Here is a 67,404-nt window from a genome sequence, read left to right on the forward strand (position 1 = left end):
CTTTGCCATTCTTCCCCCGTCTTTGCCCTTCTCCGCCCATCCTTTCCCATCTTTGCCCTTCATCGCCCGTCTTTGCCCTTCTCCGGTATTCTCCACACTTCTCCACCCGTCTTGGGCTTTCTCGTTCCGTCTTGGGCTTTCTCGTTCCGTCTTGGGCTTTCTCGTTCCATCTTGGCCCTTCTCCGCCCGTCATGGCCCTTCTCCGCCCGTCTTGGCTCTTCTCTGCCCATGTTTGCACTTCTCCGCCCGTCTTTGCCCTTATCCGCCCGTCTTTGCCCTTCTCCACCCGTCTTTGCAATTGTCTGCCTTTCTTTGCCCTTGTCCACCCGTCTTTGCACTTCTTTGGCATTCTCCGTACTTCTCCGCACGTCTTGGCCCATCTCCCATATTCTCTGCATTTCTCCGCCCGTCTTTGCCCTTCTCCGTCCGTCTTTGCCCTTCTCCACCCGTCTTTGCACTTCTCCGCCCGTCTTTGCCCTTCTCCTGTATTCTCTGCATTTCTCTGCATGTCTTGGCCCTTCTTGGCCCATCTTTGCCCTTCTCGGCCCGTCTTTGCCCTTCTCCGCCCGTCTTTTTCTTCTATGCCCGTCCTGGCTCTTCTCTGCTCGTCCTTGCTTTTCTCTGCCCGTCTTTGCTTTTCTCTGCCCGTCTTTGAACTTCTCCAGTATTCTCCGCACTTCTCCGCTCGTCTTTGCCCTTCTCCGCCTGTCTTTGCTTTTCTCCGCCCGTCTTTGCTTTTCTCCGCCCGTCTTTGACGTTCTCCGCCCGTCTTTGTCATTCTCCGCCTGTTTTTGTACTGCTCCATCCGTCTTTGCCTTTCTTCAGTATTTTCCGCACTTCTCTGCCCGTCTTTGCCCTTCTCCGCCCGTCTTTGCTCTTCTCCGGCCGTCTTTGCCTTCTCGGCCCGTTTTTTTCCGGCCTTCTCCGCCTGTCTTTGATCTTTTTCGCCCATCTTTGACCTTCTCCGGCCCTCTTTGTCCTTCTTTGCCGGTCTTTGCACTTCTCCGTCCGTCTTTATACTTGTCCACCTGTCTTTGCACTTCTCCGCCTGTTTTTGCACTTCTCCGCCTGTCTTTGCCCTTCTCCGCCTGTCTTACCCTTCTCCACCTGTCTTTGTAATTCTCAGCCCGTGTTTGTACTTCTCTGCCCGTCTTTGGTCTTATCCGGTATTTTCCGCACTTCTACGGCCGTCTTTGCCCTTCTCCGCCCGCCTTTGCCCTTCTCCAACTATCTTTGCCCTTCTCCGCCTGTCTTTGCCGTTCTCCGCCCGTCTTTGCCCTTCTCCGGTATTTTCTGCACGTCACCACCCTTCTTTGCCCTTCACCACCCTTCTTTGCCCTTCTCCATCCTTCTTTGCCCTCCTCCGCCCGTCTTTGCCCTCCTCCGCCCGTCTTTGCCTTTCTCCGCCCGTCTTTGCCTTTCTCCGCCCGTCTTTGCCCTTCTCCTGTATTTTCCGCAATTCACTGCCCGTCTTTGCCCTCCTCCGCCCGTCTTTTCCCTCCTCCGCCCATCCTGGCCCTTCTCCGCCTGTCTTTGCCCTTCTCTGCCTGTTTTTGCCCTTCTCGGCCTGTCTTTGCCCTTCTCCGCCCGTCTTTGCCCTTCACCGACCGTCTTTGATTTTCTCCACCCGTCTTGCTTTTCTCTGCCTGTCTTTGAACTTCTCCAGTATTCTCCGCACTTCTCCGCCCGTCTTTGCCCTTCTCCACCCGTGTTTGCCCTTCTACACCCGTCTTTGTCATTCTCAGCCTGTGTTTGTACTTCTCCGCCCGTCTTTGCCCTTCTCCGGTATTCTCTGCACTTCTCCGCCCATCTCTGCAATTCTCCACCCGTCTTTGCACTTCTCCGCCCGTCTTTGCCCTTCTCCACCCGCCTTTGCCCTTTTCCGCCCGTCTTTTCCCATCTTTGCCCTTCTCTGCCCGTCTTGGCTTTTCTCCGCCCGTCTTTGCCCTTCTCCGCCCGTCTTTTCCCATCTTTGCCATTCTCTGCCTGTCTCTGCCCGTCTTTGCCCTTCTCCTCCCGTCTTTGCCCTTCTCCGCCCGTCTTTGCCCTTCTCCACCCCTCTTTGTCCTTCTCTGCCCGTCTTTGCCCTTCTCCACTCGCCTTTTCCCGTCTTTGCCCTTCTCCGCCCGGCTTTGCCCTTCTCCGCCCGTCTTGGCCCTTCTCCGCCCGTCTTGGCCTTTCTCGGCCCGTCTTGGCCCTTCTAGGCCCGTCTTTAGCCTACTCCGCCCGTCTTGGCCCTTCTCAAACCGTCTTTGCCGTTCTCCGCTAGTCTTTGCCCTTCTCCGCCCGTCTTTGCCCTTCTCCGCCCGTCTTTGCACTTCTCCAGTATTCTCCGCATTTCTCCGCATATCTTGGCCCTTCTCGGCCCGTCTTTGCCCTTCTCCGCCCATCTTTGCACTTCTCCGCCCGTCTTTGCCATTCTCCGCCCGTCTTTGCCCTTCTCCTGTATTTTCCGCACCTCACTGCCCGTCTTTGCCCTCCTCCGCCCGTCTTTGCCCTCCTCCGCCCGTCTTTGCCCTTCTCCGCCTGTCTTTGCCCTTCTCCGCCTGTCTTTGCCCTTCTCCGCCCATCTTTGCCCTTCTCCGCCTGTCTTTGCCCTTCTCCGCCCGTCTTTGCCCTTCACCGACCGTCCTTGATTTTCTCCGCCCGTCTTTGCTTTTCTCTGCCCATCTTTGAACTTCTCCAGTATTCTCCGCACTTCGCCTTCTGTCTTTGCCCTTCTCCACCCGTGTTTGCCCTTCTCCGCCCGTGTTTGCCCTTCTACACCCGTCTTTGTCATTCTCAGCCTGTGTTTGTACTTCTCCGCCCGTCTTTGCCCTTCTCCGCCTGTCTTTGTTCTTCTCCTTCCATCTTTGCCTCCTCCATTTTTTTCCAGCCTTCTCCGCCAGTCTTTGCTCTTCTCTGGCAGTCTTTGACTTCTCCATTTTTTTCGGCCTTCTCCGCCTGTGTTTGCACTTCTTCAACCGTGTTTGCCCTTCTCCGCCCGTTTTTACTTTTCTCCGCCTGTCTTTTCCCTTCTCCGCCCGTCTTTTCCCTTCTCCGCCCGTCTTTGCCCTTCTGCGCCTTTCTTTGCACTTCTCCTCCCTTCTTTGCCCTTCTCTGCCCGTCTTTGCACTTCTGCACCCATCTTTGCCATTCTTCCCCCGTCTTTGCCCTTCTCCGCCCATCCTTTCCCATCTTTGCCCTTCATCGCCTGTCTTTGCCCTTCTCCAGTCTTTTCCGCACTTCTCCGCCCGTCTTGGCCCTTCTCCGCCTGTCTTTGTCCTTCTCCGCCCGTCTTTGCTTTTCTTCGCCCGTCTTTGCCCTTCTCGACCCATCTTTGTCATTATCCGCCTGTTTTTGTACTGCTCCACTCGTCTTTGCCCTTCTTCGGTATTTTCCGCACTTCTCCGCCCGTCTTTGTCCTTCTCCGCCCGTCTTGGCCCTTCTCCGCGCATGTTTGCACATCTCCGCCCGTCTTGGCCCTTCTCCGCCCATCTTGGCCCTTCTCCGGTATTTTCCGCACTTCTCCGCCCGTCTTTGCCCTTCTCCGCCCGTCTTTGCCCTTCTCTGCCTGTCTTTGCCCTCCTCCGCCCGTCTTTGTCCTTCTCCACATGTCTTTGCCTTTCTCAGCCCATCTTTGACCTTCTCCGGTATTTTCCGCACTTCTCCACACGTCTTTCCCTTCTCTATTATTCTATGTACTTCTCCGCCCATCTTTTCCCTTCTCCAGTATTTTTCATACATCTCCGCCCGTTTTTGCTCTTCTTGGCCCGTCTTGGCATTTCTCCGCCTGTCTAGGCCCTTCTCCGCCCATTTTTGCACATCTCCGCCCGTCTTGGCCATTCTCAGCCCATCTTTGCCCTTGTCTGCCCGTCTTGGCCCTTTTCCGGTATTTTCCGCACTTCTCCGCTCGTCTTTGCCCTTCTCCGCCCTTCTTTGCTCTTCTCCGGCCGTCTTTGACTTCTCCATTTTTTTCCGGCCTTCTCGGCCCGTTTTGTCCCATCTCGGCCTGTCTTTGCCCTTCTCTGCCCGTTTTTACTTTTCTCCGCCTGTCTTTTCCCTTCTCCACCCGTCTTTGCCCTTCTGTGCCTTTCTTTGCACTTCTCCAACCGTCTTTGCCCTTCTCTGCCCGTCTTTGCACTTCTCCACCTGCCTTTGCCATTCTTCCCCCGTCTTTGCCCTTCTCCGCCCATCCTTTCCCATCTTTGCCCTTCATCGCCCGTCTTTGCCCTTCTCCGGTATTCTCCACACTTCTCCACCCGTCTTGGGCTTTCTCGTTCCGTCTTGGGCTTTCTCGTTCCGTCTTGGGCTTTCTCGTTCCATCTTGGCCCTTCTCCGCCCGTCATGGCCCTTCTCCGCCCGTCTTGGCTCTTCTCTGCCCATGTTTGCACTTCTCCGCCCGTCTTTGCCCTTATCCGCCCGTCTTTGCCCTTCTCCACCCGTCTTTGCAATTGTCTGCCTTTCTTTGCCCTTGTCCACCCGTCTTTGCACTTCTTTGGCATTCTCCGTACTTCTCCGCACGTCTTGGCCCATCTCCCATATTCTCTGCATTTCTCCGCCCGTCTTTGCCCTTCTCCGTCCGTCTTTGCCCTTCTCCACCCGTCTTTGCACTTCTCCGCCCGTCTTTGCCCTTCTCCTGTATTCTCTGCATTTCTCTGCATGTCTTGGCCCTTCTTGGCCCATCTTTGCCCTTCTCGGCCCGTCTTTGCCCTTCTCCGCCCGTCTTTTTCTTCTATGCCCGTCCTGGCTCTTCTCTGCTCGTCCTTGCTTTTCTCTGCCCGTCTTTGCTTTTCTCTGCCCGTCTTTGCCCTTCTCCGCCCGTCCTGGCCTTTTTCCGCCCGTCTTTGCCCTCCTCTGCCCGTCTTTGCATTTCTCCACCCATCTTTGCACTTTTTCAACATTCTCCGTACTTCTCCGCACTTCTTGGCCCTTCCTCCATATTCCCCACATTTCTCCAATTGTCTTTGCTCTTCTCCACCCGTCTTTGCCTTTCTCTGGTATTCTCTGCCCTTCTCTGCCCGTCTTTGCCCTTCACCGCCCCTTTTTGCCATTCTCCGCCCCTTTTTGCCCTTCTCCGCCCGTCTTTGGCCTTCTCCGCCCATCTTTGGCCTTCTCCGCCCGTCTTTACACTTCTCCAAACGTCTTTGCGCTTCTCCACCCGTCTTTGCTCTTCTCCGCCCATTTTTGCCCTTCTCCGCCCGTCTTTGCCCTTCTCCGCCTGTCTTTGCACTTCTCCGCCCGTCTTTGCCTCCTCCGTTTTTTTCTGGCCTTCTCCGCCCGTCTTTGCCCTTCTCCACCCATCTCTGCCCTTCTCCGCCCGTCTTTGTCATTCTCAGCCCGTGTTTGTACTTCTCCGCCCGTCGTTGCCTTTCTCCGGTATTTACGAACTTCTCCGCCCGTCTTTGCCCTTCTCCACCCGTCTTTGCACTTCTCCGCCCGTTTTTACTTTTCCCGCCTGTCTTTTCCCTTCTCCGCCCGTCTTTGCACTTCTGCGCCTTTCTTTGCACTTCTACACCCGTCTTTGCCCTTCTCCGCCCGTCTTTGCACTTCTCGGCCCGTCTTTGCCCTTCTCCGCCCATCCTTTCCCATCTTTGCCCTTCATCGCCCGTCTTTGCCCTTCTCCGGTATTTTCCGCACTTCTCCGCCCGTCTTTGCTCTTCTCGGCCCGTCTTGGGCCTTCTCGGCCCGTCTTGGCCCTTCTTCGCCCGTCTTGGCCCGTATTTGCCCTTTCCCGCCCGTCTTTTCCAATCTCCGCAATTTTCTGAACTTCTTCGCCCGCCTCTGCTCTTCTCCACCCATCTTTGATCTTCTTCAGTGTTTTCTGCACTTCTCCGTGCTTCTTTGCCATTCTCCAATATTTTGTGCACTTCTCCGCCCGTCTCTGCCATTCTCCGACCATCTTTGCCCTTTTCCGCCTGTTTTTTCCAATCTTTCCCCTTCTCCACCCGTCTTTGCCCTTCTCCACCCGTCTTTGCCCTTCTCCGCCCATCTTGGCCTTGCTCCGCCCGTCTTTGCCCTTCTCCTGTACTCTCCGCATTTCTCCGAATGTCTTGGCCCTTCTCGGCCCGTCTTGGCCCTTCTCGGCCCGTCTTTGCCCTTCTCCGCCCGTTTTTACTTTTCTCCGCCTGTCTTCTCCCTTCTCCGCCCGTCTTTGCCCTTCTACACCTTTCTTTGCACTTCTCCAACCGTCTTTGCCCTTCTCTGCCCGTCTTTGCACTTCTCTGCCCGTCTTTGCGCTTCTCCACCCGCCTTTGCCATTCTTCCCCCGTCTTTGCCCTTCTCCGCCCATCCTTTCCCATCTTTGCCCTTCATCGCCCGTCTTTGCCCTTCTCCGGTATTTTCCGCACTTCTCCGCCCGTCTTTGCTCTTCTCGGTCTGTCTTGGGCTTTCTCATTCCATCTTGGGCTTTCTCGTTCTGCCTTGGGCCTTCTCGGCCCGTCTTTACCCTTCTCGGCCCGTCTTTACACTTCTCGGCCTGTCTTGGCACTTCTCCGCCCGTCTTGGCCCTTCTCTGCCTGTCTTTGCCCGTATTTCCCCTTTCCCGCCCGTCTTTGCCAATCTCCGCAATTTTCCGAACTTCTCCGCCCGCCTCTGCCCGTATTTCCCCTTTCCCGCCCGTCTTTGCCAATCTCCGCAAATTTCCAAACTTCTCCGCCCGCCTCTGCCCTTCTCCAACCGTCTTTGATCTTCTCCAGTATTTTCTGCACTTCTCCGTTCTTCTTTGCCATTCTCGGGTATTTTGTGCACTTCTCCGCCCGTCTTTGCCCTTCTCCGCCCGTCTTTGCCCTTCTCCGCCCATCTTTGCACTTCTCCGCCCGTCTTTGCCATTCTCCGCCCGTCTTTGCCCTTCTCCTGTATTTTCCGCACCTCACTGCCCGTCTTTGCCCTCCTCCGCCCGTCTTTGCCCTCCTCCGCCCGTCTTTGCCCTTCTCCGCCTGTCTTTGCCCTTCTCCGCCTGTCTTTGCCCTTCTCCGCCCATCTTTGCCCTTCTCCGCCTGTCTTTGCCCTTCTCCGCCTGTCTTTGCCCTTCTCCGCCCGTCTTTGCCCTTCACCGACCGTCCTTGATTTTCTCCGCCCGTCTTTGCTTTTCTCTGCCCATCTTTGAACTTCTCCAGTATTCTCCGCACTTCGCCTTCTGTCTTTGCCCTTCTCCACCCGTGTTTGCCCTTCTCCGCCCGTGTTTGCCCTTCTACACCCGTCTTTGTCATTCTCAGCCTGTGTTTGTACTTCTCCGCCCGTCTTTCCCTTCTCCGCCTGTCTTTGTTCTTCTCCTTCCATCTTTGCCTCCTCCTTTTTTTTCCAGCCTTCTCCGCCAGTCTTTGCTCTTCTCTGGCAGTCTTTGACTTCTCCATTTTTTTCGGCCTTCTCCGCCTGTGTTTGCACTTCTTCAACCGTGTTTGCCCTTCTCCGCCCGTTTTTACTTTTCTCCGCCTGTCTTTTCCCTTCTCCGCCCGTCTTTTCCCTTCTCCGCCCGTCTTTGCCCTTCTGCGCCTTTCTTTGCACTTCTCCTCCCTTCTTTGCCCTTCTCTGCCCGTCTTTGCACTTCTGCACCCATCTTTGCCATTCTTCCCCCGTCTTTGCCCTTCTCCGCCCATCCTTTCCCATCTTTGCCCTTCATCGCCCGTCTTTGCCCTTCTCCAGTCTTTTCCGCACTTCTCCGCCCGTCTTGGCCCTTCTCCGCCTGTCTTTGTCCTTCTCCGCCCGTCTTTGCTTTTCTTCGCCCGTCTTTGCCCTTCTCGACCCATCTTTGTCATTATCCGCCTGTTTTTGTACTGCTCCACTCGTCTTTGCCCTTCTTCGGTATTTTCCGCACTTCTCTGCCCATCTTTGCCCTTCTCCGCCCGTCTTTGCTCTTCTCCGGCCGTCTTTGCCTTCTCGGCCCGTTTTTTTCCAGCCTTCTCTGCCTGTCTTTTATCTTTTTCGCCCATCTTTGACCTTCTCCGCCCCTCTTTGTCCTTCTTTGCCGGTCTTTGCACTTCTCCGTCCGTCTTTATACTTGTCCGCCTGTCTTTGCACTTCTCCGCCTGTTTTTGCACTTCTCCGCTTGTCTTTGCCCTTCTCCGCCTGTCTTACCCTTCTCCACCTGTCTTTGTCATTCTCAGCCCGTGTTTGTACTTCTCTGCCCGTCTTTGGTCTTATCCGGTATTTTCCGCATTTCTCCGCCCGTCTTTGCCCTTCTCCGCCCCTCTTTGCTGTTCTCCGGCCCTCTTTGACTTCTCCTTTTTTTTCTGGCCTTCTCCACCCGTCTTTGCCCTTCTCCGGTATTCTCCACACTTCTCCGCCCATCTTTGCCCTTCTCCGCCCGCCTTTGCCCTTCTCCAACTATCTTTGCCCTTCTGCGCCTGTCTCTGCCCTTCTCCGCCCGTCTTTGCCCTTCTCCCGTATTTTCCGCACGTCACCACCCTTCTTTGCCCTTCACCACCCTTCTTTGCCCTTCTCCATCCTTCTTTGCCCTCCTCCGCCCGTCTTTGCCCTCCTCTGCCCGTCTTTGTCCTTCTCGACACGTCTTTGCCTTTCTCAGCCCTTCTTTGACCTTCTCCGGTATTTTCCGCACTTCTCCACACGTCTTTCCCTTCTCCATTATTCTCCGTACTTCTCTGCCCGTCTTTTCCCTTCTCCGGTATTTTTCATACATCTCCGCCCATTTTTTCTCTTCTCGGCCCGTCTTTACCCTTCTCGGCCTGTCTTTGTCCTTCTCCGCCCGTCTTTGTCCTTCTCCGCCCGTCTTGGCCCTTCTCCGCGCATGTTTGCACATCTCCGCCCGTCTTGGCCCTTCTCCGCCCATCTTGGCCCTTCTCCGGTATTTTCCGCACTTCTCCGCCCGTCTTTGCCCTTCTCCGCCCGTCTTTGCCCTTCTCTGCCTGTCTTTGCCCTCCTCCGCCCGTCTTTGTCCTTCTCCACACGTCTTTGCCTTTCTCAGCCCATCTTTGACCTTCTCCGGTATTTTCCGCACTTCTCCACACGTCTTTCCCTTCTCTATTATTCTATGTACTTCTCCGCCCATCTTTTCCCTTCTCCAGTATTTTTCATACATCTCCGCCCGTTTTTGCTCTTCTTGGCCCGTCTTGGCATTTCTCCGCCTGTCTAGGCCCTTCTCCGCCCATTTTTGCACATCTCCGCCCGTCTTGGCCATTCTCAGCCCATCTTTGCCCTTGTCTGCCCGTCTTGGCCCTTTTCCGGTATTTTCCGCACTTCTCCGCTCGTCTTTGCCCTTCTCCGCCCTTCTTTGCTCTTCTCCGGCCGTCTTTGACTTCTCCATTTTTTTCCGGCCTTCTCGGCCCGTTTTGTCCCATCTCGGCCTGTCTTTGCCCTTCTCCGCCCGTTTTTACTTTTCTCCGCCTGTCTTTTCCCTTCTCCACCCGTCTTTGCCCTTCTGTGCCTTTCTTTGCACTTCTCCAACCGTCTTTGCCCTTCTCTGCCCGTCTTTGCACTTCTCCACCTGCCTTTGCCATTCTTCCCCCGTCTTTGCCCTTCTCCGCCCATCCTTTCCCATCTTTGCCCTTCATCGCCCGTCTTTGCCCTTCTCCGGTATTCTCCACACTTCTCCACCCGTCTTGGGCTTTCTCGTTCCGTCTTGGGCTTTCTCGTTCCGTCTTGGGCTTTCTCGTTCCATCTTGGCCCTTCTCCGCCCATCATGGCCCTTCTCCGCCCGTCTTGGCTCTTCTCTGCCCATGTTTGCACTTCTCCGCCCGTCTTTGCCCTTATCTGCCCGTCTTTGCCCTTCTCCACCCGTCTTTGCAATTGTCTGCCTTTCTTTGCCCTTGTCCACCCGTCTTTGCACTTCTTTGGCATTCTCCGTACTTCTCCGCACGTCTTGGCCCATCTCCCATATTCTCTGCATTTCTCCGCCCGTCTTTGCCCTTCTCCGTCCGTCTTTGCCCTTCTCCGCCCGTCTTTGCACTTCTCCACCCGTCTTTGCCCTTCTCCTGTATTCTCTGCATTTCTCTGCATGTCTTGGCCCTTCTTGGCCCATCTTTGCCCTTCTCGGCCCGTCTTTGCCCTTCTCCGCCCGTCTTTTTCTTCTATGCCCGTCCTGGATCTTCTCTGCTCGTCGTTGCTTTTCTCTGCCCGTCTTTGCTTTTCTCTGCCCGTCTTTGAACTTCTCCAGTATTCTCCGCACTTCTCTGCTCGTCTTTGCCCTTCTCCGCCTGTCTTTGCTTTTCTCCGCCCGTCTTTGCCCTTCTCCGCCCGTCTTTGCTCTTCTCCGGCCGTCTTTGCCTTCTCGGCCCGTTTTTTTCCGGCCTTCTCCGCCTGTCTTTGATCTTTTTCGCCCATCTTTGACCTTCTCCGGCCCTCTTTGTCCTTCTTTGCCGGTCTTTGCACTTCTCCGTCCGTCTTTATACTTGTCCACCTGTCTTTGCACTTCTCCGCCTGTTTTTGCACTTCTCCGCCTGTCTTTGCCCTTCTCCGCCTGTCTTTGCCCTTCTCCGCCTGTCTTACCCTTCTCCACCTGTCTTTGTAATTCTCAGCCCGTGTTTGTACTTCTCTGCCCGTCTTTGGTCTTATCCGGTATTTTCCGCACTTCTACGCCCGTCTTTGCCCTTCTCCGCCCGCCTTTGCCCTTCTCCAACTATCTTTGCCCTCCTCCGCCCGTCTTTGCCCTCCTCCGCCCGTCTTTGTCCTTCTCCACACGTCTTTGCCTTTCTCCGCCCGTCTTTGCCCTTCTCCTGTATTTTCCGCAATTCACTGCCCGTCTTTGCCCTCCTCCGCCCGTCTTTTCCCTCCTCCGCCCATCCTGGCCCTTCTCTGCCTGTCTTTGCCCTTCTCCGCCTGTTTTTGCCCTTCTCGGCCTGTCTTTGCCCTTCTCCGCCCGTCTTTGCCCTTCACCGACCGTCTTTGATTTTCTCCACCCGTCTTGCTTTTCTCTGCCTGTCTTTGCCCTTCTCCACCCGTGTTTGCCCTTCTACACCCGTCTTTGTCATTCTCAGCCTGTGTTTGTACTTCTCCGCCCGTCTTTGCCCTTCTCCGGTATTCTCCGCAATTCTCCGCCCATCTCTGCAATTCTCCACCCGTCTTTGCACTTCTCCGCCCGTCTTTGCCCTTCTCCACCCGCCTTTGCCCTTTTCCGCCCGTCTTTTCCCATCTTTGCCCTTCTCTGCCCGTCTTGGCTTTTCTCCGCCCGTCTTTGCCCTTCTCCGCCCGTCTTTGCCCTTCTCCGCCCGTCTTTGCCCTTCTCCACCCCTCTTTGTCCTTCTCTGCCCGTCTTTGCCCTTCTCCGCTCGCCTTTTCCCGTCTTTGCCCTTCTCCGCCCGGCTTTGCCCTTCTCCGCCCGTCTTGGCCCTTCTCCGCCCGTCTTGGCCTTTCTCAGCCCGTCTTGGCCCTTCTAGGCCCGTCTTTAGCCTACTCCGCCCGTCTTGGCCCTTCTCAAACCGTCTTTGCCGTTCTCCGCTAGTCTTTGCCCTTCTCCGCCCGTCTTTGCCCTTCTCCGCCCGTCTTTGCACTTCTCCAGTATTCTCCGCATTTCTCCGCATATCTTGGCCCTTCTCGGCCCGTCTTTGCCCTTCTCAGCCCGTCTTTGCCCTTCTCCGCCCGTCCTGGCCTTTTTCCGCCCGTCTTTGCCCTCCTCTGCCCGTCTTTGCATTTCTCCACCCATCTTTGCACTTTTTCAACATTCTCCGTACTTCTCCGCACTTCTTGGCCCTTCCTCCATATTCCCCACATTTCTCCAATTGTCTTTGCTCTTCTCCACCCGTCTTTGCCTTTCTCTGGTATTCTCTGCCCTTCTCTGCCCGTCTTTGCCCTTCACCGCCCCTTTTTGCCATTCTCCGCCCCTTTTTGCCCTTCTCCGCCCGTCTTTGGCCTTCTCCGCCCATCTTTGGCCTTCTCCGCCCGTCTTTACACTTCTCCAAACGTCTTTGCACTTCTCCACCCGTCTTTGCTCTTCTCCGCCCATTTTTGCCCTTCTCCGCCCGTCTTTGCCCTTCTCCGCCTGTCTTTGCACTTCTCCGCCCGTCTTTGCCTCCTCCGTTTTTTTCCGGCCTTCTCCGCCCGTCTTTGCCCTTCTCCACCCGTCTCTGCCCTTCTCCGCCCGTCTTTGTCATTCTCAGCCCGTGTTTGTACTTCTCCGCCCGTCGTTGCCTTTCTCCGGTATTTACGAACTTCTCCGCCTGTCTTTGCCCTTCTCCACCCGTCTTTGCACTTCTGCGCCTTTCTTTGCACTTCTACACCCGTCTTTGCCCTTCTCCGCCCGTCTTTGCACTTCTCGGCCCGTCTTTGCCCTTCTCCGCCCATCCTTTCCCATCTTTGCCCTTCATCGCCCGTCTTTGCCCTTCTCCGGTATTTTCCGCACTTCTCCGCCCGTCTTTGCTCTTCTCGGCCCGTCTTGGGCCTTCTCGGCCCGTCTTGGCCCTTCTTCGCCCGTCTTGGCCCGTATTTGCCCTTTCCCGCCCGTCTTTTCCAATCTCCGCAATTTTCTGAACTTCTTCGCCCGCCTCTGCTCTTCTCCACCCATCTTTGATCTTCTTCAGTGTTTTCTGCACTTCTCCGTGCTTCTTTGCCATTCTCCAATATTTTGTGCACTTCTCCGCCCGTCTCTGCCATTCTCCGACCATCTTTGCCCTTTTCCGCCTGTTTTTTCCAATCTTTCCCCTTCTCCACCCGTCTTTGCCCTTCTCCACCCGTCTTTGCCCTTCTCCGCCCATCTTGGCCTTGCTCCGCCCGTCTTTGCCCTTCTCCTGTACTCTCCGCATTTCTCCGAATGTCTTGGCCCTTCTCGGCCCGTCTTGGCCCTTCTCGGCCCGTCTTTGCCCTTCTCCGCCCGTTTTTACTTTTCTCCGCCTGTCTTCTCCCTTCTCCGCCCGTCTTTGCCCTTCTACACCTTTCTTTGCACTTCTCCAACCGTCTTTGCCCTTCTCTGCCCGTCTTTGCACTTCTCTGCCCGTCTTTGCGCTTCTCCACCCGCCTTTGCCATTCTTCCCCCGTCTTTGCCCTTCTCCGCCCATCCTTTCCCATCTTTGCCCTTCATCGCCCGTCTTTGCCCTTCTCCGGTATTTTCCGCACTTCTCCGCCCGTCTTTGCTCTTCTCGGTCTGTCTTGGGCTTTCTCATTCCGTCTTGGGCTTTCTCGTTCTGCCTTGGGCCTTCTCGGCCCGTCTTTACCCTTCTCGGCCCGTCTTTACACTTCTCGGCCTGTCTTGGCACTTCTCCGCCCGTCTTGGCCCTTCTCTGCCTGTCTTTGCCCGTATTTCCCCTTTCCCGCCCGTCTTTGCCAATCTCCGCAATTTTCCGAACTTCTCCGCCCGCCTCTGCCCGTATTTCCCCTTTCCCGCCCGTCTTTGCCAATCTCCGCAAATTTCCAAACTTCTCCGCCCGCCTCTGCCCTTCTCCAACCGTCTTTGATCTTCTCCAGTATTTTCTGCACTTCTCCGTTCTTCTTTGCCATTCTCGGGTATTTTGTGCACTTCTCCGCCCGTCTTTGCCCTTCTGCGCCCGTCTTTGCCCTTCTCCGCCCATCTTTGCACTTCTCCGCCCGTCTTTGCCATTCTCCGCCCGTCTTTGCCCTTCTCCTGTATTTTCCGCACCTCACTGCCCGTCTTTGCCCTCCTCCGCCCGTCTTTGCCCTCCTCCGCCCGTCTTTGCCCTTCTCCGCCTGTCTTTGCCCTTCTCCGCCTGTCTTTTCCCTTCTCCACCCGTCTTTGCCCTTCTGTGCCTTTCTTTGCACTTCTCCAACCGTCTTTGCCCTTCTCTGCCCGTCTTTGCACTTCTCCACCTGCCTTTGCCATTCTTCCCCCGTCTTTGCCCTTCTCCGGTATTCTCCACACTTCTCCACCCGTCTTGGGCTTTCTCGTTCCGTCTTGGGCTTTCTCGTTCCGTCTTGGGCTTTCTCGTTCCATCTTGGCCCTTCTCCGCCCGTCATGGCCCTTCTCCGCCCGTCTTGGCTCTTCTCTGCCCATGTTTGCACTTCTCCGCCCGTCTTTGCCCTTATCTGCCCGTCTTTGCCCTTCTCCACCCGTCTTTGCAATTGTCTGCCTTTCTTTGCCCTTGTCCACCCGTCTTTGCACTTCTTTGGCATTCTCCGTACTTCTCCGCACGTCTTGGCCCATCTCCCATATTCTCTGCATTTCTCCGCCCGTCTTTGCCCTTCTCCGTCCGTCTTTGCCCTTCTCCGCCCGTCTTTGCACTTCTCCGCCCGTCTTTGCCCTTCTCCTGTATTCTCTGCATTTCTCTGCATGTCTTGGCCCTTCTTGGCCCATCTTTGCCCTTCTCGGCCCGTCTTTGCCCTTCTCCGCCCGTCTTTTTCTTCTATGCCCGTCCTGGCTCTTCTCTGCTCGTCCTTGCTTTTCTCTGCCCGTCTTTGCTTTTCTCTGCCCGTCTTTGAACTTCTCCAGTATTCTCCGCACTTCTCCGCTCGTCTTTGCCCTTCTCCGCCTGTCTTTGCTTTTCTCCGCCCGTCTTTGCTTTTCTCCGCCCGTCTTTGACGTTCTCCGCCCGTCTTTGTCATTCTCCGCCTGTTTTTGTACTGCTCCATCCGTCTTTGCCTTTCTTCAGTATTTTCCGCACTTCTCTCCCCGTCTTTGCCCTTCTCCGCCCGTCTTTGCCCTTCTCCGCCCGTCTTTGCTTTTCTCCGCCCGTCTTTGCCCTTCTCCGCCCGTCTTTGCTCTTCTCCGGCCGTCTTTGCCTTCTCGGCCCGTTTTTTTCCGGCCTTCTCCGCCTGTCTTTGATCTTTTTCGCCCATCTTTGACCTTCTCCGGCCCTCTTTGTCCTTCTTTGCCGGTCTTTGCACTTCTCCGTCCGTCTTTATACTTGTCCACCTGTCTTTGCACTTCTCCGCCTGTTTTTGCACTTCTCCGCCTGTCTTTGCCCTTCTCCGCCTGTCTTTGCCCTTCTCCGCCTGTCTTACCCTTCTCCACCTGTCTTTGTAATTCTCAGCCCGTGTTTGTACTTCTCTGCCCGTCTTTGGTCTTATCCGGTATTTTCCGCACTTCTACGCCCGTCTTTGCCCTTCTCCGCCCGCCTTTGCCCTTCTCCAACTATCTTTGCCCTTCTCCGCCTGTCTTTGCCGTTCTCCGCCCGTCTTTGCCCTTCTCCGGTATTTTCTGCACGTCACCACCCTTCTTTGCCCTTCACCACCCTTCTTTGCCCTTCTCCATCCTTCTTTGCCCTCCTCCGCCCGTCTTTGCCCTCCTCCGCCCGTCTTTGTCCTTCTCCACACGTCTTTGCCTTTCTCCGCCCGTCTTTGCCCTTCTCCTGTATTTTCCGCAATTCACTGCCCGTCTTTGCCCTCCTCCGCCCGTCTTTTCCCTCCTCCGCCCATCCTGGCCCTTCTCCGCCTGTCTTTGCCCTTCTCTGCCTGTTTTTGCCCTTCTCGCCCTGTCTTTGCCCTTCTCCGCCCGTCTTTGCCCTTCACCGACCGTCTTTGATTTTCTCCACCCGTCTTGCTTTTCTCTGCCTGTCTTTGAACTTCTCCAGTATTCTCCGCACTTCTCCGCCCGTCTTTGCCCTTCTCCACCCGTTTGCCCTTCTACACCCGTCTTTGTCATTCTCAGCCTGTGTTTGTACTTCTCCGCCCATCTTTGCCCTTCTCCGGTATTCTCTGCACTTCTCCGCCCATCTCTGCAATTCTCCACCCGTCTTTGCACTTCTCCGCCCGTCTTTGCCCTTCTCCACCCGCCTTTGCCCTTTTCCGCCCGTCTTTTCCCATCTTTGCCCTTCTCTGCCCGTCTTGGCTTTTCTCCGCCCGTCTTTGCCCTTCTCCGCCCGTCTTTTCCCATCTTTGCCATTCTCTGCCTGTCTCTGCCCGTCTTTGCCCTTCTCCTCCCGTCTTTGCCCTTCTCCGCCCGTCTTTGCCCTTCTCCACCCCTCTTTGTCCTTCTCTGCCCGTCTTTGCCCTTCTCCGCTCGCCTTTTCCCATCTTTGCCCTTCTCCGCCCGGCTTTGCCCTTCTCCGCCCGTCTTGGCCCTTCTCCGCCCGTCTTGGCCTTTCGCGGCCCGTCTTGGCCCTTCTAGGCCCGTCTTTAGCCTACTCCGCCCGTCTTGGCCCTTCTCAAACCGTCTTTGCCGTTCTCCGCTAGTCTTTGCCCTTCTCCGCCCGTCTTTGCCCTTCTCCGCCCGTCTTTGCACTTCTCCAGTATTCTCCGCATTTCTCCGCATATCTTGGCCCTTCTCGGCCCGTCTTTGCCCTTCTCAGCCCGTCTTTGCCCTTCTCCGCCCGTCCTGGCCTTTTTCCGCCCGTCTTTGCCCTCCTCTGCCCGTCTTTGCATTTCTCCACCCATCTTTGCACTTTTTCAACATTCTCCGTACTTCTCCGCACTTCTTGGCCCTTCCTCCATATTCCCCACATTTCTCCAATTGTCTTTGCTCTTCTCCACCCGTCTTTGCCTTTCTCTGGTATTCTCTGCCCTTCTCTGCCCGTCTTTGCCCTTCACCGCCCATCTTTGGCCTTCTCCGCCCGTCTTTACACTTCTCCAAACGTCTTTGCGCTTCTCCACCCGTCTTTGCTCTTCTCCGCCCATTTTTGCCCTTCTCCGCCCATCTTTGCCCTTCTCCGCCTGTCTTTGCACTTCTCCGCCCGTCTTTGCCTCCTCCGTTTTTTTCCAGCCTTCTCCGCCCGTCTTTGCCCTTCTCCACCCATCTCTGCCCTTCTCCGCCCGTCTTTGTCATTCTCAGCCCGTGTTTGTACTTCTCCGCCCGTCGTTGCCTTTCTCCGGTATTTACGAACTTCTCCGCCCGTCTTTGCCCTTCTCCACCCGTCTTTGCACTTCTCCGCCCGTTTTTACTTTTCCCGCCTGTCTTTTCCCTTCTCCGCCCGTCTTTGCACTTCTGCGCCTTTCTTTGCACTTCTACACCCGTCTTTGCCCTTCTCCGCCCGTCTTTGCACTTCTCGGCCCGTCTTTGCCCTTCTCCGCCCATCCTTTCCCATCTTTGCCCTTCATCGCCCGTCTTTGCCCTTCTCCGGTATTTTCCGCACTTCTCCGCCCGTCTTTGCTCTTCTCGGCCCGTCTTGGGCCTTCTCGGCCCGTCTTGGCCCTTCTTCGCCCGTCTTGGCCCGTATTTGCCCTTTCCCGCCCGTCTTTTCCAATCTCCGCAATTTTCTGAACTTCTTCGCCCGCCTCTGCTCTTCTCCACCCATCTTTGATCTTCTTCAGTGTTTTCTGCACTTCTCCGTGCTTCTTTGCCATTCTCCAATATTTTGTGCACTTCTCCGCCCGTCTCTGCCATTCTCCGACCATCTTTGCCCTTTTCCGCCTGTTTTTTCCAATCTTTCCCCTTCTCCACCCGTCTTTGCCCTTCTCCACCCGTCTTTGCCCTTCTCCGCCCATCTTGGCCTTGCTCCGCCCGTCTTTGCCCTTCTCCTGTACTCTCCGCATTTCTCCGAATGTCTTGGCCCTTCTCGGCCCGTCTTGGCCCTTCTCGGCCCGTCTTTGCCCTTCTCCGCCCGTTTTTACTTTTCTCCGCCTGTCTTTTCCCTTCTCCGCCCGTCTTTGCCCTTCTACACCTTTCTTTGCACTTCTCCAACCGTCTTTGCCCTTCTCTGCCCGTCTTTGCACTTCTCTGCCCGTCTTTGCGCTTCTCCACCCGCCTTTGCCATTCTTCCCCCGTCTTTGCCCTTCTCCGCCCATCCTTTCCCATCTTTGCCCTTCATCGCCCGTCTTTGCCCTTCTCCGGTATTTTCCGCACTTCTCCGCCCGTCTTTGCTCTTCTCGGTCTGTCTTGGGCTTTCTCATTCCATCTTGGGCTTTCTCGTTCTGCCTTGGGCCTTCTCGGCCCGTCTTTACCCTTCTCGGCCCGTCTTTACACTTCTCGGCCTGTCTTGGCACTTCTCCGCCCGTCTTGGCCCTTCTCTGCCTGTCTTTGCCCGTATTTCCCCTTTCCCGCCCGTCTTTGCCAATCTCCGCAATTTTCCGAACTTCTCCGCCCGCCTCTGCCCGTATTTCCCCTTTCCCGCCCGTCTTTGCCAATCTCCGCAAATTTCCAAACTTCTCCGCCCGCCTCTGCCCTTCTCCAACCGTCTTTGATCTTCTCCAGTATTTTCTGCACTTCTCCGTTCTTCTTTGCCATTCTCGGGTATTTTGTGCACTTCTCCGCCCGTCTTTGCCCTTCTCCGCCCGTCTTTGCCCTTCTCCGCCCATCTTTGCACTTCTCCGCCCGTCTTTGCCATTCTCCGCCCGTCTTTGCCCTTCTCCTGTATTTTCCGCACCTCACTGCCCGTCTTTGCCCTCCTCCGCCCGTCTTTGCCCTCCTCCGCCCGTCTTTGCCCTTCTCCGCCTGTCTTTGCCCTTCTCCGCCTGTCTTTGCCCTTCTCCGCCCATCTTTGCCCTTCTCCGCCTGTCTTTGCCCTTCTCCGCCTGTCTTTGCCCTTCTCCGCCCGTCTTTGCCCTTCACCGACCGTCCTTGATTTTCTCCGCCCGTCTTTGCTTTTCTCTGCCCATCTTTGAACTTCTCCAGTATTCTCCGCACTTCGCCTTCTGTCTTTGCCCTTCTCCACCCGTGTTTGCCCTTCTCCGCCCGTGTTTGCCCTTCTACACCCGTCTTTGTCATTCTCAGCCTGTGTTTGTACTTCTCCGCCCGTCTTTGCCCTTCTCCGCCTGTCTTTGTTCTTCTCCTTCCATCTTTGCCTCCTCCTTTTTTTTCCAGCCTTCTCCGCCAGTCTTTGCTCTTCTCTGGCAGTCTTTGACTTCTCCATTTTTTTCGGCCTTCTCCGCCTGTGTTTGCACTTCTTCAACCGTGTTTGCCCTTCTCCGCCCGTTTTTACTTTTCTCCGCCTGTCTTTTCCCTTCTCCGCCCGTCTTTTCCCTTCTCCGCCCGTCTTTGCCCTTCTGCGCCTTTCTTTGCACTTCTCCTCCCTTCTTTGCCCTTCTCTGCCCGTCTTTGCACTTCTGCACCCATCTTTGCCATTCTTCCCCCGTCTTTGCCCTTCTCCGCCCATCCTTTCCCATCTTTGCCCTTCATCGCCCGTCTTTGGCCTTCTCCAGTCTTTTCCGCACTTCTCCGCCCGTCTTGGCCCTTCTCCGCCTGTCTTTGTCCTTCTCCGCCCGTCTTTGCTTTTCTTCGCCCGTCTTTGCCCTTCTCGACCCATCTTTGTCATTATCCGCCTGTTTTTGTACTGCTCCACTCGTCTTTGCCCTTCTTCGGTATTTTCCGCACTTCTCTGCCCATCTTTGCCCTTCTCCGCCCGTCTTTGCTCTTCTCCGGCCGTCTTTGCCTTCTCGGCCCGTTTTTTTCCAGCCTTCTCTGCCTGTCTTTTATCTTTTTCGCCCATCTTTGACCTTCTCCGCCCCTCTTTGTCCTTCTTTGCCGGTCTTTGCACTTCTCCGTCCGTCTTTATACTTGTCCGCCTGTCTTTGCACTTCTCCGCCTGTTTTTGCACTTCTCCGCTTGTCTTTGCCCTTCTCCGCCTGTCTTACCCTTCTCCACCTGTCTTTGTCATTCTCAGCCCGTGTTTGTACTTCTCTGCCCGTCTTTGGTCTTATCCGGTATTTTCCGCATTTCTCCGCCCGTCTTTGCCCTTCTCCGCCCCTCTTTGCTGTTCTCCGGCCCTCTTTGACTTCTCCTTTTTTTTCTGGCCTTCTCCACCCGTCTTTGCCCTTCTCCGGTATTCTCCACACTTCTCCGCCCATCTTTGCCCTTCTCCGCCCGCCTTTGCCCTTCTCCAACTATCTTTGCCCTTCTGCGCCTGTCTCTGCCCTTCTCCGCCCGTCTTTGCCCTTCTCCCGTATTTTCCGCACGTCACCACCCTTCTTTGCCCTTCACCACCCTTCTTTGCCCTTCTCCATCCTTCTTTGCCCTCCTCCGCCCGTCTTTGCCCTCCTCCGCCCGTCTTTGTCCTTCTCGACACGTCTTTGCCTTTCTCAGCCCTTCTTTGACCTTCTCCGGTATTTTCCGCACTTCTCCACACGTCTTTCCCTTCTCCATTATTCTCCGTACTTCTCTGCCCGTCTTTTCCCTTCTCCGGTATTTTTCATACATCTCCGCCCATTTTTTCTCTTCTCGGCCCGTCTTTACCCTTCTCGGCCTGTCTTTGTCCTTCTCCGCCCGTCTTTGTCCTTCTCCGCCCGTCTTGGCCCTTCTCCGCGCATGTTTGCACATCTCCGCCCGTCTTGGCCCTTCTCCGCCCATCTTGGCCCTTCTCCGGTATTTTCCGCACTTCTCCGCCCGTCTTTGCCCTTCTCCGCCCGTCTTTGCCCTTCTCTGCCTGTCTTTGCCCTCCTCCGCCCGTCTTTGTCCTTCTCCACACGTCTTTGCCTTTCTCAGCCCATCTTTGACCTTCTCCGGTATTTTCCGCACTTCTCCACACGTCTTTCCCTTCTCTATTATTCTATGTACTTCTCCGCCCATCTTTTCCCTTCTCCAGTATTTTTCATACATCTCCGCCCGTTTTTGCTCTTCTTGGCCCGTCTTGGCATTTCTCCGCCTGTCTAGGCCCTTCTCCGCCCATTTTTGCACATCTCCGCCCGTCTTGGCCATTCTCAGCCCATCTTTGCCCTTGTCTGCCCGTCTTGGCCCTTTTCCGGTATTTTCCGCACTTCTCCGCTCGTCTTTGCCCTTCTCCGCCCTTCTTTGCTCTTCTCCGGCCGTCTTTGACTTCTCCATTTTTTTCCGGCCTTCTCGGCCCGTTTTGTCCCATCTCGGCCTGTCTTTGCCCTTCTCCGCCCGTTTTTACTTTTCTCCGCCTGTCTTTTCCCTTCTCCACCCGTCTTTGCCCTTCTGTGCCTTTCTTTGCACTTCTCCAACCGTCTTTGCCCTTCTCTGCCCGTCTTTGCACTTCTCCACCTGCCTTTGCCATTCTTCCCCCGTCTTTGCCCTTCTCCGCCCATCCTTTCCCATCTTTGCCCTTCATCGCCCGTCTTTGCCCTTCTCCGGTATTCTCCACACTTCTCCACCCGTCTTGGGCTTTCTCGTTCCGTCTTGGGCTTTCTCGTTCCGTCTTGGGCTTTCTCGTTCCATCTTGGCCCTTCTCCGCCCGTCATGGCCCTTCTCCGCCCGTCTTGGCTCTTCTCTGCCCATGTTTGCACTTCTCCGCCCGTCTTTGCCCTTATCTGCCCGTCTTTGCCCTTCTCCACCCGTCTTTGCAATTGTCTGCCTTTCTTTGCCCTTGTCCACCCGTCTTTGCACTTCTTTGGCATTCTCCGTACTTCTCCGCACGTCTTGGCCCATCTCCCATATTCTCTGCATTTCTCCGCCCGTCTTTGCCCTTCTCCGTCCGTCTTTGCCCTTCTCCGCCCGTCTTTGCACTTCTCCACCCGTCTTTGCCCTTCTCCTGTATTCTCTGCATTTCTCTGCATGTCTTGGCCCTTCTTGGCCCATCTTTGCCCTTCTCGGCCCGTCTTTGCCCTTCTCCGCCCGTCTTTTTCTTCTATGCCCGTCCTGGATCTTCTCTGCTCGTCGTTGCTTTTCTCTGCCCGTCTTTGCTTTTCTCTGCCCGTCTTTGAACTTCTCCAGTATTCTCCGCACTTCTCCGCTCGTCTTTGCCCTTCTCCGCCTGTCTTTGCTTTTCTCCGCCCGTCTTTGCCCTTCTCCGCCCGTCTTTGCTCTTCTCCGGCCGTCTTTGCCTTCTCGGCCCGTTTTTTTCCGGCCTTCTCCGCCTGTCTTTGATCTTTTTCGCCCATCTTTGACCTTCTCCGGCCCTCTTTGTCCTTCTTTGCCGGTCTTTGCACTTCTCCGTCCGTCTTTATACTTGTCCACCTGTCTTTGCACTTCTCCGCCTGTTTTTGCACTTCTCCGCCTGTCTTTGCCCTTCTCCGCCTGTCTTTGCCCTTCTCCGCCTGTCTTACCCTTCTCCACCTGTCTTTGTAATTCTCAGCCCGTGTTTGTACTTCTCTGCCCGTCTTTGGTCTTATCCGGTATTTTCCGCACTTCTACGCCCGTCTTTGCCCTTCTCCGCCCGCCTTTGCCCTTCTCCAACTATCTTTGCCCTCCTCCGCCCGTCTTTGCCCTCCTCCGCCCGTCTTTGTCCTTCTCCACACGTCTTTGCCTTTCTCCGCCCGTCTTTGCCCTTCTCCTGTATTTTCCGCAATTCACTGCCCGTCTTTGCCCTCCTCCGCCCGTCTTTTCCCTCCTCCGCCCATCCTGGCCCTTCTCTGCCTGTCTTTGCCCTTCTCCGCCTGTTTTTGCCCTTCTCGGCCTGTCTTTGCCCTTCTCCGCCCGTCTTTGCCCTTCACCGACCGTCTTTGATTTTCTCCACCCGTCTTGCTTTTCTCTGCCTGTCTTTGAACTTCTCCAGTATTCTCCGCACTTCTCCGCCCGTCTTTGCCCTTCTCCACCCGTGTTTGCCCTTCTACACCCGTCTTTGTCATTCTCAGCCTGTGTTTGTACTTCTCCGCCCGTCTTTGCCCTTCTCCGGTATTCTCCGCAATTCTCCGCCCATCTCTGCAATTCTCCACCCGTCTTTGCACTTCTCCGCCCGTCTTTGCCCTTCTCCACCCGCCTTTGCCCTTTTCCGCCCGTCTTTTCCCATCTTTGCCCTTCTCTGCCCGTCTTGGCTTTTCTCCGCCCGTCTTTGCCCTTCTCCGCCCGTCTTTTCCCATCTTTGCCATTCTCTGCCTGTCTCTGCCCGTCTTTGCCCTTCTCCTCCCGTCTTTGCCCTTCTCCGCCCGTCTTTGCCCTTCTCCACCCCTCTTTGTCCTTCTCTGCCCGTCTTTGCCCTTCTCCGCTCGCCTTTTCCCGTCTTTGCCCTTCTCCGCCCGGCTTTGCCCTTCTCCGCCCGTCTTGGCCCTTCTCCGCCCGTCTTGGCCTTTCTCAGCCCGTCTTGGCCCTTCTAGGCCCGTCTTTAGCCTACTCCGCCCGTCTTGGCCCTTCTCAAACCGTCTTTGCCGTTCTCCGCTAGTCTTTGCCCTTCTCCGCCCGTCTTTGCCCTTCTCCGCCCGTCTTTGCACTTCTCCAGTATTCTCCGCATTTCTCCGCATATCTTGGCCCTTCTCGGCCCGTCTTTGCCCTTCTCAGCCCGTCTTTGCCCTTCTCCGCCCGTCCTGGCCTTTTTCCGCCCGTCTTTGCCCTCCTCTGCCCGTCTTTGCATTTCTCCACCCATCTTTGCACTTTTTCAACATTCTCTGTACTTCTCCGCACTTCTTGGCCCTTCCTCCATATTCCCCACATTTCTCCAATTGTCTTTGCTCTTCTCCACCCGTCTTTGCCTTTCTCTGGTATTCTCTGCCCTTCTCTGCCCGTCTTTGCCCTTCACCGCCCCTTTTTGCCATTCTCCGCCCCTTTTTGCCCTTCTCCGCCCGTCTTTGGCCTTCTCCGCCCATCTTTGGCCTTCTCCGCCCGTCTTTACACTTCTCCAAACGTCTTTGCACTTCTCCACCCGTCTTTGCTCTTCTCCGCCCATTTTTGCCCTTCTCCGCCCGTCTTTGCCCTTCTCCGCCTGTCTTTGCACTTCTCCGCCCGTCTTTGCCTCCTCCGTTTTTTTCCGGCCTTCTCCGCCCGTCTTTGCCCTTCTCCACCCGTCTCTGCCCTTCTCCGCCCGTCTTTGTCATTCTCAGCCCGTGTTTGTACTTCTCCGCCCGTCGTTGCCTTTCTCCGGTATTTACGAACTTCTCCGCCTGTCTTTTCCCTTCTCCACCCGTCTTTGCACTTCTGCGCCTTTCTTTGCACTTCTACACCCGTCTTTGCCCTTCTCCGCCCGTCTTTGCACTTCTCGGCCCGTCTTTGCCCTTCTCCGCCCATCCTTTCCCATCTTTGCCCTTCATCGCCCGTCTTTGCCCTTCTCCGGTATTTTCCGCACTTCTCCGCCCGTCTTTGCTCTTCTCGGCCCGTCTTGGGCCTTCTCGGCCCGTCTTGGCCCTTCTTCGCCCGTCTTGGCCCGTATTTGCCCTTTCCCGCCCGTCTTTTCCAATCTCCGCAATTTTCTGAACTTCTTCGCCCGCCTCTGCTCTTCTCCACCCATCTTTGATCTTCTTCAGTGTTTTCTGCACTTCTCCGTGCTTCTTTGCCATTCTCCAATATTTTGTGCACTTCTCCGCCCGTCTCTGCCATTCTCCGACCATCTTTGCCCTTTTCCGCCTGTTTTTTCCAATCTTTCCCCTTCTCCACCCGTCTTTGCCCTTCTCCACCCGTCTTTGCCCTTCTCCGCCCATCTTGGCCTTGCTCCGCCCGTCTTTGCCCTTCTCCTGTACTCTCCGCATTTCTCTGAATGTCTTGGCCCTTCTCGGCCCGTCTTGGCCCTTCTCGGCCCGTCTTTGCCCTTCTCCGCCCGTTTTTACTTTTCTCCGCCTGTCTTCTCCCTTCTCCGCCCGTCTTTGCCCTTCTACACCTTTCTTTGCACTTCTCCAACCGTCTTTGCCCTTCTCTGCCCGTCTTTGCACTTCTCTGCCCGTCTTTGCGCTTCTCCACCCGCCTTTGCCATTCTTCCCCCGTCTTTGCCCTTCTCCGCCCATCCTTTCCCATCTTTGCCCTTCATCGCCCGTCTTTGCCCTTCTCCGGTATTTTCCGCACTTCTCCGCCCGTCTTTGCTCTTCTCGGTCTGTCTTGGGCTTTCTCATTCCGTCTTGGGCTTTCTCGTTCTGCCTTGGGCCTTCTCGGCCCGTCTTTACCCTTCTCGGCCCGTCTTTACACTTCTCGGCCTGTCTTGGCACTTCTCCGCCCGTCTTGGCCCTTCTCTGCCTGTCTTTGCCCGTATTTCCCCTTTCCCGCCCGTCTTTGCCAATCTCCGCAATTTTCCGAACTTCTCCGCCCGCCTCTGCCCGTATTTCCCCTTTCCCGCCCGTCTTTGCCAATCTCCGCAAATTTCCAAACTTCTCCGCCCGCCTCTGCCCTTCTCCAACCGTCTTTGATCTTCTCCAGTATTTTCTGCACTTCTCCGTTCTTCTTTGCCATTCTCGGGTATTTTGTGCACTTCTCCGCCCGTCTTTGCCCTTCTGCGCCCGTCTTTGCCCTTCTCCGCCCATCTTTGCACTTCTCCGCCCGTCTTTGCCATTCTCCGCCCGTCTTTGCCCTTCTCCTGTATTTTCCGCACCTCACTGCCCGTCTTTGCCCTCCTCCGCCCGTCTTTGCCCTCCTCCGCCCGTCTTTGCCCTTCTCCGCCTGTCTTTGCCCTTCTCCGCCTGTCTTTTCCCTTCTCCACCCGTCTTTGCCCTTCTGTGCCTTTCTTTGCACTTCTCCAACCGTCTTTGCCCTTCTCTGCCCGTCTTTGCACTTCTCCACCTGCCTTTGCCATTCTTCCCCCGTCTTTGCCCTTCTCCGGTATTCTCCACACTTCTCCACCCGTCTTGGGCTTTCTCGTTCCGTCTTGGGCTTTCTCGTTCCGTCTTGGGCTTTCTCGTTCCATCTTGGCCCTTCTCCGCCCGTCATGGCCCTTCTCCGCCCGTCTTGGCTCTTCTCTGCCCATGTTTGCACTTCTCCGCCCGTCTTTGCCCTTATCTGCCCGTCTTTGCCCTTCTCCACCCGTCTTTGCAATTGTCTGCCTTTCTTTGCCCTTGTCCACCCGTCTTTGCACTTCTTTGGCATTCTCCGTACTTCTCCGCACGTCTTGGCCCATCTCCCATATTCTCTGCATTTCTCCGCCCGTCTTTGCCCTTCTCCGTCCGTCTTTGCCCTTCTCCGCCCGTCTTTGCACTTCTCCGCCCGTCTTTGCCCTTCTCCTGTATTCTCTGCATTTCTCTGCATGTCTTGGCCCTTCTTGGCCCATCTTTGCCCTTCTCGGCCCGTCTTTGCCCTTCTCCGCCCGTCTTTTTCTTCTATGCCCGTCCTGGCTCTTCTCCGCTCGTCCTTGCTTTTCTCTGCCCGTCTTTGCTTTTCTCTGCCCGTCTTTGAACTTCTCCAGTATTCTCCGCACTTCTCCGCTCGTCTTTGCCCTTCTCCGCCTGTCTTTGCTTTTCTCCGCCCGTCTTTGCTTTTCTCCGCCCGTCTTTGACGTTCTCCGCCCGTCTTTGTCATTCTCCGCCTGTTTTTGTACTGCTCCATCCGTCTTTGCCTTTCTTCAGTATTTTCCGCACTTCTCTCCCCGTCTTTGCCCTTCTCCGCCCGTCTTTGCCCTTCTCCGCCCGTCTTTGCTTTTCTCCGCCCGTCTTTGCCCTTCTCCGCCCGTCTTTGCTCTTCTCCGGCCGTCTTTGCCTTCTCGGCCCGTTTTTTTCCGGCCTTCTCCGCCTGTCTTTGATCTTTTTCGCCCATCTTTGACCTTCTCCGGCCCTCTTTGTCCTTCTTTGCCGGTCTTTGCACTTCTCCGTCCGTCTTTATACTTGTCCACCTGTCTTTGCACTTCTCCGCCTGTTTTTGCACTTCTCCGCCTGTCTTTGCCCTTCTCCGCCTGTCTTTGCCCTTCTCCGCCTGTCTTACCCTTCTCCACCTGTCTTTGTAATTCTCAGCCCGTGTTTGTACTTCTCTGCCCGTCTTTGGTCTTATCCGGTATTTTCCGCACTTCTACGCCCGTCTTTGCCCTTCTCCGCCCGCCTTTGCCCTTCTCCAACTATCTTTGCCCTTCTCCGCCTGTCTTTGCCGTTCTCCGCCCGTCTTTGCCCTTCTCCGGTATTTTCTGCACGTCACCACCCTTCTTTGCCCTTCACCACCCTTCTTTGCCCTTCTCCATCCTTCTTTGCCCTCCTCCGCCCGTCTTTGCCCTCCTCCGCCCGTCTTTGTCCTTCTCCACACGTCTTTGCCTTTCTCCGCCCGTCTTTGCCCTTCTCCTGTATTTTCCGCAATTCACTGCCCGTCTTTGCCCTCCTCCGCCCGTCTTTTCCCTCCTCCGCCCATCCTGGCCCTTCTCCGCCTGTCTTTGCCCTTCTCTGCCTGTTTTTGCCCTTCTCGGCCTGTCTTTGCCCTTCTCCGCCCGTCTTTGCCCTTCACCGACCGTCTTTGATTTTCTCCACCCGTCTTGCTTTTCTCTGCCTGTCTTTGAACTTCTCCAGTATTCTCCGCACTTCTCCGCCCGTCTTTGCCCTTCTCCACCCGTTTGCCCTTCTACACCCGTCTTTGTCATTCTCAGCCTGTGTTTGTACTTCTCCGCCCATCTTTGCCCTTCTCCGGTATTCTCTGCACTTCTCCGCCCATCTCTGCAATTCTCCACCCGTCTTTGCACTTCTCCGCCCGTCTTTGCCCTTCTCCACCCGCCTTTGCCCTTTTCCGCCCGTCTTTTCCCATCTTTGCCCTTCTCTGCCCGTCTTGGCTTTTCTCCGCCCGTCTTTGCCCTTCTCCGCCCGTCTTTTCCCATCTTTGCCATTCTCTGCCTGTCTCTGCCCGTCTTTGCCCTTCTCCTCCCGTCTTTGCCCTTCTCCGCCCGTCTTTGCCCTTCTCCACCCCTCTTTGTCCTTCTCTGCCCGTCTTTGCCCTTCTCCGCTCGCCTTTTCCCATCTTTGCCCTTCTCCGTCCGGCTTTGCCCTTCTCCGCCCGTCTTGGCCCTTCTCCGCCCGTCTTGGCCTTTCGCGGCCCGTCTTGGCCCTTCTAGGCCCGTCTTTAGCCTACTCCGCCCGTCTTGGCCCTTCTCAAACCGTCTTTGCCGTTCTCCGCTAGTCTTTGCCCTTCTCCGCCCGTCTTTGCCCTTCTCCGCCCGTCTTTGCACTTCTCCAGTATTCTCCGCATTTCTCCGCATATCTTGGCCCTTCTCGGCCCGTCTTTGCCCTTCTCAGCCCGTCTTTGCCCTTCTCCGCCCGTCCTGGCCTTTTTCCGCCCGTCTTTGCCCTCCTCTGCCCGTCTTTGCATTTCTCCACCCATCTTTGCACTTTTTCAACATTCTCCGTACTTCTCCGCACTTCTTGGCCCTTCCTCCATATTCCCCACATTTCTCCAATTGTCTTTGCTCTTCTCCACCCGTCTTTGCCTTTCTCTGGTATTCTCTGCCCTTCTCTGCCCGTCTTTGCCCTTCACCGCCCATCTTTGGCCTTCTCCGCCCGTCTTTACACTTCTCCAAACGTCTTTGCGCTTCTCCACCCGTCTTTGCTCTTCTCCGCCCATTTTTGCCCTTCTCCGCCCATCTTTGCCCTTCTCCGCCTGTCTTTGCACTTCTCCGCCCGTCTTTGCCTCCTCCGTTTTTTTCCAGCCTTCTCCGCCCGTCTTTGCCCTTCTCCACCCGTCTCTGCCCTTCTCCGCCCGTCTTTGTCATTCTCAGCCCGTGTTTGTACTTCTCCGCCCGTCGTTGCCTTTCTCCGGTATTTATGAACTTCTCCGCCCGTCTTTGCCCTTCTCCACCCGTCTTTGCACTTCTCCGCCCGTTTTTACTTTTCCCGCCTGTCTTTTCCCTTCTCCGCCCGTCTTTGCACTTCTGCGCCTTTCTTTGCACTTCTACACCCGTCTTTGCCCTTCTCCGCCCGTCTTTGCACTTCTCGGCCCGTCTTTGCCCTTCTCCGCCCATCCTTTCCCATCTTTGCCCTTCATCACCCGTCTTTGCCCTTCTCCGGTATTTTCCGCACTTCTCCCCCCGTCTTTGCTCTTCTCGGCCCGTCTTGGGCCTTCTCGGCCCGTCTTGGCCCTTCTTCGCCCGTCTTGGCCCGTATTTGCCCTTTCCCGCCCGTCTTTTCCAATCTCCGCAATTTTCTGAACTTTTTCGCCCGCCTCTGCTCTTCTCCACCCATCTTTGATCTTCTTCAGTGTTTTCTGCACTTCTCCGTGCTTCTTTGCCATTCTCCAATATTTTGTGCACTTCTCCGCCCGTCTCTGCCATTCTCCGACCATCTTTGCCCTTTTCCGCCTGTTTTTTCCAATCTTTCCCCTTCTCCACCCGTCTTTGCCCTTCTCCACCCGTCTTTGCCCTTCTCCGCTCATCTTGGCCTTGCTCCGCCCGTCTTTGCCCTTCTCCTGTACTCTCTGCATTTCTCCGAATGTCTTGGCCCTTCTCGGCCCGTCTTGGCCCTTCTCGGCCCGTCTTTGCCCTTCTCCGCCCGTTTTTACTTTTCTCCGCCTGTCTTTTCCCTTCTCCGCCCGTCTTTGCCCTTCTACACCTTTCTTTGCACTTCTCCAACCGTCTTTGCCCTTCTCTGCCCGTCTTTGCACTTCTCTGCCCGTCTTTGCGCTTCTCCACCCGCCTTTGCCATTCTTCCCCCGTCTTTGCCCTTCTCCGCCCATCCTTTCCCATCTTTGCCCTTCATCGCCCGTCTTTGCCCTTCTCCGGTATTTTCCGCACTTCTCCGCCCGTCTTTGCTCTTCTCGGTCTGTCTTGGGCTTTCTCATTCCGTCTTGGGCTTTCTCGTTCTGCCTTGGGCCTTCTCGGCCCGTCTTTACCCTTCTCGGCCCGTCTTTACACTTCTCGGCCTGTCTTGGCACTTCTCCGCCCGTCTTGGCCCTTCTCTGCCTGTCTTTGCCCGTATTTCCCCTTTCCCGCCCGTCTTTGCCAATCTCCGCAATTTTCCGAACTTCTCCGCCCGCCTCTGCCCGTATTTCCCCTTTCCCGCCCGTCTTTGCCAATCTCCGCAAATTTCCAAACTTCTCCGCCCGCCTCTGCCCTTCTCCAACCGTCTTTGATCTTCTCCAGTATTTTCTGCACTTCTCCGTTCTTCTTTGCCATTCTCGGGTATTTTGTGCACTTCTCCGCCCGTCTTTGCCCTTCTCCGCCCGTCTTTGCCCTTCTCCGCCCATCTTTGCACTTCTCCGCCCGTCTTTGCCATTCTCCGCCCGTCTTTGCCCTTCTCCTGTATTTTCCGCACCTCACTGCCCGTCTTTGCCCTCCTCCGCCCGTCTTTGCCCTCCTCCGCCCGTCTTTGCCCTTCTCCGCCTGTCTTTGCCCTTCTCCGCCTGTCTTTGCCCTTCTCCGCCCATCTTTGCCCTTCTCCGCCTGTCTTTGCCCTTCTCCGCCCGTCTTTGCCCTTCACCGACCGTCCTTGATTTTCTCCGCCCGTCTTTGCTTTTCTCTGCCCATCTTTGAACTTCTCCAGTATTCTCCGCACTTCGCCTTCTGTCTTTGCCCTTCTCCACCCGTGTTTGCCCTTCTCCGCCCGTGTTTGCCCTTCTACACCCGTCTTTGTCATTCTCAGCCTGTGTTTGTACTTCTCCGCCCGTCTTTGCCCTTCTCCGCCTGTCTTTGTTCTTCTCCTTCCATCTTTGCCTCCTCCATTTTTTTCCAGCCTTCTCCGCCAGTCTTTGCTCTTCTCTGGCAGTCTTTGACTTCTCCATTTTTTTCGGCCTTCTCCGCCTGTGTTTGCACTTCTTCAACCGTGTTTGCCCTTCTCCGCCCGTTTTTACTTTTCTCCGCCTGTCTTTTCCCTTCTCCGCCCGTCTTTTCCCTTCTCCGCCCGTCTTTGCCCTTCTGCGCCTTTCTTTGCACTTCTCCTCCCTTCTTTGCCCTTCTCTGCCCGTCTTTGCACTTCTGCACCCATCTTTGCCATTCTTCCCCCGTCTTTGCCCTTCTCCGCCCATCCTTTCCCATCTTTGCCCTTCATCGCCTGTCTTTGCCCTTCTCCAGTCTTTTCCGCACTTCTCCGCCCGTCTTGGCCCTTCTCCGCCTGTCTTTGTCCTTCTCCGCCCGTCTTTGCTTTTCTTCGCCCGTCTTTGCCCTTCTCGACCCATCTTTGTCATTATCCGCCTGTTTTTGTACTGCTCCACTCGTCTTTGCCCTTCTTCGGTATTTTCCGCACTTCTCTGCCCATCTTTGCCCTTCTCCGCCCGTCTTTGCTCTTCTCCGGCCGTCTTTGCCTTCTCGGCCCGTTTTTTTCCAGCCTTCTCTGCCTGTCTTTTATCTTTTTCGCCCATCTTTGACCTTCTCTGCCCCTCTTTGTCCTTCTTTGCCGGTCTTTGCACTTCTCCGTCCGTCTTTATACTTGTCCGCTTGTCTTTGCCCTTCTCCGCCTGTCTTACCCTTCTCCACCTGTCTTTGTCATTCTCAGCCCGTGTTTGTACTTCTCTGCCCGTCTTTGGTCTTATCCGGTATTTTCCGCATTTCTCCGCCCGTCTTTGCCCTTCTCCACCCCTCTTTGCTGTTCTCCGGCCCTCTTTGACTTCTCCTTTTTTTTCTGGCCTTCTCCGCCCGTCTTTGCCCTTCTCCGGTATTCTCCACACTTCTCCGCCCATCTTTGCCCTTCTCCGCCCGCCTTTGCCCTTCTCCAACTATCTTTGCCCTTCTGCGCCTGTCTCTGCCCTTCTCCACCCGTCTTTGCCCTTCTCCGGTATTTTCCGCACGTCACCACCCTTCTTTGCCCTTCACCACCCTTCTTTGCCCTTCTCCATCCTTCTTTGCCCTCCTCCGCCCGTCTTTGCCCTCCTCCGCCCGTCTTTGTCCTTCTCGACACGTCTTTGCCTTTCTCAGCCCATCTTTGACCTTCTCCGGTATTTTCCGCACTTCTCCACACGTCTTTCCCTTCTCCATTATTCTCCGTACTTCTCTGCCCGTCTTTTCCCTTCTCCGGTATTTTTCATACATCTCCGCCCATTTTTTCTCTTCTCGGCCCGTCTTTACCCTTCTCGGCCTGTCTTTGTCCTTCTCCGCCCGTCTTTGTCCTTCTCCGCCCGTCTTGGCCCTTCTCCGCGCATGTTTGCACATCTCCGCCCGTCTTGGCCCTTCTCCGCCCATCTTGGCCCTTCTCCGGTATTTTCCGCACTTCTCCGCCCGTCTTTGCCCTTCTCCGCCCGTCTTTGCCCTTCTCTGCCTGTCTTTGCCCTCCTCCGCCCGTCTTTGTCCTTCTCCACATGTCTTTGCCTTTCTCAGCCCATCTTTGACCTTCTCCGGTATTTTCCGCACTTCTCCACACGTCTTTCCCTTCTCTATTATTCTATGTACTTCTCCGCCCATCTTTTCCCTTCTCCAGTATTTTTCATACATCTCCGCCCGTTTTTGCTCTTCTTGGCCCGTCTTGGCATTTCTCCGCCTGTCTAGGCCCTTCTCCGCCCATTTTTGCACATCTCCGCCCGTCTTGGCCATTCTCAGCCCATCTTTGCCCTTGTCTGCCCGTCTTGGCCCTTTTCCGGTATTTTCCGCACTTCTCCGCTCGTCTTTGCCCTTCTCCGCCCTTCTTTGCTCTTCTCCGGCCGTCTTTGACTTCTCCATTTTTTTCCGGCCTTCTCGGCCCGTTTTGTCCCATCTCGGCCTGTCTTTGCCCTTCTCTGCCCGTTTTTACTTTTCTCCGCCTGTCTTTTCCCTTCTCCACCCGTCTTTGCCCTTCTGTGCCTTTCTTTGCACTTCTCCAACCGTCTTTGCCCTTCTCTGCCCGTCTTTGCACTTCTCCACCTGCCTTTGCCATTCTTCCCCCGTCTTTGCCCTTCTCCGCCCATCCTTTCCCATCTTTGCCCTTCATCGCCCGTCTTTGCCCTTCTCCGGTATTCTCCACACTTCTCCACCCGTCTTGGGCTTTCTCGTTCCGTCTTGGGCTTTCTCGTTCCGTCTTGGGCTTTCTCGTTCCATCTTGGCCCTTCTCCGCCCGTCATGGCCCTTCTCCGCCCGTCTTGGCTCTTCTCTGCCCATGTTTGCACTTCTCCGCCCGTCTTTGCCCTTATCCGCCCGTCTTTGCCCTTCTCCACCCGTCTTTGCAATTGTCTGCCTTTCTTTGCCCTTGTCCACCCGTCTTTGCACTTCTTTGGCATTCTCCGTACTTCTCCGCACGTCTTGGCCCATCTCCCATATTCTCTGCATTTCTCCGCCCGTCTTTGCCCTTCTCCGTCCGTCTTTGCCCTTCTCCACCCGTCTTTGCACTTCTCCGCCCGTCTTTGCCCTTCTCCTGTATTCTCTGCATTTCTCTGCATGTCTTGGCCCTTCTTGGCCCATCTTTGCCCTTCTCGGCCCGTCTTTGCCCTTCTCCGCCCGTCTTTTTCTTCTATGCCCGTCCTGGCTCTTCTCTGCTCGTCCTTGCTTTTCTCTGCCCGTCTTTGCTTTTCTCTGCCCGTCTTTGAACTTCTCCAGTATTCTCCGCACTTCTCCGCTCGTCTTTGCCCTTCTCCGCCTGTCTTTGCTTTTCTCCGCCCGTCTTTGCTTTTCTCCGCCCGTCTTTGAAGTTCTCCGCCCGTCTTTGTCATTCTCCGCCTGTTTTTGTACTGCTCCATCCGTCTTTGCCTTTCTTCAGTATTTTCCGCACTTCTCTGCCCGTCTTTGCCCTTCTCCGCCCGTCTTTGCTCTTCTCCGGCCGTCTTTGCCTTCTCGGCCCGTTTTTTTCCGGCCTTCTCCGCCTGTCTTTGATCTTTTTCGCCCATCTTTGACCTTCTCCGGCCCTCTTTGTCCTTCTTTGCCGGTCTTTGCACTTCTCCGTCCGTCTTTATACTTGTCCACCTGTCTTTGCACTTCTCCGCCTGTTTTTGCACTTCTCCGCCTGTCTTTGCCCTTCTCCGCCTGTCTTACCCTTCTCCACCTGTCTTTGTAATTCTCAGCCCGTGTTTGTACTTCTCTGCCCGTCTTTGGTCTTATCCGGTATTTTCCGCACTTCTACGGCCGTCTTTGCCCTTCTCCGCCCGCCTTTGCCCTTCTCCAACTATCTTTGCCCTTCTCCGCCTGTCTTTGCCGTTCTCCGCCCGTCTTTGCCCTTCTCCGGTATTTTCTGCACGTCACCACCCTTCTTTGCCCTTCACCACCCTTCTTTGCCCTTCTCCATCCTTCTTTGCCCTCCTCCGCCCGTCTTTGCCCTCCTCCGCCCGTCTTTGCCTTTCTCCGCCCGTCTTTGCCTTTCTCCGCCCGTCTTTGCCCTTCTCCTGTATTTTCCGCAATTCACTGCCCGTCTTTGCCCTCCTCCGCCCGTCTTTTCCCTCCTCCGCCCATCCTGGCCCTTCTCCGCCTGTCTTTGCCCTTCTCCGCCTGTTTTTGCCCTTCTCGGCCTGTCTTTGCCCTTCTCCGCCCGTCTTTGCCCTTCACCGACCGTCTTTGATTTTCTCCACCCGTCTTGCTTTTCTCTGCCTGTCTTTGAACTTCTCCAGTATTCTCCGCACTTCTCCGCCCGTCTTTGCCCTTCTCCACCCGTGTTTGCCCTTCTACACCCGTCTTTGTCATTCTCAGCCTGTGTTTGTACTTCTCCGCCCGTCTTTGCCCTTCTCCGGTATTCTCTGCACTTCTCCGCCCATCTCTGCAATTCTCCACCCGTCTTTGCACTTCTCCGCCCGTCTTTGCCCTTCTCCACCCGCCTTTGCCCTTTTCCGCCCGTCTTTTCCCATCTTTGCCCTTCTCTGCCCGTCTTGGCTTTTCTCCGCCCGTCTTTGCCCTTCTCCGCCCGTCTTTTCCCATCTTTGCCATTCTCTGCCTGTCTCTGCCCGTCTTTGCCCTTCTCCTCCCGTCTTTGCCCTTCTCCGCCCGTCTTTGCCCTTCTCCACCCCTCTTTGTCCTTCTCTGCCCGTCTTTGCCCTTCTCCACTCGCCTTTTCCCGTCTTTGCCCTTCTCCGCCCGGCTTTGCCCTTCTCCGCCCGTCTTGGCCCTTCTCCGCCCGTCTTGGCCTTTCGCGGCCCGTCTTGGCCCTTCTAGGCCCGTCTTTAGCCTACTCCGCCCGTCTTGGCCCTTCTCAAACCGTCTTTGCCGTTCTCCGCTAGTCTTTGCCCTTCTCCGCCCGTCTTTGCCCTTCTCTGCCCGTCTTTGCACTTCTCCAGTATTCTCCGCATTTCTCCGCATATCTTGGCCCTTCTCGGCCCGTCTTTGCCCTTCTCAGCCCGTCTTTGCCCTTCTCCGCCCGTCCTGGCCTTTTTCCGCCCGTCTTTGCCCTCCTCTGCCCGTCTTTGCATTTCTCCACCCATCTTTGCACTTTTTCAACATTCTCCGTACTTCTCCGCACTTCTTGGCCCTTCCTCCATATTCCCCACATTTCTCCAATTGTCTTTGCTCTTCTCCACCCGTCTTTGCCTTTCTCTGGTATTCTCTGCCCTTCTCTGCCCGTCTTTGCCCTTCACCGCCCCTTTTTGCCATTCTCCGCCCCTTTTTGCCCTTCTCCGCCCGTCTTTGGCCTTCTCCGCCCATCTTTGGCCTTCTCCGCCCGTCTTTACACTTCTCCAAACGTCTTTGCGCTTCTCCACCCGTCTTTGCTCTTCTCCGCCCATTTTTGCCCTTCTCCGCCCGTCTTTGCCCTTCTCCGCCTGTCTTTGCACTTCTCCGCCCGTCTTTGCCTCCTCCGTTTTTTTCCGGCCTTCTCCGCCCGTCTTTGCCCTTCTCCACCCATCTCTGCCCTTCTCCGCCCGTCTTTGTCATTCTCAGCCCGTGTTTGTACTTCTCCGCCCGTCGTTGCCTTTCTCCGGTATTTACGAACTTCTCCGCCCGTCTTTGCCCTTCTCCACCCGTCTTTGCACTTCTCCGCCCGTTTTTACTTTTCCCGCCTGTCTTTTCCCTTCTCCGCCCGTCTTTGCACTTCTGCGCCTTTCTTTGCACTTCTACACCCGTCTTTGCCCTTCTCCGCCCGTCTTTGCACTTCTCGGCCCGTCTTTGCCCTTCTCCGCCCATCCTTTCCCATCTTTGCCCTTCATCGCCCGTCTTTGCCCTTCTCCGGTATTTTCCGCACTTCTCCGCCCGTCTTTGCTCTTCTCGGCCCGTCTTGGGCCTTCTCGGCCCGTCTTGGCCCTTCTTCGCCCGTCTTGGCCCGTATTTGCCCTTTCCCGCCCGTCTTTTCCAATCTCCGCAATTTTCTGAACTTCTTCGCCCGCCTCTGCTCTTCTCCACCCATCTTTGATCTTCTTCAGTGTTTTCTGCACTTCTCCGTGCTTCTTTGCCATTCTCCAATATTTTGTGCACTTCTCCGCCCGTCTCTGCCATTCTCCGACCATCTTTGCCCTTTTCCGCCTGTTTTTTCCAATCTTTCCCCTTCTCCACCCGTCTTTGCCCTTCTCCACCCGTCTTTGCCCTTCTCCGCCCATCTTGGCCTTGCTCCGCCCGTCTTTGCCCTTCTCCTGTACTCTCCGCATTTCTCCGAATGTCTTGGCCCTTCTCGGCCCGTCTTGGCCCTTCTCGGCCCGTCTTTGCCCTTCTCCGCCCGTTTTTACTTTTCTCCGCCTGTCTTCTCCCTTCTCCGCCCGTCTTTGCCCTTCTACACCTTTCTTTGCACTTCTCCAACCGTCTTTGCCCTTCTCTGCCCGTCTTTGCACTTCTCTGCCCGTCTTTGCGCTTCTCCACCCGCCTTTGCCATTCTTCCCCCGTCTTTGCCCTTCTCCGCCCATCCTTTCCCATCTTTGCCCTTCATCGCCCGTCTTTGCCCTTCTCCGGTATTTTCCGCACTTCTCCGCCCGTCTTTGCTCTTCTCGGTCTGTCTTGGGCTTTCTCATTCCGTCTTGGGCTTTCTCGTTCTGCCTTGGGCCTTCTCGGCCCGTCTTTACCCTTCTCGGCCCGTCTTTACACTTCTCGGCCTGTCTTGGCACTTCTCCGCCCGTCTTGGCCCTTCTCTGCCTGTCTTTGCCCGTATTTCCCCTTTCCCGCCCGTCTTTGCCAATCTCCGCAATTTTCCGAACTTCTCCGCCCGCCTCTGCCCGTATTTCCCCTTTCCCGCCCGTCTTTGCCAATCTCCGCAAATTTCCAAACTTCTCCGCCCGCCTCTGCCCTTCTCCAACCGTCTTTGATCTTCTCCAGTATTTTCTGCACTTCTCCGTTCTTCTTTGCCATTCTCGGGTATTTTGTGCACTTCTCCGCCCGTCTTTGCCCTTCTCCGCCCGTCTTTGCCCTTCTCCGCCCATCTTTGCACTTCTCCGCCCGTCTTTGCCATTCTCCGCCCGTCTTTGCCCTTCTCCTGTATTTTCCGCACCTCACTGCCCGTCTTTGCCCTCCTCCGCCCGTCTTTGCCCTCCTCCGCCCGTCTTTGCCCTTCTCCGCCTGTCTTTGCCCTTCTCCGCCTGTCTTTGCCCTTCTCCGCCCATCTTTGCCCTTCTCCGCCTGTCTTTGCCCTTCTCCGCCTGTCTTTGCCCTTCTCCGCCCGTCTTTGCCCTTCACCGACCGTCCTTGATTTTCTCCGCCCGTCTTTGCTTTTCTCTGCCCATCTTTGAACTTCTCCAGTATTCTCCGCACTTCGCCTTCTGTCTTTGCCCTTCTCCACCCGTGTTTGCCCTTCTCCGCCCGTGTTTGCCCTTCTACACCCGTCTTTGTCATTCTCAGCCTGTGTTTGTACTTCTCCGCCCGTCTTTGCCCTTCTCCGCCTGTCTTTGTTCTTCTCCTTCCATCTTTGCCTCCTCCTTTTTTTTCCAGCCTTCTCCGCCAGTCTTTGCTCTTCTCTGGCAGTCTTTGACTTCTCCATTTTTTTCGGCCTTCTCCGCCTGTGTTTGCACTTCTTCAACCGTGTTTGCCCTTCTCCGCCCGTTTTTACTTTTCTCCGCCTGTCTTTTCCCTTCTCCGCCCGTCTTTTCCCTTCTCCGCCCGTCTTTGCCCTTCTGCGCCTTTCTTTGCACTTCTCCTCCCTTCTTTGCCCTTCTCTGCCCGTCTTTGCACTTCTGCACCCATCTTTGCCATTCTTCCCCCGTCTTTGCCCTTCTCCGCCCATCCTTTCCCATCTTTGCCCTTCATCGCCCGTCTTTGCCCTTCTCCAGTCTTTTCCGCACTTCTCCGCCCGTCTTGGCCCTTCTCCGCCTGTCTTTGTCCTTCTCCGCCCGTCTTTGCTTTTCTTCGCCCGTCTTTGCCCTTCTCGACCCATCTTTGTCATTATCCGCCTGTTTTTGTACTGCTCCACTCGTCTTTGCCCTTCTTCGGTATTTTCCGCACTTCTCTGCCCATCTTTGCCCTTCTCCGCCCGTCTTTGCTCTTCTCCGGCCGTCTTTGCCTTCTCGGCCCGTTTTTTTCCAGCCTTCTCTGCCTGTCTTTTATCTTTTTCGCCCATCTTTGACCTTCTCCGCCCCTCTTTGTCCTTCTTTGCCGGTCTTTGCACTTCTCCGTCCGTCTTTATACTTGTCCGCCTGTCTTTGCACTTCTCCGCCTGTTTTTGCACTTCTCCGCTTGTCTTTGCCCTTCTCCGCCTGTCTTACCCTTCTCCACCTGTCTTTGTCATTCTCAGCCCGTGTTTGTACTTCTCTGCCCGTCTTTGGTCTTATCCGGTATTTTCCGCATTTCTCCGCCCGTCTTTGCCCTTCTCCGCCCCTCTTTGCTGTTCTCCGGCCCTCTTTGACTTCTCCTTTTTTTTCTGGCCTTCTCCACCCGTCTTTGCCCTTCTCCGGTATTCTCCACACTTCTCCGCCCATCTTTGCCCTTCTCCGCCCGCCTTTGCCCTTCTCCAACTATCTTTGCCCTTCTGCGCCTGTCTCTGCCCTTCTCCGCCCGTCTTTGCCCTTCTCCCGTATTTTCCGCACGTCACCACCCTTCTTTGCCCTTCACCACCCTTCTTTGCCCTTCTCCATCCTTCTTTGCCCTCCTCCGCCCGTCTTTGCCCTCCTCCGCCCGTCTTTGTCCTTCTCGACACGTCTTTGCCTTTCTCAGCCCTTCTTTGACCTTCTCCGGTATTTTCCGCACTTCTCCACACGTCTTTCCCTTCTCCATTATTCTCCGTACTTCTCTGCCCGTCTTTTCCCTTCTCCGGTATTTTTCATACATCTCCGCCCATTTTTTCTCTTCTCGGCCCGTCTTTACCCTTCTCGGCCTGTCTTTGTCCTTCTCCGCCCGTCTTTGTCCTTCTCCGCCCGTCTTGGCCCTTCTCCGCGCATGTTTGCACATCTCCGCCCGTCTTGGCCCTTCTCCGCCCATCTTGGCCCTTCTCCGGTATTTTCCGCACTTCTCCGCCCGTCTTTGCCCTTCTCCGCCCGTCTTTGCCCTTCTCTGCCTGTCTTTGCCCTCCTCCGCCCGTCTTTGTCCTTCTCCACACGTCTTTGCCTTTCTCAGCCCATCTTTGACCTTCTCCGGTATTTTCCGCACTTCTCCACACGTCTTTCCCTTCTCTATTATTCTATGTACTTCTCCGCCCATCTTTTCCCTTCTCCAGTATTTTTCATACATCTCCGCCCGTTTTTGCTCTTCTTGGCCCGTCTTGGCATTTCTCCGCCTGTCTAGGCCCTTCTCCGCCCATTTTTGCACATCTCCGCCCGTCTTGGCCATTCTCAGCCCATCTTTGCCCTTGTCTGCCCGTCTTGGCCCTTTTCCGGTATTTTCCGCACTTCTCCGCTCGTCTTTGCCCTTCTCCGCCCTTCTTTGCTCTTCTCCGGCCGTCTTTGACTTCTCCATTTTTTTCCGGCCTTCTCGGCCCGTTTTGTCCCATCTCGGCCTGTCTTTGCCCTTCTCCGCCCGTTTTTACTTTTCTCCGCCTGTCTTTTCCCTTCTCCACCCGTCTTTGCCCTTCTGTGCCTTTCTTTGCACTTCTCCAACCGTCTTTGCCCTTCTCTGCCCGTCTTTGCACTTCTCCACCTGCCTTTGCCATTCTTCCCCCGTCTTTGCCCTTCTCCGCCCATCCTTTCCCATCTTTGCCCTTCATCGCCCGTCTTTGCCCTTCTCCGGTATTCTCCACACTTCTCCACCCGTCTTGGGCTTTCTCGTTCCGTCTTGGGCTTTCTCGTTCCGTCTTGGGCTTTCTCGTTCCATCTTGGCCCTTCTCCGCCCGTCATGGCCCTTCTCCGCCCGTCTTGGCTCTTCTCTGCCCATGTTTGCACTTCTCCGCCCGTCTTTGCCCTTATCTGCCCGTCTTTGCCCTTCTCCACCCGTCTTTGCAATTGTCTGCCTTTCTTTGCCCTTGTCCACCCGTCTTTGCACTTCTTTGGCATTCTCCGTACTTCTCCGCACGTCTTGGCCCATCTCCCATATTCTCTGCATTTCTCCGCCCGTCTTTGCCCTTCTCCGTCCGTCTTTGCCCTTCTCCGCCCGTCTTTGCACTTCTCCACCCGTCTTTGCCCTTCTCCTGTATTCTCTGCATTTCTCTGCATGTCTTGGCCCTTCTTGGCCCATCTTTGCCCTTCTCGGCCCGTCTTTGCCCTTCTCCGCCCGTCTTTTTCTTCTATGCCCGTCCTGGATCTTCTCTGCTCGTCGTTGCTTTTCTCTGCCCGTCTTTGCTTTTCTCTGCCCGTCTTTGAACTTCTCCAGTATTCTCCGCACTTCTCCGCTCGTCTTTGCCCTTCTCCGCCTGTCTTTGCTTTTCTCCGCCCGTCTTTGCCCTTCTCCGCCCGTCTTTGCTCTTCTCCGGCCGTCTTTGCCTTCTCGGCCCGTTTTTTTCCGGCCTTCTCCGCCTGTCTTTGATCTTTTTCGCCCATCTTTGACCTTCTCCGGCCCTCTTTGTCCTTCTTTGCCGGTCTTTGCACTTCTCCGTCCGTCTTTATACTTGTCCACCTGTCTTTGCACTTCTCCGCCTGTTTTTGCACTTCTCCGCCTGTCTTTGCCCTTCTCCGCCTGTCTTTGCCCTTCTCCGCCTGTCTTACCCTTCTCCACCTGTCTTTGTAATTCTCAGCCCGTGTTTGTACTTCTCTGCCCGTCTTTGGTCTTATCCGGTATTTTCCGCACTTCTACGCCCGTCTTTGCCCTTCTCCGCCCGCCTTTGCCCTTCTCCAACTATCTTTGCCCTCCTCCGCCCGTCTTTGCCCTCCTCCGCCCGTCTTTGTCCTTCTCCACACGTCTTTGCCTTTCTCCGCCCGTCTTTGCCCTTCTCCTGTATTTTCCGCAATTCACTGCCCGTCTTTGCCCTCCTCCGCCCGTCTTTTACCTCCTCCGCCCATCCTGGCCCTTCTCTGCCTGTCTTTGCCCTTCTCCGCCTGTTTTTGCCCTTCTCGGCCTGTCTTTGCCCTTCTCCGCCCGTCTTTGCCCTTCACCGACCGTCTTTGATTTTCTCCACCCGTCTTGCTTTTCTCTGCCTGTCTTTGAACTTCTCCAGTATTCTCCGCACTTCTCCGCCCGTCTTTGCCCTTCTCCACCCGTGTTTGCCCTTCTACACCCGTCTTTGTCATTCTCAGCCTGTGTTTGTACTTCTCCGCCCGTCTTTGCCCTTCTCCGGTATTCTCCGCAATTCTCCGCCCATCTCTGCAATTCTCCACCCGTCTTTGCACTTCTCCGCCCGTCTTTGCCCTTCTCCACCCGCCTTTGCCCTTTTCCGCCCGTCTTTTCCCATCTTTGCCCTTCTCTGCCCGTCTTGGCTTTTCTCCGCCCGTCTTTGCCCTTCTCCGCCCGTCTTTTCCCATCTTTGCCATTCTCTGCCTGTCTCTGCCCGTCTTTGCCCTTCTCCTCCCGTCTTTGCCCTTCTCCGCCCGTCTTTGCCCTTCTCCACCCCTCTTTGTCCTTCTCTGCCCGTCTTTGCCCTTCTCCGCTCGCCTTTTCCCGTCTTTGCCCTTCTCCGCCCGGCTTTGCCCTTCTCCGCCCGTCTTGGCCCTTCTCCGCCCGTCTTGGCCTTTCTCAGCCCGTCCTGGCCCTTCTAGGCCCGTCTTTAGCCTACTCCGCCCGTCTTGGCCCTTCTCAAACCGTCTTTGCCGTTCTCCGCTAGTCTTTGCCCTTCTCCGCCCGTCTTTGCCCTTCTCCGCCCGTCTTTGCACTTCTCCAGTATTCTCCGCATTTCTCCGCATATCTTGGCCCTTCTCGGCCCGTCTTTGCCCTTCTCAGCCCGTCTTTGCCCTTCTCCGCCCGTCCTGGCCTTTTTCCGCCCGTCTTTGCCCTCCTCTGCCCGTCTTTGCATTTCTCCACCCATCTTTGCACTTTTTCAACATTCTCCGTACTTCTCCGCACTTCTTGGCCCTTCCTCCATATTCCCCACATTTCTCCAATTGTCTTTGCTCTTCTCCACCCGTCTTTGCCTTTCTCTGGTATTCTCTGCCCTTCTCTGCCCGTCTTTGCCCTTCACCGCCCCTTTTTGCCATTCTCCGCCCCTTTTTGCCCTTCTCCGCCCGTCTTTGGCCTTCTCCGCCCATCTTTGGCCTTCTCCGCCCGTCTTTACACTTCTCCAAACGTCTTTGCACTTCTCCACCCGTCTTTGCTCTTCTCCGCCCATTTTTGCCCTTCTCCGCCCGTCTTTGCCCTTCTCCGCCTGTCTTTGCACTTCTCCGCCCGTCTTTGCCTCCTCCGTTTTTTTCCGGCCTTCTCCGCCCGTCTTTGCCCTTCTCCACCCGTCTCTGCCCTTCTCCGCCCATCTTTGTCATTCTCAGCCCGTGTTTGTACTTCTCCGCCCGTCGTTGCCTTTCTCCGGTATTTACGAACTTCTCCGCCTGTCTTTGCCCTTCTCCACCCGTCTTTGCACTTCTGCGCCTTTCTTTGCACTTCTACACCCGTCTTTGCCCTTCTCCGCCCGTCTTTGCACTTCTCGGCCCGTCTTTGCCCTTCTCCGCCCATCCTTTCCCATCTTTGCCCTTCATCGCCCGTCTTTGCCCTTCTCCGGTATTTTCCGCACTTCTCCGCCCGTCTTTGCTCTTCTCGGCCCGTCTTGGGCCTTCTCGGCCCGTCTTGGCCCTTCTTCGCCCGTCTTGGCCCGTATTTGCCCTTTCCCGCCCGTCTTTTCCAATCTCCGCAATTTTCTGAACTTCTTCGCCCGCCTCTGCTCTTCTCCACCCATCTTTGATCTTCTTCAGTGTTTTCTGCACTTCTCCGTGCTTCTTTGCCATTCTCCAATATTTTGTGCACTTCTCCGCCCGTCTCTGCCATTCTCCGACCATCTTTGCCCTTTTCCGCCTGTTTTTTCCAATCTTTCCCCTTCTCCACCCGTCTTTGCCCTTCTCCACCCGTCTTTGCCCTTCTCCGCCCATCTTGGCCTTGCTCCGCCCGTCTTTGCCCTTCTCCTGTACTCTCCGCATTTCTCCGAATGTCTTGGCCCTTCTCGGCCCGTCTTGGCCCTTCTCGGCCCGTCTTTGCCCTTCTCCGCCCGTTTTTACTTTTCTCCGCCTGTCTTCTCCCTTCTCCGCCCGTCTTTGCCCTTCTACACCTTTCTTTGCACTTCTCCAACCGTCTTTGCCCTTCTCTGCCCGTCTTTGCACTTCTCTGCCCGTCTTTGCGCTTCTCCACCCGCCTTTGCCATTCTTCCCCCGTCTTTGCCCTTCTCCGCCCATCCTTTCCCATCTTTGCCCTTCATCGCCCGTCTTTGCCCTTCTCCGGTATTTTCCGCACTTCTCCGCCCGTCTTTGCTCTTCTCGGTCTGTCTTGGGCTTTCTCATTCCGTCTTGGGCTTTCTCGTTCTGCCTTGGGCCTTCTCGGCCCGTCTTTACCCTTCTCGGCCCGTCTTTACACTTCTCGGCCTGTCTTGGCACTTCTCCGCCCGTCTTGGCCCTTCTCTGCCTGTCTTTGCCCGTATTTCCCCTTTCCCGCCCGTCTTTGCCAATCTCCGCAATTTTCCGAACTTCTCCGCCCGCCTCTGCCCGTATTTCCCCTTTCCCGCCCGTCTTTGCCAATCTCCGCAAATTTCCAAACTTCTCCGCCCGCCTCTGCCCTTCTCCAACCGTCTTTGATCTTCTCCAGTATTTTCTGCACTTCTCCGTTCTTCTTTGCCATTCTCGGGTATTTTGTGCACTTCTCCGCCCGTCTTTGCCCTTCTGCGCCCGTCTTTGCCCTTCTCCGCCCATCTTTGCACTTCTCCGCCCGTCTTTGCCATTCTCCGCCCGTCTTTGCCCTTCTCCTGTATTTTCCGCACCTCACTGCCCGTCTTTGCCCTCCTCCGCCCGTCTTTGCCCTCCTCCGCCCGTCTTTGCCCTTCTCCGCCTGTCTTTGCCCTTCTCCGCCTGTCTTTTCCCTTCTCCACCCGTCTTTGCCCTTCTGTGCCTTTCTTTGCACTTCTCCAACCGTCTTTGCCCTTCTCTGCCCGTCTTTGCACTTCTCCACCTGCCTTTGCCATTCTTCCCCCGTCTTTGCCCTTCTCCGGTATTCTCCACACTTCTCCACCCGTCTTGGGCTTTCTCGTTCCGTCTTGGGCTTTCTCGTTCCGTCTTGGGCTTTCTCGTTCCATCTTGGCCCTTCTCCGCCCGTCATGGCCCTTCTCCGCCCGTCTTGGCTCTTCTCTGCCCATGTTTGCACTTCTCCGCCCGTCTTTGCCCTTATCTGCCCGTCTTTGCCCTTCTCCACCCGTCTTTGCAATTGTCTGCCTTTCTTTGCCCTTGTCCACCCGTCTTTGCACTTCTTTGGCATTCTCCGTACTTCTCCGCACGTCTTGGCCCATCTCCCATATTCTCTGCATTTCTCCGCCCGTCTTTGCCCTTCTCCGTCCGTCTTTGCCCTTCTCCGCCCGTCTTTGCACTTCTCCGCCCGTCTTTGCCCTTCTCCTGTATTCTCTGCATTTCTCTGCATGTCTTGGCCCTTCTTGGCCCATCTTTGCCCTTCTCGGCCCGTCTTTGCCCTTCTCCGCCCGTCTTTTTCTTCTATGCCCGTCCTGGCTCTTCTCTGCTCGTCCTTGCTTTTCTCTGCCCGTCTTTGCTTTTCTCTGCCCGTCTTTGAACTTCTCCAGTATTCTCCGCACTTCTCCGCTCGTCTTTGCCCTTCTCCGCCTGTCTTTGCTTTTCTCCGCCCGTCTTTGCTTTTCTCCGCCCGTCTTTGACGTTCTCCGCCCGTCTTTGTCATTCTCCGCCTGTTTTTGTACTGCTCCATCCGTCTTTGCCTTTCTTCAGTATTTTCCGCACTTCTCTCCCCGTCTTTGCCCTTCTCCGCCCGTCTTTGCCCTTCTCCGCCCGTCTTTGCTTTTCTCCGCCCGTCTTTGCCCTTCTCCGCCCGTCTTTGCTCTTCTCCGGCCGTCTTTGCCTTCTCGGCCCGTTTTTTTCCGGCCTTCTCCGCCTGTCTTTGATCTTTTTCGCCCATCTTTGACCTTCTCCGGCCCTCTTTGTCCTTCTTTGCCGGTCTTTGCACTTCTCCGTCCGTCTTTATACTTGTCCACCTGTCTTTGCACTTCTCCGCCTGTTTTTGCACTTCTCCGCCTGTCTTTGCCCTTCTCCGCCTGTCTTTGCCCTTCTCCGCCTGTCTTACCCTTCTCCACCTGTCTTTGTAATTCTCAGCCCGTGTTTGTACTTCTCTGCCCGTCTTTGGTCTTATCCGGTATTTTCCGCACTTCTACGCCCGTCTTTGCCCTTCTCCGCCCGCCTTTGCCCTTCTCCAACTATCTTTGCCCTTCTCCGCCTGTCTTTGCCGTTCTCCGCCCGTCTTTGCCCTTCTCCGGTATTTTCTGCACGTCACCACCCTTCTTTGCCCTTCACCACCCTTCTTTGCCCTTCTCCATCCTTCTTTGCCCTCCTCCGCCCGTCTTTGCCCTCCTCCGCCCGTCTTTGTCCTTCTCCACACGTCTTTGCCTTTCTCCGCCCGTCTTTGCCCTTCTCCTGTATTTTCCGCAATTCACTGCCCGTCTTTGCCCTCCTCCGCCCGTCTTTTCCCTCCTCCGCCCATCCTGGCCCTTCTCCGCCTGTCTTTGCCCTTCTCTGCCTGTTTTTGCCCTTCTCGGCCTGTCTTTGCCCTTCTCCGCCCGTCTTTGCCCTTCACCGACCGTCTTTGATTTTCTCCACCCGTCTTGCTTTTCTCTGCCTGTCTTTGAACTTCTCCAGTATTCTCCGCACTTCTCCGCCCGTCTTTGCCCTTCTCCACCCGTTTGCCCTTCTACACCCGTCTTTGTCATTCTCAGCCTGTGTTTGTACTTCTCCGCCCATCTTTGCCCTTCTCCGGTATTCTCTGCACTTCTCCGCCCATCTCTGCAATTCTCCACCCGTCTTTGCACTTCTCCGCCCGTCTTTGCCCTTCTCCACCCGCCTTTGCCCTTTTCCGCCCGTCTTTTCCCATCTTTGCCCTTCTCTGACCGTCTTGGCTTTTCTCCGCCCGTCTTTGCCCTTCTCCGCCCGTCTTTTCCCATCTTTGCCATTCTCTGCCTGTCTCTGCCCGTCTTTGCCCTTCTCCTCCCGTCTTTGCCCTTCTCCGCCCGTCTTTGCCCTTCTCCACCCCTCTTTGTCCTTCTCTGCCCGTCTTTGCCCTTCTCCGCTCGCCTTTTCCCATCTTTGCCCTTCTCCGCCCGGCTTTGCCCTTCTCCGCCCGTCTTGGCCCTTCTCCGCCCGTCTTGGCCTTTCGCGGCCCGTCTTGGCCCTTCTAGGCCCGTCTTTAGCCTACTCCGCCCGTCTTGGCCCTTCTCAAACCGTCTTTGCCGTTCTCCGCTAGTCTTTGCCCTTCTCCGCCCGTCTTTGCCCTTCTCCGCCCGTCTTTGCACTTCTCCAGTATTCTCCGCATTTCTCCGCATATCTTGGCCCTTCTCGGCCCGTCTTTGCCCTTCTCAGCCCGTCTTTGCCCTTCTCCGCCCGTCCTGGCCTTTTTCCGCCCGTCTTTGCCCTCCTCTGCCCGTCTTTGCATTTCTCCACCCATCTTTGCACTTTTTCAACATTCTCCGTACTTCTCCGCACTTCTTGGCCCTTCCTCCATATTCCCCACATTTCTCCAATTGTCTTTGCTCTTCTCCACCCGTCTTTGCCTTTCTCTGGTATTCTCTGCCCTTCTCTGCCCGTCTTTGCCCTTCACCGCCCATCTTTGGCCTTCTCCGCCCGTCTTTACACTTCTCCAAACGTCTTTGCGCTTCTCCACCCGTCTTTGCTCTTCTCCGCCCATTTTTGCCCTTCTCCGCCCATCTTTGCCCTTCTCCGCCTGTCTTTGCACTTCTCCGCCCGTCTTTGCCTCCTCCGTTTTTTTCCAGCCTTCTCCGCCCGTCTTTGCCCTTCTCCACCCGTCTCTGCCCTTCTCCGCCCGTCTTTGTCATTCTCAGCCCGTGTTTGTACTTCTCCGCCCGTCGTTGCCTTTCTCCGGTATTTATGAACTTCTCCGCCCGTCTTTGCCCTTCTCCACCCGTCTTTGCACTTCTCCGCCCGTTTTTACTTTTCCCGCCTGTCTTTTCCCTTCTCCGCCCGTCTTTGCACTTCTGCGCCTTTCTTTGCACTTCTACACCCGTCTTTGCCCTTCTCCGCCCGTCTTTGCACTTCTCGGCCCGTCTTTGCCCTTCTCCGCCCATCCTTTCCCATCTTTGCCCTTCATCACCCGTCTTTGCCCTTCTCCGGTATTTTCCGCACTTCTCCGCCCGTCTTTGCTCTTCTCGGCCCGTCTTGGGCCTTCTCGGCCCGTCTTGGCCCTTCTTCGCCCGTCTTGGCCCGTATTTGCCCTTTCCCGCCCGTCTTTTCCAATCTCCGCAATTTTCTGAACTTTTTCGCCCGCCTCTGCTCTTCTCCACCCATCTTTGATCTTCTTCAGTGTTTTCTGCACTTCTCCGTGCTTCTTTGCCATTCTCCAATATTTTGTGCACTTCTCCGCCCGTCTCTGCCATTCTCCGACCATCTTTGCCCTTTTCCGCCTGTTTTTTCCAATCTTTCCCCTTCTCCACCCGTCTTTGCCCTTCTCCACCCGTCTTTGCCCTTCTCCGCTCATCTTGGCCTTGCTCCGCCCGTCTTTGCCCTTCTCCTGTACTCTCTGCATTTCTCCGAATGTCTTGGCCCTTCTCGGCCCGTCTTGGCCCTTCTCGGCCCGTCTTTGCCCTTCTCCGCCCGTTTTTACTTTTCTCCGCCTGTCTTTTCCCTTCTCCGCCCGTCTTTGCCCTTCTACACCTTTCTTTGCACTTCTCCAACCGTCTTTGCCCTTCTCTGCCCGTCTTTGCACTTCTCTGCCCGTCTTTGCGCTTCTCCACCCGCCTTTGCCATTCTTCCCCCGTCTTTGCCCTTCTCCGCCCATCCTTTCCCATCTTTGCCCTTCATCGCCCGTCTTTGCCCTTCTCCGGTATTTTCCGCACTTCTCCGCCCGTCTTTGCTCTTCTCGGTCTGTCTTGGGCTTTCTCATTCCGTCTTGGGCTTTCTCGTTCTGCCTTGGGCCTTCTCGGCCCGTCTTTACCCTTCTCGGCCCGTCTTTACACTTCTCGGCCTGTCTTGGCACTTCTCCGCCCGTCTTGGCCCTTCTCTGCCTGTCTTTGCCCGTATTTCCCCTTTCCCGCCCGTCTTTGCCAATCTCCGCAATTTTCCGAACTTCTCCGCCCGCCTCTGCCCGTATTTCCCCTTTCCCGCCCGTCTTTGCCAATCTCCGCAAATTTCCAAACTTCTCCGCCCGCCTCTGCCCTTCTCCAACCGTCTTTGATCTTCTCCAGTATTTTCTGCACTTCTCCGTTCTTCTTTGCCATTCTCGGGTATTTTGTGCACTTCTCCGCCCGTCTTTGCCCTTCTCCGCCCGTCTTTGCCCTTCTCCGCCCATCTTTGCACTTCTCCGCCCGTCTTTGCCATTCTCCGCCCGTCTTTGCCCTTCTCCTGTATTTTCCGCACCTCACTGCCCGTCTTTGCCCTCCTCCGCCCGTCTTTGCCCTCCTCCGCCCGTCTTTGCCCTTCTCCGCCTGTCTTTGCCCTTCTCCGCCTGTCTTTGCCCTTCTCCGCCCATCTTTGCCCTTCTCCGCCTGTCTTTGCCCTTCTCCGCCCGTCTTTGCCCTTCACCGACCGTCCTTGATTTTCTCCGCCCGTCTTTGCTTTTCTCTGCCCATCTTTGAACTTCTCCAGTATTCTCCGCACTTCGCCTTCTGTCTTTGCCCTTCTCCACCCGTGTTTGCCCTTCTCCGCCCGTGTTTGCCCTTCTACACCCGTCTTTGTCATTCTCAGCCTGTGTTTGTACTTCTCCGCCCGTCTTTGCCCTTCTCCGCCTGTCTTTGTTCTTCTCCTTCCATCTTTGCCTCCTCCATTTTTTTCCAGCCTTCTCCGCCAGTCTTTGCTCTTCTCTGGCAGTCTTTGACTTCTCCATTTTTTTCGGCCTTCTCCGCCTGTGTTTGCACTTCTTCAACCGTGTTTGCCCTTCTCCGCCCGTTTTTACTTTTCTCCGCCTGTCTTTTCCCTTCTCCGCCCGTCTTTTCCCTTCTCCGCCCGTCTTTGCCCTTCTGCGCCTTTCTTTGCACTTCTCCTCCCTTCTTTGCCCTTCTCTGCCCGTCTTTGCACTTCTGCACCCATCTTTGCCATTCTTCCCCCGTCTTTGCCCTTCTCCGCCCATCCTTTCCCATCTTTGCCCTTCATCGCCTGTCTTTGCCCTTCTCCAGTCTTTTCCGCACTTCTCCGCCCGTCTTGGCCCTTCTCCACCTGTCTTTGTCCTTCTCTGCCCGTCTTTGCTTTTCTTCGCCCGTCTTTGCCCTTCTCGACCCATCTTTGTCATTATCCGCCTGTTTTTGTACTGCTCCACTCGTCTTTGCCCTTCTCCGGTATTTTCCGCACTTCTCCGCCCGTCTTTGCCCTTCTCCGCCCGTCTTTGCCCTTCTCTGCCTGTCTTTGCCCTCCTCCGCCCGTCTTTGTCCTTCTCCACATGTCTTTGCCTTTCTCAGCCCATCTTTGACCTTCTCCGGTATTTTCCGCACTTCTCCACACGTCTTTCCCTTCTCTATTATTCTATGTACTTCTCCGCCCATCTTTTCCCTTCTCCAGTATTTTTCATACATCTCCGCCCGTTTTTGCTCTTCTTGGCCCGTCTTGGCATTTCTCCGCCTGTCTAGGCCCTTCTCCGCCCATTTTTGCACATCTCCGCCCGTCTTGGCCATTCTCAGCCCATCTTTGCCCTTGTCTGCCCGTCTTGGCCCTTTTCCGGTATTTTCCGCACTTCTCCGCTCGTCTTTGCCCTTCTCCGCCCTTCTTTGCTCTTCTCCGGCCGTCTTTGACTTCTCCATTTTTTTCCGGCCTTCTCGGCCCGTTTTGTCCCATCTCGGCCTGTCTTTGCCCTTCTCCGCCCGTTTTTACTTTTCTCCGCCTGTCTTTTCCCTTCTCCACCCGTCTTTGCCCTTCTGTGCCTTTCTTTGCACTTCTCCAACCGTCTTTGCCCTTCTCTGCCCGTCTTTGCACTTCTCCACCTGCCTTTGCCATTCTTCCCCCGTCTTTGCCCTTCTCCGCCCATCCTTTCCCATCTTTGCCCTTCATCGCCCGTCTTTGCCCTTCTCCGGTATTCTCCACACTTCTCCACCCGTCTTGGGCTTTCTCGTTCCGTCTTGGGCTTTCTCGTTCCGTCTTGGGCTTTCTCGTTCCATCTTGGCCCTTCTCCGCCCGTCATGGCCCTTCTCCGCCCGTCTTGGCTCTTCTCTGCCCATGTTTGCACTTCTCCGCCCGTCTTTGCCCTTATCCGCCCGTCTTTGCCCTTCTCCACCCGTCTTTGCAATTGTCTGCCTTTCTTTGCCCTTGTCCACCCGTCTTTGCACTTCTTTGGCATTCTCCGTACTTCTCCGCACGTCTTGGCCCATCTCCCATATTCTCTGCATTTCTCCGCCCGTCTTTGCCCTTCTCCGTCCGTCTTTGCCCTTCTCCGCCCGTCTTTGCACTTCTCCGCCCGTCTTTGCCCTTCTCCTGTATTCTCTGCATTTCTCTGCATGTCTTGGCCCTTCTTGGCCCATCTTTGCCCTTCTCGGCCCGTCTTTGCCCTTCTCCGCCCGTCTTTTTCTTCTATGCCCGTCCTGGCTCTTCTCTGCTCGTCCTTGCTTTTCTCTGCCCGTCTTTGCTTTTCTCTGCCCGTCTTTGAACTTCTCCAGTATTCTCCGCACTTCTCCGCTCGTCTTTGCCCTTCTCCGCCTGTCTTTGCTTTTCTCCGCCCGTCTTTGCCCTTCTCCGCCCGTCTTTGCTCTTCTCCGGCCGTCTTTGCCTTCTCGGCCCGTTTTTTTCCGGCCTTCTCCGCCTGTCTTTGATCTTTTTCGCCCATCTTTGACCTTCTCCGGCCCTCTTTGTCCTTCTTTGCCGGTCTTTGCACTTCTCCGTCCGTCTTTATACTTGTCCACCTGTCTTTGCACTTCTCCGCCTGTTTTTGCACTTCTCCGCCTGTCTTTGCCCTTCTCCGCCTGTCTTTGCCCTTCTCCGCCTGTCTTACCCTTCTCCACCTGTCTTTGTAATTCTCAGCCCGTGTTTGTACTTCTCTGCCCGTCTTTGGTCTTATCCGGTATTTTCCGCACTTCTACGCCCGTCTTTGCCCTTCTCCGCCCGCCTTTGCCCTTCTCCAACTATCTTTGCCCTCCTCCGCCCGTCTTTGCCCTCCTCCGCCCGTCTTTGTCCTTCTCCACACGTCTTTGCCTTTCTCCGCCCGTCTTTGCCCTTCTCCTGTATTTTCCGCAATTCACTGCCCGTCTTTGCCCTCCTCCGCCCGTCTTTTCCCTCCTCCGCCCATCCTGGCCCTTCTCTGCCTGTCTTTGCCCTTCTCCGCCTGTTTTTGCCCTTCTCGGCCTGTCTTTGCCCTTCTCCGCCCGTCTTTGCCCTTCACCGACCGTCTTTGATTTTCTCCACCCGTCTTGCTTTTCTCTGCCTGTCTTTGAACTTCTCCAGTATTCTCCGCACTTCTCCGCCCGTCTTTGCCCTTCTCCACCCGTGTTTGCCCTTCTACACCCGTCTTTGTCATTCTCAGCCTGTGTTTGTACTTCTCCGCCCGTCTTTGCCCTTCTCCGGTATTCTCCGCAATTCTCCGCCCATCTCTGCAATTCTCCACCCGTCTTTGCACTTCTCCGCCCGTCTTTGCCCTTCTCCACCCGCCTTTGCCCTTTTCCGCCCGTCTTTTCCCATCTTTGCCCTTCTCTGCCCGTCTTGGCTTTTCTCCGCCCGTCTTTGCCCTTCTCCGCCCGTCTTTTCCCATCTTTGCCATTCTCTGCCTGTCTCTGCCCGTCTTTGCCCTTCTCCTCCCGTCTTTGCCCTTCTCCGCCCGTCTTTGCCCTTCTCCACCCCTCTTTGTCCTTCTCTGCCCGTCTTTGCCCTTCTCCGCTCGCCTTTTCCCGTCTTTGCCCTTCTCCGCCCGGCTTTGCCCTTCTCCGCCCGTCTTGGCCTTTCTCAGCCCGTCTTGGCCCTTCTAGGCCCGTCTTTAGCCTACTCCGCCCGTCTTGGCCCTTCTCAAACCGTCTTTGCCGTTCTCCGCTAGTCTTTGCCCTTCTCCGCCCGTCTTTGCCCTTCTCCGCCCGTCTTTGCACTTCTCCAGTATTCTCCGCATTTCTCCGCATATCTTGGCCCTTCTCGGCCCGTCTTTGCCCTTCTCAGCCCGTCTTTGCCCTTCTCCGCCCGTCCTGGCCTTTTTCCGCCCGTCTTTGCCCTCCTCTGCCCGTCTTTGCATTTCTCCACCCATCTTTGCACTTTTTCAACATTCTCTGTACTTCTCCGCACTTCTTGGCCCTTCCTCCATATTCCCCACATTTCTCCAATTGTCTTTGCTCTTCTCCACCCGTCTTTGCCTTTCTCTGGTATTCTCTGCCCTTCTCTGCCCGTCTTTGCCCTTCACCGCCCCTTTTTGCCATTCTCCGCCCCTTTTTGCCCTTCTCCGCCCGTCTTTGGCCTTCTCCGCCCATCTTTGGCCTTCTCCGCCCGTCTTTACACTTCTCCAAACGTCTTTGCGCTTCTCCACCCGTCTTTGCTCTTCTCCGCCCATTTTTGCCCTTCTCCGCCCGTCTTTGCCCTTCTCCGCCTGTCTTTGCACTTCTCCGCCCGTCTTTGCCTCCTCCGTTTTTTTCCGGCCTTCTCCGCCCGTCTTTGCCCTTCTCCACCCGTCTCTGCCCTTCTCCGCCCGTCTTTGTCATTCTCAGCCCGTGTTTGTACTTCTCCGCCCGTCGTTGCCTTTCTCCGGTATTTACGAACTTCTCCGCCTGTCTTTTCCCTTCTCCGCCCGTCTTTGCACTTCTGTGCCTTTCTTTGCACTTCTACACCCGTCTTTGCCCTTCTCCGCCCGTCTTTGCACTTCTCGGCCCGTCTTTGCCCTTCTCCGCCCATCCTTTCCCATCTTTGCCCTTCATCGCCCGTCTTTGCCCTTCTCCGGTATTTTCCGCACTTCTCCGCCCGTCTTTGCTCTTCTCGGCCCGTCTTGGGCCTTCTCGGCCCGTCTTGGCCCTTCTTCGCCCGTCTTGGCCCGTATTTGCCCTTTCCCGCCCGTCTTTTCCAATCTCCGCAATTTTCTGAACTTCTTCGCCCGCCTCTGCTCTTCTCCACCCATCTTTGATCTTCTTCAGTGTTTTCTGCACTTCTCTGTGCTTCTTTGCCATTCTCCAATATTTTGTGCACTTCTCCGCCCGTCTCTGCCATTCTCCGACCATCTTTGCCCTTTTCCGCCTGTTTTTTCCAATCTTTCCCCTTCTCCACCCGTCTTTGCCCTTCTCCACCCGTCTTTGCCCTTCTCCGCCCATCTTGGCCTTGCTCCGCCCGTCTTTGCCCTTCTCCTGTACTCTCCGCATTTCTCCGAATGTCTTGGCCCTTCTCGGCCCGTCTTGGCCCTTCTCGGCCCGTCTTTGCCCTTCTCCGCCCGTTTTTACTTTTCTCCGCCTGTCTTCTCCCTTCTCCGCCCGTCTTTGCCCTTCTACACCTTTCTTTGCACTTCTCCAACCGTCTTTGCCCTTCTCTGCCCGTCTTTGCACTTCTCTGCCCGTCTTTGCGCTTCTCCACCCGCCTTTGCCATTCTTCCCCCGTCTTTGCCCTTCTCCGCCCATCCTTTCCCATCTTTGCCCTTCATCGCCCGTCTTTGCCCTTCTCCGGTATTTTCCGCACTTCTCCGCCCGTCTTTGCTCTTCTCGGTCTGTCTTGGGCTTTCTCATTCCGTCTTGGGCTTTCTCGTTCTGCCTTGGGCCTTCTCGGCCCGTCTTTACCCTTCTCGGCCCGTCTTTACACTTCTCGGCCTGTCTTGGCACTTCTCCGCCCGTCTTGGCCCTTCTCTGCCTGTCTTTGCCCGTATTTCCCCTTTCCCGCCCGTCTTTGCCAATCTCCGCAATTTTCCGAACTTCTCCGCCCGCCTCTGCCCGTATTTCCCCTTTCCCGCCCGTCTTTGCCAATCTCCGCAAATTTCCAAACTTCTCCGCCCGCCTCTGCCCTTCTCCAACCGTCTTTGATCTTCTCCAGTATTTTCTGCACTTCTCCGTTCTTCTTTGCCATTCTCGGGTATTTTGTGCACTTCTCCGCCCGTCTTTGCCCTTCTCCGCCCGTCTTTGCCCTTCTCCGCCCATCTTTGCACTTCTCCGCCCGTCTTTGCCATTCTCCGCCCGTCTTTGCCCTTCTCCTGTATTTTCCGCACCTCACTGCCCGTCTTTGCCCTCCTCCGCCCGTCTTTGCCCTCCTCCGCCCGTCTTTGCCCTTCTCCGCCTGTCTTTGCCCTTCTCCGCCTGTCTTTGCCCTTCTCCGCCCATCTTTGCCCTTCTCCGCCTGTCTTTGCCCTTCTCCGCCCGTCTTTGCCCTTCACCGACCGTCCTTGATTTTCTCCGCCCGTCTTTGCTTTTCTCTGCCCATCTTTGAACTTCTCCAGTATTCTCCGCACTTCGCCTTCTGTCTTTGCCCTTCTCCACCCGTGTTTGCCCTTCTCCGCCCGTGTTTGCCCTTCTACACCCGTCTTTGTCATTCTCAGCCTGTGTTTGTACTTCTCCGCCCGTCTTTGCCCTTCTCCGCCTGTCTTTGTTCTTCTCCTTCCATCTTTGCCTCCTCCATTTTTTTCCAGCCTTCTCCGCCAGTCTTTGCTCTTCTCTGGCAGTCTTTGACTTCTCCATTTTTTTCGGCCTTCTCCGCCTGTGTTTGCACTTCTTCAACCGTGTTTGCCCTTCTCCGCCCGTTTTTACTTTTCTCCGCCTGTCTTTTCCCTTCTCCGCCCGTCTTTTCCCTTCTCCGCCCGTCTTTGCCCTTCTGCGCCTTTCTTTGCACTTCTCCTCCCTTCTTTGCCCTTCTCTGCCCGTCTTTGCACTTCTGCACCCATCTTTGCCATTCTTCCCCCGTCTTTGCCCTTCTCCGCCCATCCTTTCCCATCTTTGCCCTTCATCGCCCGTCTTTGCCCTTCTCCAGTCTTTTCCGCACTTCTCCGCCCGTCTTGGCCCTTCTCCGCCTGTCTTTGTCCTTCTCCGCCCGTCTTTGCTTTTCTTCGCCCGTCTTTGCCCTTCTCGACCCATCTTTGTCATTATCCGCCTGTTTTTGTACTGCTCCACTCGTCTTTGCCCTTCTTCGGTATTTTCCGCACTTCTCTGCCCATCTTTGCCCTTCTCCGCCCGTCTTTGCTCTTCTCCGGCCGTCTTTGCCTTCTCGGCCCGTTTTTTTCCAGCCTTCTCTGCCTGTCTTTTATCTTTTTCGCCCATCTTTGACCTTCTCCGGCCCTCTTTGTCCTTCTTTGCCGGTCTTTGCACTTCTCCGTCCGTCTTTATACTTGTCCGCCTGTCTTTGCACTTCTCCGCCTGTTTTTGCACTTCTCCGCTTGTCTTTGCCCTTCTCCGCCTGTCTTACCCTTCTCCACCTGTCTTTGTCATTCTCAGCCCGTGTTTGTACTTCTCTGCCCGTCTTTGGTCTTATCCGGTATTTTCCGCATTTCTCCGCCCGTCTTTGCCCTTCTCCGCCCCTCTTTGCTGTTCTCCGGCCCTCTTTGACTTCTCCTTTTTTTTCTGGCCTTCTCCGCCCGTCTTTGCCCTTCTCCGGTATTCTCCACACTTCTCCGCCCATCTTTGCCCTTCTCCGCCTGCCTTTGCCCTTCTCCAACTATCTTTGCCCTTCTGCGCCTGTCTCTGCCCTTCTCCGCCCGTCTTTGCCCTTCTCCGGTATTTTCCGCACGTCACCACCCTTCTTTGCCCTTCACCACCCTTCTTTGCCCTTCTCCATCCTTCTTTGCCCTCCTCCACCCGTCTTTGCCCTCCTCCGCCCGTCTTTGTCCTTCTCGACACGTATTTGCCTTTCTCAGCCCATCTTTGACCTTCTCCGGTATTTTCCGCACTTCTCCACACGTCTTTCCCTTCTCCATTATTCTCCGTACTTCTCTGCCCGTCTTTTCCCTTCTCCGGTATTTTTCATACATCTCCGCCCATTTTTTCTCTTCTCGGCCCGTCTTTACCCTTCTCGGCCTGTCTTTGTCCTTCTCCGCCCGTCTTTGTCCTTCTCCGCCCGTCTTGGCCCTTCTCCGCGCATGTTTGCACATCTCCGCCCGTCTTGGCCCTTCTCCGCCCATCTTGGCCCTTCTCCGGTATTTTCCGCACTTCTCCGCCCGTCTTTGCCCTTCTCCGCCCGTCTTTGCCCTTCTCTGCCTGTCTTTGCCCTCCTCCGCCCGTCTTTGTCCTTCTCCACACGTCTTTGCCTTTCTCAGCCCATCTTTGACCTTCTCCGGTATTTTCCGCACTTCTCCACACGTCTTTCCCTTCTCTATTATTCTATGTACTTCTCCGCCCATCTTTTCCCTTCTCCAGTATTTTTCATACATCTCCGCCCGTTTTTGCTCTTCTTGGCCCGTCTTGGCATTTCTCCGCCTGTCTAGGCCCTTCTCCGCCCATTTTTGCACATCTCCGCCCGTCTTGGCCATTCTCAGCCCATCTTTGCCCTTGTCTGCCCGTCTTGGCCCTTTTCCGGTATTTTCCGCACTTCTCCGCTCGTCTTTGCCCTTCTCCGCCCTTCTTTGCTCTTCTCCGGCCGTCTTTGACTTCTCCATTTTTTTCCGGCCTTCTCGGCCCGTTTTGTCCCATCTCGGCCTGTCTTTGCCCTTCTCCGCCCGTTTTTACTTTTCTCCGCCTGTCTTTTCCCTTCTCCACCCGTCTTTGCCCTTCTGTGCCTTTCTTTGCACTTCTCCAACCGTCTTTGCCCTTCTCTGCCCGTCTTTGCACTTCTCCACCTGCCTTTGCCATTCTTCCCCCGTCTTTGCCCTTCTCCGCCCATCCTTTCCCATCTTTGCCCTTCATCGCCCGTCTTTGCCCTTCTCCGGTATTCTCCACACTTCTCCACCCGTCTTGGGCTTTCTCGTTCCGTCTTGGGCTTTCTCGTTCCGTCTTGGGCTTTCTCGTTCCATCTTGGCCCTTCTCCGCCCGTCATGGCCCTTCTCCGCCCGTCTTGGCTCTTCTCTGCCCATGTTTGCACTTCTCCGCCCGTCTTTGCCCTTATCTGCCCGTCTTTGCCCTTCTCCACCCGTCTTTGCAATTGTCTGCCTTTCTTTGCCCTTGTCCACCCGTCTTTGCACTTCTTTGGCATTCTCCGTACTTCTCCGCACGTCTTGGCCCATCTCCCATATTCTCTGCATTTCTCCGCCCGTCTTTGCCCTTCTCCGTCCGTCTTTGCCCTTCTCCGCCCGTCTTTGCACTTCTCCGCCCGTCTTTGCCCTTCTCCTGTATTCTCTGCATTTCTCTGCATGTCTTGGCCCTTCTTGGCCCATCTTTGCCCTTCTCGGCCCGTCTTTGCCCTTCTCCGCCCGTCTTTTTCTTCTATGCCCGTCCTGGCTCTTCTCTGCTCGTCGTTGCTTTTCTCTGCCCGTCTTTGCTTTTCTCTGCCCGTCTTTGAACTTCTCCAGTATTCTCCGCACTTCTCCGCTCGTCTTTGCCCTTCTCCGCCTGTCTTTGCTTTTCTCCGCCCGTCTTTGCTTTTCTCCGCCCGTCTTTGCCCTTCTCCGCCCGTCTTTGCTCTTCTCCGGCCGTCTTTGCCTTCTCGGCCCGTTTTTTTCCGGCCTTCTCCACCTGTCTTTGATCTTTTTCGCCCATCTTTGACCTTCTCCGGCCCTCTTTGTCCTTCTTTGCCGGTCTTTGCACTTCTCCGTCCGTCTTTATACTTGTCCACCTGTCTTTGCACTTCTCCGCCTGTTTTTGCACTTCTCCGCCTGTCTTTGCCCTTCTCCGCCTGTCTTTGCCCTTCTCCGCCTGTCTTACCCTTCTCCACCTGTCTTTGTAATTCTCAGCCCGTGTTTGTACTTCTCTGCCCGTCTTTGGTCTTATCCGGTATTTTCCGCACTTCTACGCCTGTCTTTGCCCTTCTCCGCCCGCCTTTGCCCTTCTCCAACTATCTTTGCCCTTCTCCGCCTCTCTTTGCCGTTCTCCGCCCGTCTTTGCCCTTCTCCGGTATTTTCTGCACGTCACCACCCTTCTTTGCCCTTCACCACCCTTCTTTGCCCTTCTCCATCCTTCTTTGCCCTCCTCCGCCTGTCTTTGCCCTCCTCCGCCCGTCTTTGTCCTTCTCCACACGTCTTTGCCTTTCTCCGCCCGTCTTTGCCCTTCTCCTGTATTTTCCGCAATTCACTGCCCGTCTTTGCCCTCCTCCGCCCGTCTTTTCCCTCCTCCGCCCATCCTGGCCCTTCTCCGCCTGTCTTTGCCCTTCTCCGCCTGTTTTTGCCCTTCTCGGCCTGTCTTTGCCCTTCTCCGCCCGTCTTTGCCCTTCACCGACCATCTTTGATTTTCTCCACCCGTCTTGCTTTTCTCTGCCTGTCTTTGAACTTCTCCAGTATTCTCCGCACTTCTCCACCCGTCTTTGCCCTTCTCCACCCGTGTTTGCCCTTCTACACCCGTCTTTGTCATTCTCAGCCTGTGTTTGTACTTCTCCGCCCGTCTTTGCCCTTCTCCGGTATTCTCCGCACTTCTCCGCCCATCTCTGCAATTCTCCACCCGTCTTTGCACTTCTCCGCCCGTCTTTGCCCTTCTCCACCCGCCTTTGCCCTTTTCCGCCCGTCTTTTCCCATCTTTGCCCTTCTCTGGCCGTCTTGGCTTTTCTCCGCCCGTCTTTGCCCTTCTCCGCCCGTCTTTTCCCATCTTTGCCATTCTCTGCCTGTCTCTGCCCGTCTTTGCCCTTCTCCACCCCTCTTTGTCCTTCTCTGCCCGTCTTTGCCCTTCTCCGCTCGCCTTTTCCCGTCTTTGCCCTTCTCCGCCCGGCTTTGCCCTTCTCCGCCCGTCTTGGCCCTTCTCCGCCCGTCTTGGCCTTTCTCGGCCCGTCTTGGCCCTTCTAGGCCCGTCTTTAGCCTACTCCGCCCGTCTTGGCCCTTCTCAAACCGTCTTTGCCGTTCTCCGCTAGTCTTTGCCCTTCTCCGCCCGTCTTTGCCCTTCTCCGCCCGTCTTTGCACTTCTCCAGTATTCTCCGCATTTCTCCGCATATCTTGGCCCTTCTCGGCCCGTCTTTGCCCTTCTCAGCCCGTCTTTGCCCTTCTCCGCCCGTCCTGGCCTTTTTCCGCCCGTCTTTGCCCTCCTCTGCCCGTCTTTGCATTTCTCCACCCATCTTTGCACTTTTTCAACATTCTCCGTACTTCTCCGCACTTCTTGGCCCTTCCTCCATATTCCCCACATTTCTCCAATTGTCTTTGCTCTTCTCCACCCGTCTTTGCCTTTCTCTGGTATTCTCTGCCCTTCTCTGCCCGTCTTTGCCCTTCACCGCCCCTTTTTGCCATTCTCCGCCCCTTTTTGCCCTTCTCCGCCCGTCTTTGGCCTTCTCCGCCCATCTTTGGCCTTCTCCGCCCGTCTTTACACTTCTCCAAACGTCTTTGCGCTTCTCCACCCGTCTTTGCTCTTCTCCGCCCATTTTTGCCCTTCTCCGCCCGTCTTTGCCCTTCTCCGCCTGTCTTTGCACTTCTCCGCCTGTCTTTGCCTCCTCCGTTTTTTTCCGGCCTTCTCCGCCCGTCTTTGCCCTTCTCCACCCGTCTTTGCCCTTCTCCGCCCGTCTTTGTCATTCTCAGCCCGTGTTTGTACTTCTCCGCCCGTCGTTGCCTTTCTCCGGTATTTACGAACTTCTCCGCCCGTCTTTGCCCTTCTCCACCCGTCTTTGCACTTCTCCGCCCGTTTTTACTTTTCCCGCCTGTCTTTTCCCTTCTCCGCCCGTCTTTGCACTTCTGCGCCTTTCTTTGCACTTCTACACCCGTCTTTGCCCTTCTCTGCCCGTCTTTGCACTTCTCTGCCCGTCTTTGCGCTTCTCCACCCGCCTTTGCCATTCTTCCCCCGTCTTTGCCCTTCTCCGCCCATCCTTTCCCATCTTTGCCCTTCATCGCCCGTCTTTGCCCTTCTCCGGTATTTTCCGCACTTCTCCGCCCGTCTTTGCTCTTCTCGGTCTGTCTTGGGCTTTCTCATTCCGTCTTGGGCTTTCTCGTTCTGCTTTGGGCCTTCTCGGCCCGTCTTTACCCTTCTCGGCCCGTCTTTACACTTCTTGGCCTGTCTTGGCACTTCTCCGCCCGTCTTGGCCCTTCTCTGCCTGTCTTTGCCCGTATTTCCCCTTTCCCGCCCGTCTTTGCCAATCTCCGCAATTTTCCGAACTTCTCCGCCCGCCTCTGCCCGTATTTCCCCTTTCCCGCCCGTCTTTGCCAATCTCCGCAAATTTCCAAACTTCTCCGCCCGCCTCTGCCCTTCTCCAACCGTCTTTGATCTTCTCCAGTATTTTCTGCACTTCTCCGTTCTTCTTTGCCATTCTCGGGTATTTTGTGCACTTCTCCGCCCGTCTTTGCCCTTCTCCGCCCATCTTTGCACTTCTCCGCCCGTCTTTGCCATTCTCCACCCGTCTTTGCCCTTCTCCTGTATTTTCCGCACCTCACTGCCCGTCTTTGCCCTCCTCCGCCCGTCTTTGCCCTCCTCCGCCCGTCTTTGCCCTTCTCCGCCTGTCTTTTCCCTTCTCCGGTATTCTCCACACTTCTCCGCCCATCTTTGCCCTTCTCCGCCCGCCTTTGCCCTTCTCCAACTATCTTTGCCCTTGTGCGCCTGTCTCTGCCCTTCTCCGCCCGTCTTTGCCCTTCTCCGGTATTTTCCGCACGTCACCACCCTTCTTTGCCCTTCACCACCCTTCTTTGCCCTTCTCCATCCTTCTTTGCCCTCCTCCGCCCGTCTTTGCCCTCCTCCGCCCGTCTTTGTCCTTCTCGACACGTCTTTGCCTTTCTCAGCCCATCTTTGACCTTCTCCGGTATTTTCCGCACTTCTCCACACGTCTTTCCCTTCTCCATTATTCTCCGTACTTCTCTGCCCGTCTTTTCCCTTCTCCGGTATTTTTCATACATCTCCGCCCATTTTTTCTCTTCTCGGCCCGTCTTTACCCTTCTCGGCCTGTCTTTGTCCTTCTCCGCCCGTCTTTGTCCTTCTCCGCCCGTCTTGGCCCTTCTCCACGCATGTTTGCACATCTCCGCCCGTCTTGGCCCTTCTCCGCCCATCTTGGCCCTTCTCCGGTATTTTCCGCACTTCTCCGCCCGTCTTTGCCCTTCTCCGCCCGTCTTTGCCCTTCTCTGCCTGTCTTTGCCCTCCTCCGCCCGTCTTTGTCCTTCTCCACACGTCTTTGCCTTTCTCAGCCCATCTTTGACCTTCTCCGGTATTTTCCGCACTTCTCCACACGTCTTTCCCTTCTCTATTATTCTATGTACTTCTCCGCCCATCTTTTCCCTTCTCCAGTATTTTTCATACATCTCCGCCCGTTTTTGCTCTTCTTGGCCCGTCTTGGCATTTCTCCGCCTGTCTAGGCCCTTCTCCGCCCATTTTTGCACATCTCCGCCCGTCTTGGCCATTCTCAGCCCATCTTTGCCCTTGTCTGCCCGTCTTGGCCCTTTTCCGGTATTTTCCGCACTTCTCCGCTCGTCTTTGCCCTTCTCCGCCCTTCTTTGCTCTTCTCCGGCCGTCTTTGACTTCTCCATTTTTTTCCGGCCTTCTCGGCCCGTTTTGTCCCATCTCGGCCTGTCTTTGCCCTTCTCCGCCCGTTTTTACTTTTCTCCGCCTGTCTTTTCCCTTCTCCACCCGTCTTTGCCCTTCTGTGCCTTTCTTTGCACTTCTCCAACCGTCTTTGCCCTTCTCTGCCCGTCTTTGCACTTCTCCACCTGCCTTTGCCATTCTTCCCCCGTCTTTGCCCTTCTCCGCCCATCCTTTCCCATCTTTGCCCTTCATCGCCCGTCTTTGCCCTTCTCCGGTATTCTCCACACTTCTCCACCCGTCTTGGGCTTTCTCGTTCCGTCTTGGGCTTTCTCGTTCCGTCTTGGGCTTTCTCGTTCCATCTTGGCCCTTCTCCGCCCGTCATGGCCCTTCTCCGCCCGTCTTGGCTCTTCTCTGCCCATGTTTGCACTTCTCCGCCCGTCTTTGCCCTTATCTGCCCGTCTTTGCCCTTCTCCACCCGTCTTTGCAATTGTCTGCCTTTCTTTGCCCTTGTCCACCCGTCTTTGCACTTCTTTGGCATTCTCCGTACTTCTCCGCACGTCTTGGCCCATCTCCCATATTCTCTGCATTTCTCCGCCCGTCTTTGCCCTTCTCCGTCCGTCTTTGCCCTTCTCCGCCCGTCTTTGCACTTCTCCGCCCGTCTTTGCCCTTCTCCTGTATTCTCTGCATTTCTCTGCATGTCTTGGCCCTTCTTGGCCCATCTTTGCCCTTCTCGGCCCGTCTTTGCCCTTCTCCGCCCGTCTTTTTCTTCTATGCCCGTCCTGGCTCTTCTCTGCTCGTCGTTGCTTTTCTCTGCCCGTCTTTGCTTTTCTCTGCCCGTCTTTGAACTTCTCCAGTATTCTCCGCACTTCTCCGCTCGTCTTTGCCCTTCTCCGCCTGTCTTTGCTTTTCTCCGCCCGTCTTTGCTTTTCTCCGCCCGTCTTTGCCCTTCTCCGCCCGTCTTTGCTCTTCTCCGGCCGTCTTTGCCTTCTCGGCCCGTTTTTTTCCGGCCTTCTCCGCCTGTCTTTGATCTTTTTCGCCCATCTTTGACCTTCTCCGGCCCTCTTTGTCCTTCTTTGCCGGTCTTTGCACTTCTCCGTCCGTCTTTATACTTGTCCACCTGTCTTTGCACTTCTCCGCCTGTTTTTGCACTTCTCCGCCTGTCTTTGCCCTTCTCCGCCTGTCTTACCCTTCTCCACCTGTCTTTGTAATTCTCAGCCCGTGTTTGTACTTCTCCGCCCGTCTTTGGTCTTATCCGGTATTTTCCGCACTTCTACGCCCGTCTTTGCCCTTCTCCGCCCGCCTTTGCCCTTCTCCAACTATCTTTGCCCTTCTCCGCCTGTCTTTGCCGTTCTCCGCCCGTCTTTGCCCTTCTCCGGTATTTTCTGCACGTCACCACCCTTCTTTGCCCTTCACCACCCTTCTTTGCCCTTCTCCATCCTTCTTTGCCCTCCTCCGCCCGTCTTTGCCCTCCTCCGCCCGTCTTTGTCCTTCTCCACACGTCTTTGCCTTTCTCCGCCCGTCTTTGCCCTTCTCCTGTATTTTCCGCAATTCACTGCCCGTCTTTGCCCTCCTCCGCCCGTCTTTTCCCTCCTCCGCCCATCCTGGCCCTTCTCCGCCTGTCTTTGCCCTTCTCCGCCTGTTTTTGCCCTTCTCGGCCTGTCTTTGCCCTTCTCCGCCCGTCTTTGCCCTTCACCGACCGTCTTTGATTTTCTCCACCCGTCTTGCTTTTCTCTGCCTGTCTTTGAACTTCTCCAGTATTCTCCGCACTTCTCCGCCCGTCTTTGCCCTTCTCCACCCGTGTTTGCCCTTCTACACCCGTCTTTGTCATTCTCAGCCTGTGTTTGTACTTCTCCGCCCGTCTTTGCCCTTCTCCGGTATTCTCCGCACTTCTCCGCCCATCTCTGCAATTCTCCACCCGTCTTTGCACTTCTCCGCCCGTCTTTGCCCTTCTCCACCCGCCTTTGCCCTTTTCCGCCCGTCTTTTCCCATCTTTGCCCTTCTCTGCCCGTCTTGGCTTTTCTCCGCCCGTCTTTGCCCTTCTCCGCCCGTCTTTTCCCATCTTTGCCATTCTCTGCCTGTCTCTGCCCGTCTTTGCCCTTCTCCTCCCGTCTTTGCCCTTCTCCGCCCGTCTTTGCCCTTCTCCACCCCTCTTTGTCCTTCTCTGCCCGTCTTTGCCCTTCTCCGCTCGCCTTTTCCCGTCTTTGCCCTTCTCCGCCCGGCTTTGCCCTTCTCCGCCCGTCTTGGCCCTTCTCCGCCCGTCTTGGCCTTTCTCGGCCCGTCTTGGCCCTTCTAGGCCCGTCTTTAGCCTACTCCGCCCGTCTTGGCCCTTCTCAAACCGTCTTTGCCGTTCTCCGCTAGTCTTTGCCCTTCTCCGCCCGTCTTTGCCCTTCTCCGCCCGTCTTTGCACTTCTCCAGTATTCTCCGCATTTCTCCGCATATCTTGGCCCTTCTCGGCCCGTCTTTGCCCTTCTCAGCCCGTCTTTGCCCTTCTCCGCCCGTCCTGGCCTTTTTCCGCCCGTCTTTGCCCTCCTCTGCCCGTCTTTGCATTTCTCCACCCATCTTTGCACTTTTTCAACATTCTCCGTACTTCTCCGCACTTCTTGGCCCTTCCTCCATATTCCCCACATTTCTCCAATTGTCTTTGCTCTTCTCCACCCGTCTTTGCCTTTCTCTGGTATTCTCTGCCCTTCTCTGCCCGTCTTTGCCCTTCACCGCCCCTTTTTGCCATTCTCCGCCCCTTTTTGCCCTTCTCCGCCCTTCTTTGGCCTTCTCCGCCTGTCTTTGCACTTCTCCGCCCGTCTTTGCCTCCTCCGTTTTTTTCCGGCCTTCTCCGCCCGTCTTTGCCCTTCTCCACCCGTCTCTGCCCTTCTCCGCCCGTCTTTGTCATTCTCAGCCCGTGTTTGTACTTCTCCGCCCGTCGTTGCCTTTCTCCGGTATTTACGAACTTCTCCGCCCGTCTTTGCCCTTCTCCACCCGTCTTTGCACTTCTCCGCCCGTTTTTACTTTTCCCGCCTGTCTTTTCCCTTCTCCGCCCGTCTTTGCACTTCTGCGCCTTTCTTTGCACTTCTACACCCGTCTTTGCCCTTCTCCGCCCGTCTTTGCACTTCTCGGCCCGTCTTTGCCCTTCTCCGCCCATCCTTTCCCATCTTTGCCCTTCATCGCCCGTCTTTGCCCTTCTCCGGTATTTTCCGCACTTCTCCGCCCGTCTTTGCTCTTCTCGGCCCGTCTTGGGCCTTCTCGGCCCGTCTTGGCCCTTCTTCGCCCGTCTTGGCCCGTATTTGCCCTTTCCCGCCCGTCTTTTCCAATCTCCGCAATTTTCTGAACTTCTTCGCCCGCCTCTGCTCTTCTCCACCCATCTTTGATCTTCTTCAGTGTTTTCTGCACTTCTCCGTGCTTCTTTGCCATTCTCCAATATTTTGTGCACTTCTCCGCCCGTCTCTGCCATTCTCCGACCATCTTTGCCCTTTTCCGCCTGTTTTTTCCAATCTTTCCCCTTCTCCACCCGTCTTTGCCCTTCTCCACCCGTCTTTGCCCTTCTCCGCCCATCTTGGCCTTGCTCCGCCCGTCTTTGCCCTTCTCCTGTACTCTCCGCATTTCTCCGAATGTCTTGGCCCTTCTCGGCCCGTCTTGGCCCTTCTCGGCCCGTCTTTGCCCTTCTCCGCCCGTTTTTACTTTTCTCCACCTGTCTTCTCCCTTCTCCGCCCGTCTTTGCCCTTCTACACCTTTCTTTGCACTTCTCCAACCGTCTTTGCCCTTCTCTGCCCGTCTTTGCACTTCTCTGCCCGTCTTTGCGCTTCTCCACCCGCCTTTGCCATTCTTCCCCCGTCTTTGCCCTTCTCCGCCCATCCTTTCCCATCTTTGCCCTTCATCGCCCGTCTTTGCCCTTCTCCGGTATTTTCCGCACTTCTCCGCCCGTCTTTGCTCTTCTCGGTCTGTCTTGGGCTTTCTCATTCCGTCTTGGGCTTTCTCGTTCTGCTTTGGGCCTTCTCGGCCCGTCTTTACCCTTCTCGGCCTGTCTTTACACTTCTCGGCCTGTCTTGGCACTTCTCCGCCCGTCTTGGCCCTTCTCTGCCTGTCTTTGCCCGTATTTCCCCTTTCCCGCCCGTCTTTGCCAATCTCCGCAATTTTCCGAACTTCTCCGCCCGCCTCTGCCCGTATTTCCCCTTTCCCGCCCGTCTTTGCCAATCTCCGCAAATTTCCAAACTTCTCCGCCCGCCTCTGCCCTTCTCCAACCGTCTTTGATCTTCTCCAGTATTTTCTGCACTTCTCCGTTCTTCTTTGCCATTCTCGGGTATTTTGTGCACTTCTCCGCCCGTCTTTGCCCTTCTCCGCCCGTCTTTGCCCTTCTCCGCCCATCTTTGCACTTCTCCGCCCGTCTTTGCCATTCTCCGCCCGTCTTTGCCCTTCTCCTGTATTTTCTGCACCTCACTGCCCGTCTTTGCCCTCCTCCGCCCGTCTTTGCCCTCCTCCGCCCGTCTTTGCCCTTCTCCGCCTGTCTTTGCCCTTCTCCGCCTGTCTTTGCCCTTCTCCGCCCATCTTTGCCCTTCTCCGCCTGTCTTTGCCCTTCTCCGCCCGTCTTTGCCCTTCACCGACCGTCCTTGATTTTCTCCGCCCGTCTTTGCTTTTCTCTGCCCATCTTTGAACTTCTCCAGTATTCTCCGCACTTCGCCTTCTGTCTTTGCCCTTCTCCACCCGTGTTTGCCCTTCTCCGCCCGTGTTTGCCCTTCTACACCCGTCTTTGTCATTCTCAGCCTGTGTTTGTACTTCTCCGCCCGTCTTTGCCATTGTCCGCCTGTCTTTGTTCTTCTCCTTCCATCTTTGCCTCCTCCATTTTTTTCCAGCCTTCTCCGCCAGTCTTTGCTCTTCTCTGGCAGTCTTTGACTTCTCCATTTTTTTCGGCCTTCTCCGCCTGTGTTTGCACTTCTTCAACCGTGTTTGCCCTTCTCCGCCCGTTTTTACTTTTCTCCGCCTGTCTTTTCCCTTCTCCGCCCGTCTTTTCCCTTCTCCGCCCGTCTTTGCCCTTCTGCGCCTTTCTTTGCACTTCTCCTCCCTTCTTTGCCCTTCTCTGCCCGTCTTTGCACTTCTGCACCCATCTTTGCCATTCTTCCCCCGTCTTTGCCCTTCTCCGCCCATCCTTTCCCATCTTTGCCCTTCATCGCCCGTCTTTGCCCTTCTCCAGTCTTTTCCGCACTTCTCCGCCCGTCTTGGCCCTTCTCCGCCTGTCTTTGTCCTTCTCCGCCCGTCTTTGCTTTTCTTCGCCCGTCTTTGCCCTTCTCGACCCATCTTTGTCATTATCCGCCTGTTTTTGTACTGCTCCACCCGTCTTTGCCCTTCTCCGCCCATCTTGGCCTTGCTCCGCCCGTCTTTGCCCTTCTCCTGTACTCTCCGCATTTCTCCGAATGTCTTGGCCCTTCTCGGCCTGTCTTGGCCCTTCTCGGCCCGTCTTTGCCCTTCTCCGCCCGTTTTTACTTTTCTCCGCCTGTCTTCTCCCTTCTCCGCCCGTCTTTGCCCTTCTACACCTTTCTTTGCACTTCTCCAACCGTCTTTGCCCTTCTCTGCCCGTCTTTGCGCTTCTCCACCCGCCTTTGCCATTCTTCCCCCGTCTTTGCCCTTCTCCGCCCATCCTTTCCCATCTTTGCCCTTCATCGCCCGTCTTTGCCCTTCTCCGGTATTTTCCGCACTTCTCCGCCCGTCTTTGCTCTTCTCGGTCTGTCTTGGGCTTTCTCATTCCGTCTTGGGCTTTCTCGTTCTGCCTTGGGCCTTCTCGGCCCGTCTTTACCCTTCTCGGCCCGTCTTTACACTTCTCGGCCTGTCTTGGCACTTCTCCGCCCGTCTTGGCCCTTCTCTGCCTGTCTTTGCCCGTATTTCCCCTTTCCCGCCCGTCTTTGCCAATCTCCGCAATTTTCCGAACTTCTCCGCCCGCCTCTGCCCGTATTTCCCCTTTCCCGCCCGTCTTTGCCAATCTCTGCAAATTTCCAAACTTCTCCACCCGCCTCTGCCCTTCTCCAACCGTCTTTGATCTTCTCCAGTATTTTCTGCACTTCTCCGTTCTTCTTTGCCATTCTCGGGTATTTTGTGCACTTCTCCGCCCGTCTTTGCCCTTCTCCGCCCGTCTTTGCCCTTCTCCGCCCATCTTTGCACTTCTCCGCCCGTCTTTGCCATTCTCCGCCCGTCTTTGCCCTTCTCCTGTATTTTCCGCACCTCACTGCCCGTCTTTGCCTTCCTCCGCCCGTCTTTGCCCTCCTCCGCCCGTCTTTGCCCTTCTCCGCCTGTCTTTGCCCTTCTCCGCCTGTCTTTGCCCTTCTCCGCCCATCTTTGCCCTTCTCCGCCTGTCTTTGCCCTTCTCCGCCTGTCTTTGCCCTTCTCCGCCCGTCTTTGCCCTTCACCGACCGTCCTTGATTTTCTCCGCCCGTCTTTGCTTTTCTCTGCCCATCTTTGAACTTCTCCAGTATTCTCCGCACTTCGCCTTCTGTCTTTGCCCTTCTCCACCCGTGTTTGCCCTTCTCCGCCCGTGTTTGCCCTTCTACACCCGTCTTTGTCATTCTCAGCCTGTGTTTGTACTTCTCCGCCCGTCTTTGCCCTTGT

This window comes from Phaenicophaeus curvirostris, chromosome 32 (genome assembly GCF_032191515.1).
Source record: "Phaenicophaeus curvirostris isolate KB17595 chromosome 32, BPBGC_Pcur_1.0, whole genome shotgun sequence".
Lineage (NCBI taxonomy): Eukaryota > Metazoa > Chordata > Aves > Cuculiformes > Cuculidae > Phaenicophaeus > Phaenicophaeus curvirostris.